Source organism: Punica granatum, chromosome 5, assembly GCF_007655135.1.
Source record: "Punica granatum isolate Tunisia-2019 chromosome 5, ASM765513v2, whole genome shotgun sequence".
NCBI lineage: Eukaryota > Viridiplantae > Streptophyta > Magnoliopsida > Myrtales > Lythraceae > Punica > Punica granatum.
In genome coordinates this window covers 30,642,816-30,712,834 of record NC_045131.1, presented here as the reverse complement: position 1 = coordinate 30,712,834, position 70,019 = coordinate 30,642,816, and the positions used below count along the sequence as shown (strand labels likewise).

The 70,019-nt window shown below is 41.7% G+C and overlaps 5 protein-coding genes across 17 annotated transcripts; 1 reads left to right on the top strand and 4 right to left on the bottom strand.

The window, feature by feature from the left end:
- The first annotated feature begins 16,556 nt into the window (after window positions 1-16,556).
- LOC116206735 (phosphatidylinositol/phosphatidylcholine transfer protein SFH9) lies at window positions 16,557-20,663 on the top strand. 3 transcript variants are annotated; one of them, XM_031539529.1, is made up of 11 exons: window positions 16,557-17,046; window positions 17,152-17,207; window positions 18,067-18,150; window positions 18,238-18,291; window positions 18,413-18,490; window positions 18,573-18,626; window positions 18,766-18,825; window positions 18,896-18,991; window positions 19,151-19,252; window positions 19,418-19,498; window positions 19,995-20,663. In XM_031539529.1, exons 1-11 carry the CDS (start codon window positions 16,992-16,994, stop codon window positions 20,319-20,321), a joined length of 1,047 nt encoding a protein of 348 aa, XP_031395389.1. In that variant the 5' UTR covers window positions 16,557-16,991; the 3' UTR covers window positions 20,322-20,663. The 3 variants fall into 3 exon arrangements, with proteins under 3 accessions (XP_031395389.1, XP_031395390.1, XP_031395391.1); XM_031539530.1 differs by having other exon boundaries at window positions 16,559-17,046; window positions 17,179-17,207; XM_031539531.1 differs by lacking the exon at window positions 17,152-17,207 and having other exon boundaries at window positions 16,560-17,046.
- A 219-nt stretch (window positions 20,664-20,882) lies between these two features.
- On the bottom strand, window positions 20,883-24,632 carry LOC116206734 (probable acetyl-CoA acetyltransferase, cytosolic 2). 3 transcript variants are annotated; one of them, XM_031539527.1, is made up of 14 exons: window positions 24,332-24,632; window positions 23,960-24,058; window positions 23,666-23,839; window positions 23,458-23,563; window positions 23,162-23,300; window positions 22,988-23,065; window positions 22,838-22,903; window positions 22,336-22,418; window positions 22,082-22,181; window positions 21,801-21,911; window positions 21,653-21,693; window positions 21,461-21,547; window positions 21,272-21,369; window positions 20,883-21,182 (listed from the first exon to the last, which is right to left on the bottom strand). In XM_031539527.1, the coding sequence occupies exons 1-12, from the start codon at window positions 24,486-24,488 to the stop codon at window positions 21,499-21,501; spliced, it is 1,203 nt and encodes a 400-aa protein (XP_031395387.1). In that variant the 5' UTR covers window positions 24,489-24,632; the 3' UTR covers window positions 20,883-21,182; window positions 21,272-21,369; window positions 21,461-21,498. The 3 variants fall into 3 exon arrangements, with proteins under 3 accessions (XP_031395387.1, XP_031395386.1, XP_031395388.1); XM_031539526.1 differs by having other exon boundaries at window positions 21,272-21,357; XM_031539528.1 differs by having other exon boundaries at window positions 21,272-21,357; window positions 24,301-24,625.
- Window positions 24,633-26,187: 1,555 nt separating this feature from the next.
- On the bottom strand, window positions 26,188-28,303 carry LOC116206736 (DNA oxidative demethylase ALKBH2). 3 transcript variants are annotated; one of them, XM_031539533.1, is made up of 5 exons: window positions 27,714-27,855; window positions 27,457-27,509; window positions 27,236-27,352; window positions 26,948-27,137; window positions 26,195-26,851 (listed from the first exon to the last, which is right to left on the bottom strand). In XM_031539533.1, exons 1-5 carry the CDS (start codon window positions 27,793-27,795, stop codon window positions 26,652-26,654), a joined length of 642 nt encoding a protein of 213 aa, XP_031395393.1. In that variant the 5' UTR covers window positions 27,796-27,855; the 3' UTR covers window positions 26,195-26,651. The 3 variants fall into 3 exon arrangements, with proteins under 3 accessions (XP_031395394.1, XP_031395393.1, XP_031395392.1); XM_031539534.1 differs by lacking the exon at window positions 27,457-27,509 and having other exon boundaries at window positions 26,188-26,865; window positions 27,714-28,303; XM_031539532.1 differs by lacking the exon at window positions 27,457-27,509 and having other exon boundaries at window positions 26,211-26,851; window positions 27,714-28,303.
- A 176-nt stretch (window positions 28,304-28,479) lies between these two features.
- Window positions 28,480-30,687, bottom strand: LOC116206737 (protein C2-DOMAIN ABA-RELATED 11). 7 transcript variants are annotated; one of them, XM_031539539.1, is made up of 5 exons: window positions 30,531-30,681; window positions 30,337-30,444; window positions 29,932-30,066; window positions 29,457-29,642; window positions 28,480-29,012 (listed from the first exon to the last, which is right to left on the bottom strand). In XM_031539539.1, the coding sequence occupies exons 3-5, from the start codon at window positions 30,040-30,042 to the stop codon at window positions 28,716-28,718; spliced, it is 594 nt and encodes a 197-aa protein (XP_031395399.1). In that variant the 5' UTR covers window positions 30,043-30,066; window positions 30,337-30,444; window positions 30,531-30,681; the 3' UTR covers window positions 28,480-28,715. The 7 variants fall into 7 exon arrangements, with proteins under 7 accessions (XP_031395399.1, XP_031395397.1, XP_031395401.1 ...); XM_031539537.1 differs by having other exon boundaries at window positions 30,387-30,444; XM_031539541.1 differs by having other exon boundaries at window positions 29,547-29,642; window positions 30,387-30,444; window positions 30,531-30,670.
- A 5,186-nt stretch (window positions 30,688-35,873) lies between these two features.
- Window positions 35,874-37,987, bottom strand: LOC116206683 (trihelix transcription factor GT-2). Its single transcript, XM_031539480.1, has 2 exons — window positions 37,524-37,987; window positions 35,874-36,991 (listed from the first exon to the last, which is right to left on the bottom strand). The coding sequence occupies exons 1-2, from the start codon at window positions 37,919-37,921 to the stop codon at window positions 36,163-36,165; spliced, it is 1,227 nt and encodes a 408-aa protein (XP_031395340.1). The 5' UTR covers window positions 37,922-37,987; the 3' UTR covers window positions 35,874-36,162.
- Window positions 37,988-70,019: the final 32,032 nt, after the last annotated feature.

The window sequence follows — 70,019 nt, the reverse complement described above, 5'->3', positions numbered from 1 at the left end:
CTATCGATGATTGGGAGATCCCAAGAATCGCTTCAAAACAGATTTATAAAAACTCAAAATTCCAACAAATTTTCTCAAAAACCGATTACACCATAACAACTGAAGAGCGGGACATTCCCCTAAAAAACTCTTCACAGACCATAAAACTCTTGAACCAAGAGTCCCTGAGAAAACATAACGATAAATACAATTTCATCCATATAGGGCTTGTCCAAGTGGGCATAAAACCCCTGACCAGAGAAGGCTTAGATACCTCAGTACTCCTAGTGCTTAGGGATGCTAGGCTTTTGAATTACCATGAATCCATCCTTGGGACAGTCGAGACTAGTCTGTGTGACGGACCAGTCCATTTCAACTGTTTCCCAAATTTCACCATGTCCCTCAAAGACCAAAACATAACCCATGGCTTGACCCTGCAAATTAAAACGCACAATTACAAGATTGCTTTAGGCTCCATCCCTTTAGCCCTTGTGTACAGAGTCCATAACAAAACGATGGTCTCCGCGTTTGCAACCAAAGCCTTCAACCATAGCCCCAAAGGAGAAACCCTCCTTTTCCAAACTGATATTGCCAGGTCAAACACTGTAGTCCCCAGACCAATTAGGTGGAATGAGGTAACTCTTCCTGAAGAATGGGTCTTAGAAGACGCAGTTGCCCCTGAAAAAATTCAAAATGAGGAACTTAGTCGAGTGAGCCAGTTCCAAGATGGGAGAGTTTCCATAAGCTTTCACCATAGGAGATCAGTCGACATACAGTCAACCTCAACCCCTTCGATAAATTCTTCCTTTAGAAGCCCTGAGCTTAGAAGGAGATCATTCAGTGTTGCCCCATCGGCAAACACTTTCCAAACAGCTACGGAAAACCCTCCTAGGACCGCCAGCCTTAGAGGAATAAGTAGGTCGCCACCGATATTCCTAGACCAGTATACTCTGCCCCTATCACAGATGAAACTGAGTCTTCGCCTCCTTCACCTACATTCTCATCCATAACTGAAGCGACCAGAATCAATCCTAACCCTGAGATCTATGTGATTGAAAAATCATTTTCAATAGCCTCAGCCATCCTTAGGAATGACTTCTGCTCAAAAGAAAATGAAAAAAGGAGAAATTGGTTGCACGAAGTCTTTACCCAAAAATACGTAGAGACCATAATGCAAACCAGTTGGATCCACTGGATGAATGAAAATGAGAAAAACATCCTTTTCTGGGATTGGTTCTACCAATTTTTCATGGAAGAAAAGGTTCTCAAATTCACTGAAAATACCATAACTTGGAAACTACCTTCAATAAAACCGTAGTCTCCTCCAAACCTCCTCCAAAATATGTTGAGCCAAAAGAACCTGAGCAAACCAAAAACCTTAGGTTACTCAACATGATGATCAGAAACACCCGCGCCATGGAGCATGAAAACCGGGAGAAAGAGAGAAAGCAAACAGAGTTAAAACTTCGCCAAAAACTCAGTGAGCTCCATAAAGAAGTGATAACTCTAAAAAACGATGAAAAGTTGGTCCAGACCTTGGACAATTCTGGACCCAAACCTGAGTGTAAAACCCAGGAATTCACCCATCAGAAATACCTCCTAAAACCTACAATCAAGGTGAACGACTTCCAAGTGGAAGTAACTGCCCTGTTGGATACAGGTGCAGACGCCAATTGTGTGAGGGAGGGATTAATCCCTAAAAAATACTGCGAATTGACCCATGAATCTTTACGTTCTGCCAGTAATAATAAACTAAAAATCACTCATAAAATTGCAGAAGCAGAAGTTAAAAATGAAGATTCAACATACAAAACTGGTTTCTAGTTGTCCAAGACTTAAAAAATGAAGTCATACTAGGAACCCCATCATCAGCCCTTCATTCAATCAAACCCTTCCTTCTCACCAATTCTGGCATAAAAACGGTGTACTTAGGAAGCAAAACCCTTTTCCCTTTCATCACAAAACCTGTAACCAGGAATCTGGACATGATACAGGCAACTGAGAGGCAAATAGGTTGGGTAAAAGATGAGATCACTCACCATAATGTTGAAAATCTACTCCAAAAACCAGATTGGAAACAAAAAATCGATAATCTCAACAGACTGATTCAGGAGTCAGTTTGCGGAGAAACCCCAAACGCTTTCTGGGATAGGAAGCAACACGTCATCGACCTACCTTATGAAAAGGATTTCGATGAAAAAAATATCCCAACAAAAGCCAGACCCATTCAAATGAATCAAGAGTTGGAAAGACACTGCAAAGTAGAAATCCAAGACCTCTTGAACAAAAAATTGATTAGGCCTAGTAAGTCTCCCTGGAGTTGTTCAGCCTTCTACGTGAACAAAAACGCTGAGCTTGAAAGAGGAGTCCCCAGGTTAGTAATCAATTACAAGCCCCTGAACCAAGCCTTAAGGTGGATTAGGTACCCAATACCTAACAAAAAGGATTTGCTCCAAAGACTTCATGATTCAAAAATATTTTCAAAATTCGACATGAAGTCAGGTTTTTGGCAAATTCAAATCGCCGAAAAGGACAAATACAAAACTGCATTCACAGTTCCGTTTGGCCAATACGAATGGAATGTGATGCCTTTTGGGCTCAAAAATGCCCCATCTGAATTTCAGAAAATTATGAATGACATCTTTGGTGAATACTCCGATTTTATAATTGTATACATCGATGATGTTCTCATATTTTCCAAAACCCCTGATTCTCATTTCAGACATCTGAAGCATTTTATGAGAGTCACCTCGATAAATGGTTTGACTGTGTCTCCGACCAAAGTCTGCCTCTTCCAAACCAAAATTCGATTTCTAGGGCACAACATCAGCAGGGGCACCATAATCCCCATTAACAGGTCCATCCAGTTTGCTGATAGGTTCCCTGATCAAATCCATGATAAAAAACAGCTACAAAGGTTCTTAGGAAGTTTGAACTACGTTGTAGATTTCTTCCCCGGCCTAAGTAAGCTCTGCAAACCCCTCCATAATAGGTTAAAGAATTCTCCTCCACCATGGACGGATGAACAAACCAACATTGTGAAGCAAATCAAGCTTCAAATCAAAACTTTGCCTTGTTTACACTTGGCAGACCCATCTGCAAAAAAGATTGTTGAAACAGACGCCTCTGATGAAGGATACGGAGGAATATTGAAACAATCCAAAAATGGACATGAACAGGTTGTTCAGTTCACATCAAAACATTGGAACCCTACCCAGAAGAATTACTCAACCATAAAAAAGGAAATTCTTTCTGTGGTTCTTTGCATTTCTAAATTTCAATCTGATCTTTTAAACCAAAGGTTTTTACTTCGGATTGATTGCAAATCTGCAAAAGAGGTTCTTCAAAAGGATGTTCAAAACATTGCATCAAAACAGATTTTTGCCCGATGGCAAGCTATTTTGAGTGTATTTGATTTTGACATTGAATTCATAAGGGGTGAGACTAACAGTCTCCCTGATTTCCTGACAAGAGAATTCCTGCAGGTACCACCATGAGCATGAGGACTCGTTCCTCGAAAAAAGAGGCTGCGGCCTCAAAACAGCTGGTTCCCAGCCAGTCGATAAAAAATGAGGAGCAATCCTCACACCATAAGGCCTCTGGCCAACCCTCCATTGGGCAGATCACTGTTGATAGCCAGATAAAAACCTATCGACAGACTCTCCAACAGGAGATCGATAAGCAGAGCTGCATGCAAACTCTGCCAGGTAAAATTTCTAAACCAAAAAAGGAGAAACAAACTCTTGCAAAACAGAGTTCATCTCCTCTTGATAATGATACCGTAGTCCAGCAATGGATTACAGTGTTAAAAGATAAACCAGAATTAGCACAAGTGCTATCTGGAATATCTCCTCCTCTGCTGGAGACTAGCAAGGGAGAGAGCTCTAGGCAAATCGCCAAAGGAGCAGAAAAAAGTCTCACAACATTTTCCGATAAGGAAACCAGCTCTTCAAAAACAGCACCATGGTTTCCAAAATCATTATTTCAAACTGTTTTGATTATGGAAGAAGGTTTTTAACATGAAAACCCCTTCTTCGCTGCATCAAAATTGTTTCCTGAAAACTGGTATTTCCGGCCATTTGACATTTCAAAAACCCGGGAATATTATGAGAAAATTTTGAGTGATACAGGTTCAGTTGAGTTCAAACACCACCTTGTCCCTGGCTCCTCAAACACAATATCCCACTCTACAGCCAAAATACTAAGAGTGATCCACCCGAGAGAATGGAATGAGGGAAAACCATACCAAATCCATAAATTCCAAGCCCGGTTCTCGTCAGATCTCTCCCATAATGCTATGTATTCCTACTGGGATTACCAGCAAGCCTGGTACAATGCATTTTTGTACCAAAACCATGAGTTCAGGCACACTTGGCTGATCTTTTTCCATTCCAAAGATGTAGCCATATTTCCCTTTTGGTTCGCCCACTGGTGGTCTATTTGGGGTCCCATTCCAGACATACTGCCGCCCATAATTCATGAAGCCTACACCATGTTCGCTTCCCGATTCAAACCTCAAGGGAATCAAACCATTTTCCCTGTGCTTCTCCAGTTCTACCAGATCTTTGGATTGTCATGGGTTCATAATTGGTCTTTCGGATACAAGCCTGATCAACAGACAGGCCTGCAGACACTGGCCAGAATCTTCAAATGCAAATGGTGGGTTAAGCTGAAGGTAGATCATCTTGACTCCCAATTTGTTCTCAGTTGGTTCCGTAAAAATGCTCTTGTCTCAGACAAGGCACAAGTGGACCACCAAAGCTTTTTCCAGGTCAAAGCCCGCGCTTCGTCCTTCCTTTCAGCAGCAAAAACTGATGAGGATTACATAGGGCGACTCAGTCAGGTCCTCCTGGAGCTCAAAGAATTGAACACTGCTTCGTCTGCATCAGAGTCCCACAGGGAACAAGGCGACAGTGATTTCTCATCAGAATGACTGCTAGCCCCAGCAACCGAGAGCGTCCGCCCACTGTTTCAGACACGTGGATCATTACCGGACAAAAAACCTTTCGGCAGAAAAGGCTAAGCCCCGACATAATCAGCGCAATCTCCGGAAGCGTCCCACCACTACTCACAGTGGTACCATAACGGACAAAAAACCTTTCGGCGAGCGTGCCCGACATAAAGCAGCCTCCTGTCACTATTTGCGACAAAAAAGGCACTGTAGCTACAGTTCTTCCACTGAAGTCAACAGTACCCCGCATGTGAGTGCACAGTGTAAAGCTGCACAGCGACAAGGCATCCACCACTGCCTATAAGAGGCCTCTTCCTCCAGCATCGAGGGGGGACTCATATCCGCAACACATAATTCTCTCTTCTTCTCTTTTCTTCTGATATGTAATCATCCGGCTCCTATAACCCGGATCCTCCAACCCCCTTTCTGTGTGTAAGTTTCAGTGTAAGCATGGATTGAGTTCTTTCAGACTCATTCCTTTTTATTTTTCTTTTCATGTTTTATTTTGTTTTCTTAAACATCATGTACTCCTTTTGGCCCATCATGGGCTAAGTGTTTGAATAAATCTTCCATGTTGATCTTATATTTATCTTGACAGTCTATGCATATCAGATCCTTGTTCTTCCTGTATTCCTGTGTTTATCCCTTACGACAGGTCTTGGGTAAAAATGGTATCAAAGCCTAGGAGAACTTTCTCCTAATAGATGGTTAATCAAAGTCACACTTGTCATAAGCGATAATCTGTGGAAAAGATTGCCTCAGCCTTGACCTCGCTTATGACAAGTGTGACTTTGATTAAACACAGGAATACAGGAAGAACAAGGATCTGATATGCTTGGTTCTATATCTCTCTTTCTATTCAAAGCCAAGAACGGGTAGGGATAGGATGGTATCAGAGCCAAGAACGGGTAGGGATAGGATGTATATTCGTTAAGATTCTCGGATCAGGTAAAAGTCGTAGGTCATATCATCTAGGACCGCCTTCATGGCTGGTAGAAACTCATGCAGTGTTCTTTCAAAGTGTATTCTTGCATATCCTATACAATGAACTGAATCTGGTAAACATAGTAATTAGGCAACCATAGCGTAGGACTCTGTAGAAGTCTAGATCCAATATCACAATGAACTGATGCTAGCATAAGAAGTAATGCAATAGGCTCTAATGTCCATCCAGTCGCTCTAATGGACCCTACACATTCACCGTTCATAGGAACCCGGGGGGAAGTCCTAAGGTGTCCCCGTTTTGTAAGTCCCGACGGATAGGGCAGTGTTCAGGGGAAAAATTGGATGCGATGGCCCGGTAGTATTATGAACACCGTCTAAGTAGATGGAGGTTATCGGCTGGAGTAGAGTTATCCTTTGCATTATCGTTCGTCTAGGTACAACAGTTGGGATAGGAGATAGATCGGTAGAGAGTCTTGCTGAGTTTGTCTGTCTACTATTATTGTTAAATCCAGGTACAGCAGTTGGGCAAGGTATGTTTAGTATACGCCGTAGGGAAACACTGTGTGAGGTGGGATTTCTGCCAATAAGGTACGTCTTAGATCTGATTTTGATCTTGAGTGAAGCTAGGTAGGAGTATCTGATATGGTATAGCATCTTTATCTCTCTTTCTAGGCTAATGGTTCTATAGATCTGTAGAGCTTTCGTCTAGGATAGGTATGAAATACCTTAAGGATAGGGAACTGATATGCAAAAGTATAGAAAGTCTTGATAAATGTTTGAAAGACTGGAAGGTTTATTGTTTTTGAAATATGGGTTTATTCAAAATGATTCCTCCATATGCATGCGTAGGTTCCAACCATAAAATCGATAATAATTCTGTCTATAAAAGAGGATCTTTTCAAGATAGAATTAGACAAAAAATATCTGAATTAAATTCCCAGATAGCACTGTCTGTGTCGGTTGTCCCTAGGGTAGACACAGTGGTTGAGGAATTTAAGATAGATTACGATAAGCTAAGGAGTGACTTCCTAGCACCCCATAATGACCATAAAAAGAGATGGCTCCATGAGTCTTTCTCTGAAGAATATACCAAGTCTCATATTAGGGCAGATTGGACAGCATTCGTGCTAAAAAACTCCAATAATATCCTATTTTGGGATTGGTTTGAAAATCATTTCGCACCTAAAAGAATGGTATGTGTAACTCAGAAAACCATAAAATGGGATCTTGCGAATGCAGACCCGGTTGAGTCAACGCACCCACCTTTAGGTACCATCCAAATAATCCATCAAAAAGCAGAGGTCAAGGCCTCTCCCTTCAAAGTAAAAGTGGACAATTCACTGGACCCCAAAGATATTAAAAACATCTTTGAACAAAATAATTTCACAAACCAGTGTCTCCACACCATAGGTTCCCAGTTGGATAGGATAGAACAAGAAGTCACCAAGCCTGTTGCCTACCAGGTAGGGACCTCTAGTCGTCCAAGCCAATCAAGACCTTCACCCATAGAGCCTCTCAGAAAACCTCCTTTTAAACCCCATGAGATTCCTATTTCTAGGAGACAGGAGTTTAATCAGGAGATAGAGAGAAAGATAAAAGCCATAAATCTCCAAGAAAATTCCACATTCACAAGTTTGCCCAAAATGGTCATCCCGAAAACTCCCCTCACAGGAATAGAGCCAGGAACCCCATTAAGAGCAACAAAAATCAAGGCACAAGAGTCTCAGGGCTCGAATGTCAACGCCATCGATAAAAATGGAGATTTAAATGCATTAGTGTGGAAGGAACCCCAAAAACCCTACTACACTACCATAAGTGCACCAGACCTAGTCTTGGAAGAAAAACCCAATATTGTCCAGAATAGGTACAGTGCCAATGCCATATATGAATGGAACATAGATGGGCAGTCTGAGTACAACATACTCAGCGTCTTGCAGCAAATGACAATGGTGTCAAATGCTTACAAAACCCAGACGCGACTGTCGGACCCAGCCATAGCACACATGCTTATAGCAGGGTTCACCGGCCAACTGAAAGGATGGTGGGATAATTACCTATTGCCCTTTCAACATAATGAAATCCTAACCAGCGTCAAGACATATGAATCTGGTGAGATCATTTGGGATGCTAACAACGAAGACATCCCTGACGCCGTAGCAACTCTAGCCTTTGCCATCTCCCAACACTTCGTAGGAGACCCCTCTCACCTCAAAGACAAAAACCTAGAGCTGCTGTCAAACCTAAAATGCAAAAGACTGTCTGATTTCAGACAGTACAAAGATACCTTCCTCACTAGGGTCATGTCTAGGGAGGATTGTAACCAGCCGTTTTGGAAAGAAAAATTCTTAGCAGGTCTCCCAACCTTGTTAGGAGAACAAGTCCGAAACGAAATCAAATCCATAAATCATGGCCAGATACCTTATAAAGAACTGAGTTATGGAGAGCTCATCAGCTTCATCCATAAAGAAGGTATCCAAATGTGTACTCAGCACAAACTCCAAAAACAATTGAAGATGGAAAAGGCCCAGACCAGGAAAGAACTTGGCAGTTTTTGCCAGCAATTCGATCCCTCTTTTCAGGTCAACAAAAAGGTCGAAAAAACCAAAACCTACAGTGGGGACTGCAGCAGAAAACACAAGCCCAAACATTTTCATAGAAAGTCTAGGATTCCCTCAAAACCACAAACCACTGATAAGAGTGAGAAAAAATCCAGCTCCTCTTTTAAGTGCTTCAAGTGCGGGAAAACTGGCCATACCCAGAGGTACTGCTACTTCAACAAAAAGATTCATCAACTCGAAATTGATGATGCCATAAAAGACCAAATCTACAATCTGTTGATAGAGTCTTCCGACTCTGAGACAGACTTCTCAACTGCCAGCGAGGAGAGTTTGCAGATGGATGAACTTGACTGGTCGTCTGATGAACATTCGTCAGATGAAAAATCGATAAATGTCTTAACTAGGGATCAAGAATTCCTGCTCGGAATAGCAGAAGAAATCCAGAACCCTCTGTTGAGAAAACAATATCTTGAGAAGTTGCATCAGGGCAATCTCGAAGGTGAGACCAAAACCCCTAATTACAACCTCTATGAAATCCTTAAAAGGCATGATCAGAAGCGAGCTCATAAAACCTCGTTTGATGCCCAAAAGGAAATCGATAACTTGAAGAGTGAAATTGTCTGTCTCAAGTTTGAGCAACAACAGCACTCTACCATAATTGGACGATTGGAAGAGCTATTTGCTGAGGCAGCAAAACCCTCAGATAGTTCTGGACAAATCCTCATGAAACAGGATAAAAACCCAGAGGAGACTCTGGCCCTGGACCAGCATAAAAACCTAACCATGATAGGAGAACTTTCTCCTAATAGATGGTTAATCAAAGTCACACTTGTCATAAGCGATAATCTGTTCGTTGATGCAACTGCTCTGTTTGACACAGGTGCAGATGAAAACTGCATTAATGAACAACTAATTCCTGCCATATTCTATGAAAAAACAACTGAATCACTTTCTTCGGTTAGTGGTACTAAGCTCGACATCCAGTATAAGTTGAGCGAAGTAGAAGTTGAACAAAATAGAGTCCGGTACAAAACATCATTCCTCCTGGTGAAAAACCTTAATCATAAGGTCATACTAGGAACCCCATTCATCCAGCTTTTAAAACCGTTTCTTGTCACTGCATCTGGCATTGAGACACACAGGCTTTGATACAATTTCCACCCAAGACCTGTCGTAAGGGATAAACACAGGAATACAGGAAGAACAAGGATCTGATATGCATAGACTGTCAAGATAAATATAAGATCAACATGGAAGATTTATTCAAACACTTAGCCCATGATGGGCCAAAGGGAGTACATGATGTTTAAGAAAACAAAATAAAACATGAAAAGAAAAATAAAAAGGAATGAGTCTGAAAGAACTCAATCCATGCTTACACTGAAACTTACACACAGAAAGGGGGTTGGAGGATCCAAGTTATAGGAGCCGGATGATTACATATCAGAAGAAAAGAGAAGAAGAGAGAATTATGTGTTGCGGATGTGAGTCCCCCCTCGATGCTGGAGGAAGAGGTCTCTTATAGGCAGTGGTGGATGCCTTGTCGCTGTGCAGCTTTACACTGTGCACTCACATGCGGGGTACTGTTGACTTCAGTGGAAGAACTGTAGTTACAGTGCCTTTTTTGTCGCAAATAGCGACAAGAGGCTGTTTTATGTCGGGCACGCTCGCCGAAAGGTTTTTTGTCCGTTATGGTACCACTGTGAGTAGTGGTGGGACGCTTCCGGAGATTGCGCTGATTATGTTGGGGCTTAACCTTTTGAGCCGAAAGGTTTTTTGTCCGGTAATGATCCACGTGTCTGAAACAGTGGGCGGACGCTCTCGGTTGCTGGGGCTAATCAATAATATCTTCGGGAATCCGACAGAAACTCCTCGTTGAACTTGTCAAGAATCGAATCATGACGAGTGCTGAACCTTGGTTGGGTCGACATGTCAATGAGGGAGATATGCAGGAAAACCCTTTGGGACGTACCTGAGAACTGGAGAATATGCTCTGGGTATTTACGCCAGTGCCATTCGTTAACCTGAACCCAAGCTCGCCACTTGCTGATCTGAGTAACAATTTGTCCATTGCTGACCAAAACTTCGCCTCTGGGGTGAGAACACTTCTGGAACTTACCGGAGAGATAAAGATGTAATGTATAGCAGGCTGGACTTTTATGGGGGAAATCCACTCTGGTGGAGAAGATTCAATGCTGATGAAGAGGCTAGAAGATCGGTGCAGGGACTTTTTGATGAGGTCCCAAGCTTTGTTCCCAAAAAGGGACTGATACTCTGGCCGATGTTCATCCTCTGGTCTCATAATTATGGATTTGAGAACTCCGTATTTCAGGAGATCACAGAAATCGAAATGGTGTTTAAAAAACTTATCTTTGAAAGGAAAAACATAAAAACTTATCCTGGGGATCGAGAAATCCAGGACATGTCTGCAACCATCCATGAGTAAGATGTCAGCTCTTTCAAAAGCATCGTCTTCACTGTGTTGATTGCAGGGTTGTGGAAAATCATTTTGAAAATGGTTTTTTCTTTCCCAATTCCAAAACCATCCGTCAATTCCTTTTTGTGAGCAAGCACAGAACTGAAGGAGTCTCTGAAAGAAGGAAATCATGGTTGTAGTAAAATCCTGAAGACTCGTCTCAGAAATTTTTAAGACAATATCATCAGGAAGTTTTGAAAGGAACAGGATCTCTCCTGCTCGAGGAAAAATGCCACTGAGAGTTACCTCAATGGGTTTTTTCGAAAACATTTTTCCAGTCATACTTCCGATGAGGGGAAGTATAGACGACTGATTTATCGATGGAGTTGATAGGGACTCCAAATCCTGCTTTAATTTTTTATTTTCATTATCAAGAGTGTCTTTTTCTCTGAGGCAGAACTCAGAATACTCTAAGACTTCTATTCTTTCCGCACAGAGGCTTTTGATTTCTTTTTTAAAGCCTTCATTTTCTTTTTCAAGAATACCTCTCCTTTTTTCACTCTTTTTCAATTTTTTTAATAGAGCATGATTTTCTCTCTGCATTTCTGCAAAGTGCTCTGTGAAATTATCGAACTCAACTAACCTGTCTTGGAGGAAAACTTGAGTCTGAGCTTTTTGGAGGGATAGCTCTTGTTGCAGCGAATCGATTTTCAGGCAAAGTTCCTGCTGCAAGGATGCTTTGCTGTTGCCTTGTTCCTCCATGTGAAGGACCAATGCGTTTATGGATTCCTTACCCTTTTGAGGATTCTTTATGGAAGCCCATAAATCATCCAAGATGAGTTGTTGCCTGTGATCAGGCCGCTAAGCCGTGAGGCTGGACTTTATGCAGAATTGCTTTTTTGGAGGCAGATCCTGATGATTATGTTTTTTGCTCCTGGAGGAGGAGCCATTGTCAATTGGTCGAACCAGGGGAAATCCATGTTCCTGTATGTAGTCATGAAACAATGGTTATGGCAAATTTATGTTTAAATCTTCCACCACTGGTTCTTGGTAGAGATAATGGCCAATAACTAGCCCATAATCTCCCCGGGTTTTTAAAGTGGAGTTTATATGCATAAAACAGGGTTTTTTATCGCAAGGAGGAACTCTCTTACAATGCCTGTCGAAATATGCACACAACACAGAGGATACAGGATGATCGATGAGGGCACAGATATTATGGATATATGATGTATAAATACGATCCATAGAGTCTGTTTCCCCGTCCTGTATATCATTTTGTATTTTCTCAAGACTGTCGTCTTGCAGCAGTTCAAATAGCCAATTGTGTAACCACTCTTGAGCAGATTCCACAGCCATTTCCTGCATGAGATGTATCAGTCTGTCTTGTAAACACATTTATCAGAGACAAAATGGAATTTTATTTTGTTTCCAAGCCTGTGCGTCTCAATGCCAGATGCAGTGACAAGAAACGGTTTTAAAAGCTGGATGAATGGGGTTCCTAGTATGACCTTATGATTAAGGTTTTTCACCAGGAGGAATGATGTTTTGTACCGGACTCTATTTTGTTCAACTTCTACTTCGCTCAACTTATACTGGATGTCGAGCTTAGTACCACTAACCGAAGAAAGTGATTCAGTTGTTTTTTCATAGAATCTGGCAGGAATGAGTTGTTCATTAATGTAGTTTTCATCTGCACCTGTGTCAAACAGAGCAGTTGCATCAACGAACAGATTATCGCTTATGACAAGTGTGACTTTGATTAACCATCTATTAGGAAAAAGTTCTCCTATCATGGTTAGGTTTTTATGCTGGTCCAGGGCCAGAGTCTCCTCTGGGTTTTTATCCTGTTTCATGAGGATTTGTCCAGAACTATCTGAGGGTTTTGCTGCCTCAGCAAATAGCTCTTCCAATCGTCCAATTATGGTAGAGTGCTGTTGTTGCTCAAACTTGAGACAGACAATTTCACTCTTCAAGTTATCGATTTCCTTTTGGGCATCAAACGAGGTTTTATGAGCTCGCTTCTGATCATGCCTTTTAAGGATTTCAGAGAGGTTGTAATTAGGGGTTTGGTCTCACCTTCGAGATTGCCCTGATGCAACTTCTCAAGATATTGTTTTCTCAACAGAGGGTTTTGGATTTCTTCTGCTATTCCGAGCAGGAATTCTTGATTCCTAGTTAGGACATTTATCGATTTTTCATCTGATGAATGTTCATCAGACGACCAGTCAAGTTCATCCATCTGCAAACTCTCCTCGCTGGCAGTTGAGAAGTCTGTCTCAGAGTCGGAAGACTCTATCAACAGATTGCAGATTTGGTCTTTTATGGCATCATCAATTTCGAGTTGATGAATCTTTTTGTTGAGGTAGCAGTACCTCTGGGTATGGCCAGTTTTCCCGCACTTGAAGCACTTAAAAGAGGAGCTGGATTTTTTCTCACTCTTATCAGTGGTTTGTGGTTTTGAGGGAATCCTAGACTTTTTATGAAAATGTTTAGGCTTGTGTTTTCTGCTGCAGTCCCCACTGCAGGTTTTGGTTTTTTCGACCTTTTTGTTGACCTGAAAAGAGGGATCGAATTGCTGGCAAAAACTGCCAAGTTCTTTCCTGGTCTGGGCCTTTTCCATCTTCAATTGTTTTTGGAGTTTGTGCTGAGTACACATTCGGATACCTTCTTTATGGATGAAGCTGATGAGCTCTCCATAACTCAGTTCTTTGTAAGGTATCTGGCCATGATTTATGGATTTGATTTCGTTTCGGACTTGTTCTCCTAACAAGGTTGGCAGACCTGCTAAGAATTTTTCTTTCCAAAACGGCTGGTTACAATCCTCCCTAGACATGACCCTAGTGAGGAAGGTATCTTTGTACTGTCTGAAATCAACAGTCTTTTGCATTTTAGGTTTGACAGCAGCTCTAGGTTTTTGTCTTTGAGGTGAGAGGGGTCTCCTACGAAGTGTTGGGAGATGGCAAAGACTAGAGTTGCTACGGCGTCAGGGATGTCTTCGTTGTTAGCATCCCAGATGATCTCACCAGATTCATCTGTCTTGACGCTGGTCAGGATTTCATTATGTTGAAAGGGCGATAGGTAATTATCCCACCATCCTTTCAGTTGGCCGGTGAACCCTGCTATAAGCATGTGTGCTATGGCTGGGTCCGACAGTCGCGTCTGGGTTTTGTAAGCATTTGACACCATTGTCATTTGCTGCAAGACGCTGAGTATGTTGTACTCAGACTGCCCATCTATGTTCCATTCATATATGGCATTGGCACTGTACCTATTCTGGACAATATTGGGTTTTTCTTCCAAGACTAGGTCTGGTGCACTTATGGTAGTGTAGTAGGGTTTTTGGGGTTCCTTTCACACTAATGCATTTAAATCTCCATTTTTATCGATGGCGTTGACATTCGAGCCCTGAGACTCTTGTGCCTTGATTTTTGTTGCTCTTAATGGGGTTCCTGGCTCTATTCCTGTGAGGGGAGTTTCCGGGATGACCATTTTGGGCAAACTTGTGAATGTGGAATTTTCTTGGAGATTTATGGCTTTTATCTTTCTCTCTATCTCCTGATTAAACTCCTGTCTCCTAGAAATAGGAATCTCATGGGGTTTAAAAGGAGGTTTTCTGAGAGGCTCTATGGGTGAAGGTCTTGATTGGCTTGGACGACTAGACGTCCCTACTTGGTAGGCAACAGGCTTGGTGATTTCTTGTTCTATCCTATCCAACTGGGAACCTATGGTGTGGAGACACTGGTTTGTGAAATTATTTTGTTCAATGATGTTTTTAATATCTTTGGGGTCCAGTGAATTGTCCACTTTTACTTTGAAGGGAAAGGCCTTGACCTCTGCTTTTTGATGGATTATTTGGATGGTACCTAAAAGTGGGTGCGTTGACTCAACCGGGTCTGCATTCGCAAGATCCCATTTTATGGTTTTCTGAGTTACACATACCATTCTTTTAGGTGCGAAATGGTATCAAAGTCTAGGAGAACTTTCTCCTAATAGATGGTTAATCAAAGTCACACTTGTCATAAGCGATAATCTGTTCGTTGATGCAACTGCTCTGTTTGACACAGGTGCAGATGAAAACTGCATTAATGAACAACTCATTCCTGCCAGATTCTATGAAAAAACAACTGAATCACTTTCTTCGGTTAGTGGTACTAAGCTCGACATCCAGTATAAGTTGAGCGAAGTAGAAGTTGAACAAAATAGAGTCCGGTACAAAACATCATTCCTCCTGGTGAAAAACCTTAATCATAAGGTCATACTAGGAACCCCATTCATCCAGCTTTTAAAACCGTTTCTTGTCACTGCATCTGGCATTGAGACGCACAGGCTTGGAAACAAAATAAAATTCCATTTTGTCTCTGATAAATGTGTTTACAAGACAGACTAATACATCTCATGCAGGAAATGGCTGTGGAATCTGCTCAAGAGTGGTTACACAATTGGCTATTTGAACTGCTGCAAGACGACAGTCTTGAGAAAATACAAAATGATATACAGGACGGGGAAACAGACTCAATGTCTGTTCTTGCCAGCAATTCGATCCCTCTTTTCAGGTCAACAAAAAGGTCGAAAAAACCAAAACCTGCAGTGGGGACTGCAGCAGAAAACACAAGCCCAAACATTTTCATAAAAAGTCTAGGATTCCCTCAAAACCACAAACCACTGATAAGAGTGAGAAAAAATCCAGCTCCTCTTTTAAGTGCTTCAAGTGCGGGAAAACTGGCCATACCCAGAGGTACTGCTACTTCAACAAAAAGATTCATCAACTCGAAATTGATGATGCCATAAAAGACCAAATCTACAATCTGTTGATAGAGTCTTCCGACTCTGAGACAGACTTCTCAACTGCCAGCGAGGAGAGTTTGCAGATGGATGAACTTGACTGGTCGTCTGATGAACATTCGTCAGATGAAAAATCGATAAATGTCTTAACTAGGGATCAAGAATTCCTGCTCGGAATAGCAGAAGAAATCCAGAACCCTCTGTTGAGAAAACAATATCTTGAGAAGTTGCATCAGGCCAATCTCGAAGGTGAGACCAAAACCCCTAATTACAACCTCTATATATATATATATATATATATATTGATCCGAGTAACCTAAAACAATTTGAAAAAATTCGTGATCATAAGACTTGATGAATGGTATTGAGTGATTCATGTATGTCTTGATCGAGACTTGAACTTGCGATCTTCTACTCGACTCGATAGGTTAGACGTACGAGTCGATTGAATGAAGAGATAGACTAGATATTTACAGACAATGTAATGATAAGATCATCTCTAGACTTCACCAAGCTGATTTCGCACACGAACTTTTGATGTTTGCTTCTTTCCCTTCTTTTTTTCTTTCTTTTCGTTCTTCGCCCTTTTGCTTTTTTCTCTTTACTTTCGTGCCAGAAAGAAGGCAATTTGACTAAAAAATCTGGCCTTTTTACCGATCCAACACGACACCGACAGCAACAGCAGTGGCTCGGACACGGGTGGGGATGGGGACATCGGATCCAACGGTGGAGGTTCGTCGGGGGTGTTGGTTGGAAACCCCAACGCAGTGAAAATGGACGGAAAGGAACAACTGAAACGGTGGTAAGGTAACAAACGAGAGGCATCACCCATGGCCACGCCCACCAGAGATTCTGAAGCTTCCGTTTTTTGCATTTTTCTGCTTCTTTTTTTTTTTTAAGTATTTTCTACTCTGCAAACACAACCCCAAGTCAAAAGAGTACAAAATTTCTGTACCTTGTTCTCTTTTCCATAGATCTGACTCTTCACCCAACAGAGCAGCAAGCAAAGGCCTTGCCTTGCCTTGCTTTTGCCTTTGCCTTTGCCTTACCTTGCTCAGTTCCATCTCTTCTCACCTCTGTGAAGGCTAAGGGAATAAATTGCTGAGCCATTTCCCCTTCTTCCCATGGCCCGCCCCTATTGGCTGACCACCCATTTGCCTCTTCTTGCCTCTTGAGTCTGCTCCATTGTAGATTCCCCAAGGTCCCGTCCCTTTTGTATTTGCGGGGGTTACTTTTCCAGTGGACTTGTATCAGTGGAAAAGGAGTCAACGAGAGAGAGAACCCCATAAAAGTTGGGGAGGAGAACTCTTCGGGTGCTCCGCATTTCATTGGGGAGGGGGCAACGCAATTTTAAACCATGGGGGCGGTGTCACAGGAGGCGATCTGGGAGCTGAAAGCATTAATGGATCGAGGTGAGTAGTTCACAGACAAGAAAAGAAATCATGGGTTTGCCATTTTATGTGTTTCTTGTTCATTCCTGCTCTCAAAGTTTGCTGCTTTGTCGGCTAACCATCTAGGTTTCTTGTATTTTGCTCTGTGGGCAGTTGATGAGCTGTTGAAGAGAACATTTGAGGTCTGCATTCATCTCATTTCACCCACTTCACCTTCTCTCTGATCTCTCTTCCTTCAGGATGTTTTTCTGGGGGTTCTGTCTTGTGGTCAATTTTAGTTTGTCTACTCCTGCAGCTATCCGGATCCTACCATAGACATGCTCTTGATTTGCTGTTGAGGAGTTGAGCTTTTGCAAGTGTTTGTTGTGTGACTGAATTCTACCGACAGATTCATTAGATTGTCCGATCTGCGAGGATAGTAGGCAATCGGGTCACTGACACTGCGATTTCTTGGTGTCTTTGGAGCTGGTAGTTTTTTTCACCTGAGTTGGCAGATGAATGCCCGATCCAGATGCTTCCTGATTTCATTTCTCCACTGGGTTTTGGTGTCTGAGGTTTCCATGGAAGATTAATTAAATCAATTCACCTTGTTCTTGCTCATATTGTGACGATGATCATGAGGTAGACAAAAACATGGCGACTGTGGCTAAAGAAGCTCTTATACTTGTGGCATTTCATTGTCTCACCAATCTCATACGTTAAGTTGCAAGTATTATTGCAATTTATCACGAATCTCTTGTATCTCAGAATGTCTTTGGAGCTGGTAGTTTTATTCACCTGAGTTGGCAGATGAATGCCCGATCTAGATGCTTCCTGATTTCATTTCTCCACTGGGTTTTGGTGTCTGAGGTTTCCATGGAAGATTAATTAAATCAATTCACCTTGTTCTTGCTCATATTTTGACGATGATCACGAGGTAGACAAAAACATTGTGACTGTGGCCAAAGAAGCTCTTATACTTGTGGCATTTCATTGTCTCACAATCTCATACGTTAAGTTGCAAGTATTATTTCAATTTAACACGAATCTCTTGTATCTCAGAATGTCCATCAAGGGTATCTGACTGAAACTCTGGTGCGATTTCTAAAAGCAAGAGAGGGAAATGTTGCCAAAGCCCATAAAATGGTAGGGAATTATCACATGACCCAAATACTTGCCATGCCCTTTCCATGAGAGAGATATAATGACTGGATTTTATCCGAACCTTTTCAGTTGTTGGATTGTCTGAATTGGAGAATCCAGAATGAGATTGATAACATCCTAGCGGTGAGATAAAGTTCCCCTCGTTGAGTTCCTCAGTCTCTCGTTTTATTTCTTGTTCGTTATAATATCTTAGAAATCGAGCATCTTGTAAAAATTGAAACTTCGATATGAATTCCTCTTGCAGAAACCCATAATTCCTACCGACTTGTATAGATCAGTGCGTGATTCCCAGCTGATTGGACTATCAGGCTACTCCAGAGAGGTGTGCTTCTTCAGAGTCGTGTCTTCTCATTTTGAACTCCACCCTACAGTTTTCATCTTTACTTGGACGGATTACTATGCAGGGCCTTCCTGTTTTCGCTGTTGGACTCGGACTTAGCACCTTTGATAAAGCATCTGTAAGTATCTTACAAAAATGGCTTCTTGCTGCATTTTTAAATTTTCAACTATAGAACAGATATATCAGTGTTAACACTGTGTGCTCCAATTAAGAAATATTCCCTCGTTTAGTGATCAATAAATTTCTGTTTTTTCTAGGTTCACTACTACGTGCAGTCGCACATCCAAATCAATGAATATCGGGATCGTGTGATCTTGGTGAGTGTTGGAATCTATACATTCTTTGCTTAGTTGATCCAGTAGTTATCTTAGCCCATAGATGTTACAGCCTGCAGCATCAAAAAAGCACGGAAGGCCCATCACCACCTGCTTGAAGATTCTAGATATGACGGGGCTGAAGTTCTCAGCACTCAACCAAATTAAGGTATTCCCTGCAAAGAAGTTCTTTTACCATCCTGCTGTATTTTTTTTAAGGCATTGTTCCTTCCCTTAATTTTACTTGGTATAGTTCCTTTTTAGTTTGGGATAAAGTAAGAAGAAGATAGTACATATTCTCACTGGTGTCATCTTTTATCTTGTTCAGTTGTTGACCCTTATATCGACAGTTGATGACTTGAACTACCCTGAGAAGACGAATACATATTATATTGCAAATGCCCCATACATCTTTTCTGCCTGTTGGAAGGTAAGCGAAGCCTGTTTTTTGTACTTGTTCTAATTCCAAGTATATTTTCTTACTTGATTCCATATTTTGATTCTTGTCTTTCTAATGAATTGCCCATAGTTCATAAAATGTCAGGCATTTGTTAGCAAATAGCCATCACTGCTTAATGCTTTTGATGATTAACAGGTCGTCAAGCCCCTATTGCAAGAGAGGACGAGAAGAAAGGTCAAGGTGTTGAGTGGCTCAGGAAGACAGGAGTTATTAGAGGTACATTCTTCTCATTACTCCTCTTTGTAGTTTACTGTGACTCCATGTTTCATGTGTCTTTTCCACTGCTGGGCCTATGAGCAACTCAAGGCCTATCGATTCAAGTTATTCTGGCATTCTTCATGAATCCCATAGAATCTTAAACAAGGGGTCTGTGAGGTGAATATTTTGCTTGTTCTTCTTGTACAATTCAAGCTTTGGTATATTTTACTAGGCTCCATATTTCTCTGACTGCTGCTGGTATAGACGACTGCAGACAAATATTCTGGGATCCTTCATAGAAATGACGAGGAAGAACCGGCTTAGTTATAGCACATGAGCATATGGCCACACACTGAGCACCCGGCTAGTGAGCCAACATCTTTGCCTGATTATAGAAGGATCTGATTAGTTCCCATTTCATGTATAATTAGTTCCTCCACTTCACCATGCTACTTTTGTGGAAAAACCATGTATAATTTATTTTTTCTCCATTTGTTTTTAATTTCCTTTGTAGATAATGGATGAAGCTTCTCTCCCTCATTTCATTAAGCGGGAAGGCTCAGGGTCGGGATCGTCTCGCTTCTCAGGCCAAGGAAACGAAAATTGCTTCTCACTGGACCATCCCTTCCACTGGGACCTCTACAACTACATGAAGGAGCAGTCTCTGATCCGTGAGCCCGTTGCGCCTGTCAAGCAGGGTTCATTCCACGTAAGCGTTCCTGACCCTCGCCCAGAAGGGACCGAAATTGCCAAGACAATTGAGTCAGAGTTCCAGAAGATTGAGAACTCGAACGGGCTCTCTCAATCAATTAACGGGATGAAGATCAATGGAGGAGACTGAGACTTACAGCTTCACCCAGGCACTCCTTAAAAACGGAGTCATCACTTCCATTATTGTCATTCGAGGGGCTTTCTTGAGGGTCCCCATTTTGACTAGTACAATATTAAAATGGATGTGCTGAAAGAGGCCTGCCTGGCTGCCTTATGTATCTATACGATTTCCGGGTACCGTAAGTCGGAGAAGTTCCTCGATTGTATGTATTTTTGTAAACTGAATGAGATAAGCTAAGAGCTATCTTATCTTTGTCAGCTGACTTAGGGACTCATCTGTTACAGATGGTTGTAATATTCATTTCTTCCCTGCAACTAATTAATTAATATTAATTATTCCTTCCTCTCTTAAGCTTACTAATGTTGAATTTGGTTTTTTCAACCCCCCCCCCCCCCCCCCACAAATTACTTTTATTTATTTGAAAGTCGTGATGCTGTGTACCACCTTTTTTACTGTCTTATAATCATGTGGTATAGTTTGTTAAGTCAAAAGAAAACTAGTCTTAAGTCTCAGCCAATAAGGTGAGATACTGTAATTTCATTGGTTGAGATGGTTGGTTTCACCGAAATAAGAAGGCAGAAAGGGCAACAGATGGTTCTCTTATTTAAACAAAGTCTCTGTGCGCTTACCCTTCTATTGTACATCTATGTTTTCAGTGAGACTAGAGGCTTGTCTCGGTTTGCTGGCTGAGATTAATACACACTCGAGGATCGGATTTACTACATTTATTTTCTACGGCATATCTTTACTACTACAAAGAACAAAGACAAAATGTAATAGAATTATATTGTTCTTTGGCCCGAACTAAGCATACCATTTGGCCTAATTCTATGTTTTTATAATAAGGACCGTCCCACCTTTGGACCTGACCTGCAACAAGCAAAGCTTTCCTTGAATCGTACATATAGATAGAATAAATAAGCTTTCATGGCTTACCAAGAATATAGAAGAGTGCTTACATGAGCTCGAGAACTAGGGCCGATGCCCCTCCTCCTCCGTTGCATATTCCTGCAACCCCATACTTCCCATTTCTCTGTCTCAGTACCTGCAAAGGACGCTGGTCAAATTACGATCTGAGTTTTATCACGAAAGAAAGTCAATAGAATCACAGCAGACATCAAATGAGGTGAAGTGACGAGAGAAGATACCCCTAACAACGTCACCAATATACGAGCCCCACTGCATCCTATTGGATGCCCAAGAGACACACCTCCTCCATGCACATTGACTCTCTCCTGCATTCACGAGATGTAAAAGCAGACACTACTAAGAACAAGGACTTCATTTAAAGGACAAGTTTTGAAGCGAAATCACATGAAGTTCTACAGAAGAACACTCACAGGATCAAGCCGAGAAGCTTTTGATTAGCAAGAACTACAACCTACATCAAGAGGAGATGATGAGAATATAAATCATGCATTAATAAATAGATGTGATCAAGAAGATTGGCAAAGGTCATGGGATTGAACCATTAATATATAAACTTACAGAAAATGCTTCATTTATCTCATAGTAGTCAATTTGAGAAGCTGCAAGACCGGCATTTGAAATGGCTCTTGGGATTGCAAGGGCGGGAGCAGTCGTGAACAATTCAGGTGCCTGAGAGACAGCATCAACTTTAGAAAAGAACAATGCCAATCGACTAAGGAGTACAGAGATTCAACACTTATTTCCTTTTCAAGAATTTGCTAATATTACTTCTTTCATCAACATCTTTCCTGGTTCAGATACTATATTTGCTCACAATTAGTACGATACGTTTCTAGTACCTGAGCTGCATCGGCGTATCCTGTGATTCGAGCAATGACTTGCAACCCCAGTTCAAGTGCCTTCTTCCCGCTAACCAACACTAATGCAGCTGCACCATCACTGGAAGGGGGTTTGGGCGTGTGGTAGCTTATTTGTAAGTGTTATTTCTCGAAAATAAAAATAAAAACAGAAAAAGAAAAGCCAGAAAATAATGACGTGTGATTTTTACCTGTAAAAGTTAATGAGGGAGAGAATTAGATCAAATGGGAAGTACCTTATGCTGGAAGCATTGCCTGCAGTGACAGTACCTCCATTCTTGAAACTCGGTTTGAGCTTCCTCAGTTTGGCCCCGTCAAACTGTGGAAACATAAACAATTTACAGGAAAGAGAAGGAAGCATCCTGAATTTAAAGCTCAAAGTTTGATAAAAGCAACCACCGGAACCAAGAGAACAATATGAAGAGATATTAAATATCCAATGCAAAATGAATGGTTTGCTGTTCTTCTACACGATCCAATGATGCATTGAATTTTATGAAAGTTCAAGATCTACTCTGCCAATGAAGAGTTAAAATTGAAAAAGAACATAGATCCTCATACGAAATCTGCACAAACTGAAATTCTTTTACGAAATTTTTTGAACTCTCAGTTTCCCCCTTGCTTCTCCCCTTTTCCATGACTCGGCAACTTAAAACCTATTGAATACAAGAAATTGGAAAAACAGATATCTCAAAAGCTTCACTTGAACATGAGTAGCTCATGTTTCAAAGCCTTCACCTTTTCTAAGCCTTCATCCTTGTCGATAATTGCAGGCGGCTTTCCTCTTCCCAAGGAGACTTTAACCTGTTGAGCAAACACTTCAAAAATTGAGATCAGAGAATATCAATGATTATGTAAAGTCGTGTTATATAAGAGTCTCAGACTCACTGGAACCAACTCCCATGCAAAGCAACCATTCTTCTGTGCGACAATTCCACGCTGAAAGCTCCTGATTGCATAAGAATCCTAACCACCAAATGTACCAAAAGAAATGTTCATGCAAATCCGACTCCTTCACACCGATTGTCTTTTAAATGATCTAAAGAGATATCTATAAGTCACCTGTTCTTCCCTTGTGATGCCATGTTGCTTGGCACAAATTTCTCCACAAACGCCCATTCCAAAATCATTGTAAACATCCCATAGTCCATCTTTCAGCATGCCATCAATAACTATATCGTGCCCTAGGCGGGAACCATTTCTGGTCACAAACAGAAGGAAAAATGATGCTAAGAGAGTGAACGTGTTGCTAAGAGAGTCTAGTAGTGGCAATCCATTGCATTCACTGAATTACATCAAACTGAACATGAAAGTTCTAGACATTGTCACAGAAAGATGTTTGATCTAAAGAAGCTCACCTTGCTTGAGCTAGATACTTTGGTGCGTTTGACATGCTCTCCATGCCACCAGCCACAACAACATCATTCATGCCCAATTGTATACTTTGTGCGGCAATCATCGTCGCTAAAATAAAGATCGACTAGCTATTGTTATACACAACGGATAACACGACTTCATCAAGAATGCTTAACTTTCAAAGAAGCAAAAGGTCACACAAACACACACCTTTCATTCCCGATGCGCAGACTTTGTTAATAGTGGTGCAGACAACCGAATTGGGTATACCGGCCCCTAATGCGGCCTGTCGAGCTGGGGCCTGCCCTAGATTCGCACTAAGAACATTCCCGAAGAAGACCTCTTGCACGAGTGACGGATCAACATTTGCTCTTTTGAGCGCACCTACATAGGAAACCGATCATAGACTATTTAATAAAAACTGGCTTGTTCAGCTACACTACACCACTTACAAAGAGGACGCAGATAGAGAAGAGTGGCAAGACTCGTAAGTCGACTCCTTACATTGAATGGCTATGGACCCGAGTTGGGTAGCTGAGAGTGAAGACAGAGAGCCGAGGAGGCCGCCAATAGGTGTCCGGGCAACACCCACAATACAAACATCTGCGATGAATGACAAGCATCATGTCTCCTAAATTATAGTTTCTATCGGCAAAGTTCCCGCGAGAGCCCCATCAACTACTTCGAACATTTTCATGAAAAAGATAACACTTTCCTCTCCCTCATCACAATGAATTGCTAGGTGATCAACTCAACCACCAGTATGAATCACAGAACAGAGCATCCCCAGCCATCTTTCCCGCGATAAGTAAACAACAGAGAGAAAAAGCAAACGAGCGAATAACCTCGCGGTTGAATCGTGTCCGAAGAAGATACCATTTCCGGAGTTCCAACGGGAACGAGGGGGGCAGCAACTCCCGAAGGGGCAATGAGAAAAACCACAACTGTATAGCTGAATTGAACAAAAGAACAGAGCCCGTTTCGAACAGGGGAAGGAGCGGAGAGAAGGGATGGGGAATAGTGTTTCGGGCATTAAAGGAAGCAAAAGCGAAGAACGAGTTTGCTTTGCTTACTGACGATGAAGATGGAGATGGAGACAGGGAGACATGTTCGAACTTCACGAAGAGTGTGCCAGAGAGGCATATCTTCTAATCCAATTTCGATCCTTCTTAAGCGTGATTAGGATCTTCATCATGTGATTATCATATTCACATAATCAGGATTTTAATTATTAAATATAAATACATTAATAAATAAATTCATGTTCTGGAAATCCTCTCATAATCTCTGTTGTGGACGGACGCATCTGACCCCAACAACCTGTGTTATTATTATTTTTTTAAGTGGTGATATATCATTGATTAAAAATTAGGGGAATTTACTTAAAATAACTTATGATTTATCTATTTTGTCAAATTTATCGTATCTTTTTTTTTATCAAATTTATCACATGATTTATTTTTTGCATCAAATATATCACGGCATTATCTTTTCTGTCGACATCTAACGGCCGTGTTGACGTGGCGCTTACGTGACAAGTGTGGTGCACTATCCCTCCAAGTGCCACGTCAGCATGGCCGTTAGATGTTGACAGAAAAGATAACGTCAGAATAGATTTGATGCAAAAAGTAAACCATGTGATATATCTGACAAAAAAAATGATAAATTTGACAAAACGGATAAATCATATACCATTTGAAGTAAAAATCCCCTAAAAACTATTTACAAAGTACACTGCATATCCAAGTACTACCATTAAAGGAAATTTTTGAATCCCGAATATTCACTCACGAACTTTCATACGAAATGATTTTGTACTCAGTTTGGTACGAGAAGAATAACATTCATATGAAATAATCAGTCGACTGCATGCATGAATTAGTCTATTGTTATTTTGTACGAAAAGTTATTTTTCTTATACAAAACATTATCCTAACATTTCGTATAGGGACTCACGACTGAATATTTTGTCATGAAATCCAAGAATTATCCATGACATCAAATTTTTTTTTTTAAAAAAAACAGATAATAGCTCTGGACTAGCTGCACAAGAGTGAACCTTCTTACTCTCGAAATTGTTCAAGGACATGACTCTCATTTGTACGGGGGCTGAATCATTTGTTGTACCAAGCTAGCCCACCGAGCGAGGAGGTCCTCTTCTGTATATGCGTGCCCTTCGCTCCCTCCATATATGATAAGACATACGAAGGCCATAGCAGCCTCATAAATGGTTGCATAGTCGTGATCCAATTGAACTCGGAGTCCCATCCTACTACGATGGTCTTCTTCTTTTGTCCCCGCTGCCTGGCCCATACGCCCTTCATTATTTGACAGGTGAAGAAGAATTGAGTGGTCCCTAGCTTCATCCTCTCTTCCACAATACTCACATTCAGGTGCTGCTATGTTCGTTATTGCTTTTCTTTACATTGGTTTAGAGCACCGTGATGTTATGGTGAGATTCTTAAATAATTCGACCCCACTAATCCCTTTGTTTCTTTATTATTTATTACAATTTGATTATTGCTTCCTCACCTGAAATAAAATTACCCAAAATTTATATCATGCTTAGAAGTGCCATAGGATAGGAGATATAAGCTTTTGGCCAATTTTTCAAGCGAAACTAATGTTTGGACAAAAGTTCTAAAATCATAGTTCCAGTTAAATTAATTGCCTGCAAGCATTGTTTTTTCTGAGCAGGCTGCAGGTCCATGGCGCGATTAGATGAAATTGCTTCTACTTATTTTATATCTCAACTATTAATTAACAATCTATTTGCCGTGAAATCGAAATTTTCTTCGCAATAGTTTCATTTTCCATCAGCAACATAACTCATGAAACAATCGATAGCGCTATGGGAAAACTTAAGCACGAACTGTACGAAGAGAGTGCGCGAAGCAGTCCATGCTCGAACATAACATTTGTCGAAATTAGATCAAAGCTGCTGCAAATTCATCCTCTCGTCGATTCAAACCGAGCAGTCCATTTGCATAACATGGTTGGAGGTCCCCATGTATACACATTCAAGGGAAGCAGGATACATCGACCATATCATATTCTGCAGAATCACTGCTTCTTCAGATCATAAACCAAAGCTGCTTATGCATATCTGTCTGTGACTCAAGTTTTCCATATCTATATCCGTAAGTCCACTCAAGGACATGCCGAGAAGTCTCATATGATTGAAGCAAGAGGACAGCTACGAAAGGACATGCCTAAAGGTCAGGTTAATTCGGACGGCTTCCACTTTGGCACGTTTAGGAACAGAGTGGATCCAGTCCCTCTGCGTGTAGCCTCTCATCACCAGCATCGAGCCGTGTTTTAGCATGAATGATCGCTGATCTGAATCAGTGTTCTTCCTTGCTCTCTTGCTTGCAGGCTCGCCATCGGTTCGAACAGCTGCTCAAAGGAATCTGTTACATTTCTACGGCTTGCAACACAATCAGGAGCCAAACACACGGTGTTTCTCGAGAAACCAGAAGGAAATTGCATTACCATGAGAAATTTTACTCGGTTTCTTCTTCAGAAAGAACTCGCGTTCACAACCGAAGGAGACTGAGGCGATTTCAGGAGCTGAGCCATAAAGCTTCTCATCGTCAGAATGCCAACCCACATAGTCATTCCCACCTTTATACCGATTCAGCAGCAAGCTATTGAATCTATTCCCAGGAAGCGCCTTGTGAACCTTCCAGACAAGTTGTCAAACAAGAGATTAATATCAATCAGCAGTCTAAAACAATTCGATAAAGCCCGAGCATGTCCGGGAAATCCATCCCAACTCACCATCTCCAAGATCTCCTTAAGTGGAGGGAATTCGTCCCACAAATAGGCACGGGGCGAATATCCACTGTAAACCAAGTCGGGGAGGCCTGCGCTCGCTACGTAACAGGTGTCCCTCGGCTGCAATGCAAAACCCGTGATTTTGAAAATCTGTTCGACCAGTCTATTACTTCCACTAGGTGAGAACAAACAGATATGTTGAGAATTGTGTCTTAAATTTTGACCTGATTTTGTTGAGAACAAGATATATGCCTGCAACCTACTGAGCCCATTCTGTCTATCAAGCCCCATCAAACAATAAGCTCTTCAGTTAACAAAGGTTCGACATTTGTGCTGTTATTGCAGACATGGAAGCTCATCATCCAATCAAAGACTCAAATCTGAAATCTATCAATCAAGAAACCTGACATTCTCTCATGATGATGAGATTCGAACAGGAAGAACGACAAGACCAAACAGAAACATGGGGAAAATCAACCACCTGAACGCAGGAGCGGCCGAAGACCCGTATGGTGGGTCGGGTCCAGGGAATGTGGCTGTCGAGGTAATCGAAGAGTTCCCATGATTTATCGCTCGGCAAGAACCGGGGCACGTAGAGGACCTCGCTTCCGTTTCCAAGATCAAACCTTGTCTGCTTCCCCGCCGTGTCATTCTCAGGATTTGCGGGGCTTGTCGGATTTACAGACAGCGTTCTCAATCTCAGGCTCATTGGGAATTCACTCAAACTCAACAATCGAATGGTTAGAATCGACGAATGGAGAGGAGAAGCGAAGGGATGACGACCCAGTTGATATTTCAGCGCGCCAAGTCGAGGCTTTCCGTGAGATTTCGCGCTCAACTAATCAATGGGCTCTCTTTTAAGTAAGAGCCATTTTTATCTCAATGCAGAAGTCAGGAGAAAATCAGAACTACAGTGTTCTGTAGTAGAAGGATTCCCCATAATCACTTTCCGGTTAAAGTTTTACAGACGTTGATCGAAACAACTTTATATCCCACTCGATATTCTTGGATTACAACCACAATCTCCAAAACTCGAACCGAACTCCTAATTTTTTTCAAATAATGCATGCCATCCATTCTTAGCCCAGTTGGGAGAAAGGTCGTTCTTACGGATCCCATAGGACTCCAAACCCATGGGACCGGGCATCTTTGTATCCGCAATCAACGGATTTTTCTCATAGAGAGATCTCACATCATCCAAAATGTTTATGGTTGCAAAACTGGGATGAAATTGTTCCACCGGTAACTTAGTCACAGTCATAGAACCTCTGAGGTGTTGGAAGTTCATCAAACCAAAAAAAATCATACAATTCTCATTCTCACACAGACACAAACTACTTAGATTAGACATTCTAAGACAATTTACAGACAAACCAATACATGAACAAGTAGAAAATATCTCTCTCAGTTCATCAGATTACTTCAAAGGACAAATCCTATGCCATTGCTAGGGTCTCGGCTTCAACTCGAATATCTTTCTGCACTACCTCATGCCTCCAGCAGACGCTCCTATGAACTTGAGCTTCAGTTCGACCTCTCCCGACTCAACTTCGCAAAGCCTCAAATAAACATCTTGGACCACCTCACCGTTTACGAAGGTGATGGAGCTTTCTCGGACCAAACAGTTCTCACTGTCAGGGGCAACCTTTCTCAGTGTCGTTTCGCCTGAAGACAACTTTAGGATCTGCCTCAAGCGAGCAGCAGAGACTATTGGTTGAAGGTTGACTTGGGCGTGCCCCATCTTATCATCTGCCTTGAAACGGTCCTTATCAAACACTTCCTGCTCAGGGGGGAAAAATTGAGTAATTTCAAGACTGTCAACAAATTCTAACCATTTGAATGCCTCTGTATAAACTTAAATACCAAATGCTCAAGAGCTGGGGAGAAATCAGGAATGAACAAAAGCGAATGCAGGGAAGAGCATGGAAGAGGATGAGGAGAGATCCAGATAGCACATTAAGAGAGCCACTTACTGAAATTGACTTAACAAGAGATTTGTGATTTTTGCCACTAAGCAACACTTCTGTTCATAAAACAACTTTTTCCTTTTCTCCCATTCATTCTCCCGAGCAAACTTTTAACCAAGTTAGCAATTAATTCAGTAAGGTTCATCAAAGAAGCAGGCTCTAACTGCCCCTAAGAATTACACAGAGCCAGATATCTATAGCTGACTTCCATTGCACAAAAATGCCTTTCTCAGCATATACAGTCACTTGTAATTTACCTGGATGTCCGAAAAGGTTGGTCTGGAGGATCTCTTAATTGGCAAAGCAAGGGCAGTAATACAATGGAGTCGTAAAGGATCAGAACTCACTATGTGTAACACTCCAACAGGTTCTGAGAGTGAGAGAGTAAGCTCCTCGTTCCAAACAGGATTAAGACAGCTACTTATAACCTTGGTCTTTGCAGTCTGTCATCAAGAACTCCCAATTAGCCACACAAGTAGATGAGTACAGCAGCATACATCACAGTAATAAGCACATATTTCAGAATCAGAAACTCCGAAGTTTCAAGTGCTGAGAACAGTTATTTCAAAATCCAAATCATAATCTATGATAATTATGGGGTCCAACAAAGAGTTCTTCAACAAGGATTTGCCGTGATTAACGAGACAGCGGACATGAACCTCAAGCAAAATGTTAAGCACAAGACGGCAAAGAGGAAAGATGCATATATGGATTAAGGGGCTAGAGGGTCACCTGATTGCCCAACTTGAGTACAACATAAGGGTCACTGCTCTTGAAGTCCCTAATCACCAGCCTTTTTCCCCTGACAACAGTCACTTTCAGCTGCCCAAGAGGCTCTCCCATCTCTCTCAAACTAATGTGCAAAGCCTGACAACATAATTTTCACAAGCAAAACTCAGTAAAGACTCAAACTTTGTCTATTAACACGCGAAACTCATCCAAGCAAAACCAAGATGTATTGATTGAGGGAAAAACCCTCCAACCAATCGAGCCCACGAGATCGAATCTCGGTCGGGGAGTCCCACCGCCGTTGTCATAGACTAAAGCTAAGAATGAGCTCTACATACTCAAATCAAACTCCCGACTCGATCAATCTAAAAGTAATTACTCAAAACTCAAAAGGGTTTAGAATCTCACAACAGAGCAAGCAGGACCCAGAAAAAGAGAGAGAGAGAGAGAGGGATGACCTGTAGCTATCTGCAGTTGGGATCAAAAGAACAGAAAAGCAACCATTTTCATGGCGCTCTGAGCAAATGGGTGCTTCTCAGTAAGGCCAAAGAGATAAACAAGTGAGCACTAAGAAGCGCAGAGAGAGAGAGAGAGAGAACCACCTGAGTAAGCATCAACAGGTGATGAGACAGAAAGGAAGAAGAAGAGTCGCCCTGCTGTCGCCCTTTGCCTCTCTCTCTCTCTCGCGGAGATAAAAGAGAGGATGAAAAGCGAGGAAGATGGAATGTTTACCGGCGGATCACGAGCACTTGACACAGATCCTCGTACAGATATCACCGGAGGGTCGGCAGGAAAACGGTGAGTGTGACCGCCACGTGCCAGGTGGTCAAAGCAGTATTCGGTTCTGCTCTCCTCTAGTGATACTCCTTCCTTCACTTTTCTTTTCTCCCACGTAAGAAGAATATCTTTGTAAAATCTCAGGTTCAGGTTAGAATTTTATGTTTTAATTGGATTAGCTGAGTTAAATTGAACTTTTTAAATATGATACGCATCAAAAAATCTCAGGTTCGGCTTCGTTAGGTCAAAGGCCTTTTCTGTAATTAAAAGTCCAATTGAACCCGACTAATCCAATCGAACCGAATCAGTTCACGAAAGAGTAAAGATTTCCCAGCGTGGATATTATGAATTCACAAGAACTCGAATTCAAAATCTTATTTAAGCGGAACAAGTGTTGAACCGTTTGAACTAATTGATATCGGTCACTGCAAACGTCTTTTACCGAGTGTATCATAGCTCGGTCTTTTGTTATCGAGATAAATATCATTGGAGGGGACCGAGTCGTTGTCTTCTTGTTCATCTTCCACTTCGAGCATGCAGTGTCTCAGCGTACGACCGGACCGGGTCCACGCATGAATGGGTATCCCCTCGTAGCAACAATGGTCAAAGCAGAAAATAGTAATTTCTTTAGAAAGTTTTTTAAAAAAAATGAAAAACTTGAACGTTACGGTGAGTTCATTTCTAGGTTTTTTCCATTTATTATGCTTTTGGAAAAGATCATTGCAGCTATGATATGTGTTTATTATGCATATGGTTGTGTTTTCTTCAATCGACTCTGTGTGTTTTAAATTAAATATGTTAAAGACCTCGCAACATTTTCCTCATGTTTTTCTATTTCTCGATTTAAATTCTATAAATAATTTCTCTTTTTCAGTGTTACCTTTTGATGTTAAGGATTTGGCTAATGTTGTGTACAATTAATTCGTGTCTGACCTGATGGCATCTGATGACTTATGACATTGTCATGTGATATATCCATTATATATAAAACTTTCTATTGCTATAGGAGGATCATAATATATAATAACTTTCAAATAAGACTCTCACAATGGTTAGTTTATAAGACTAGTGTGAGATTAGTTAAACAACAATCGACATATGTTATTGATCAACATTGTCTAAAATAATAATCTTTTGACTGGATTAACAATCAAAGACGTCTTGAAAAACATTGTTTAAAACCTTGATTTAAAACAATCGAATTTTTCTTTCCCAATTGCTTAAAGAAATAAGTAAGTAGAAATTTGTCGTAATTAAGTCAAAAGGAAAAATAATAGGATAAGCAAAGGGAGCAGGATGAAGTTAAAGATACAAAGATCGAATCAACTAAGTCAGAAAACTAATTGCACCAAATTCATTTTAAACAAGTCTGCGGTTTCCGAATCACTTTGTAAGTATCACTACGGGTCCCCATGGAGATATTCCCGTGGCATGTATACGATCAATTGTTGTGAAAAATCGCATCTTCCTCTTGTCATTCCTCGATCGGTAGGGTATACGAACCACGAGCTTCTCGTCTAATTTCCTCTCTTCTCCCTTATCATCCTTAAAATCATTCCTCTGATTAGAAGCCCAAAAAACGAATGTGATTAGGAAGTTGGGCACACGTATCTCTTCATGTCAATTGAGCAATCAGAACAAATTGGAGTACGATGAATGAGCGAAAAAAATGGGATGCACACGTACATTGATTGATGTTGAGGTTTGGAGAATGTTCCCGCTTGATATCGGAAATTTTTCACAATGAGATCTTGTCTCCTGACATGTATGGTCACGTCTTTTGGTACGAAAGGAGTACGTACATACTTTTCAATTAATTACCTTTTTATATTTCTATTTTCTATTTTTAAATCTTCTAATGATATATGTATATATAATAATAAAATCACAAGTTGAATTCTCACATCGCCACATAATCAAAAATATAAAAACGGAGTTTTCTTACGTTATCACGTCATCATCGTCTATCCTAACGAAAATTTTATATTCTTTTATTAAGAAAATATTATCATATAGATTGTCATTTATATTCATAATAATTAAGAAAAGTGAATGTATAGCGAAATATACAATATATTCTTTTTTTATTGCATATGTATATATAGATATGTATGGTATTTCAATTTAAAGGTAAGGAATATTTTTCTTATATATTATTAAGGAAATAATTTGCATATATATATCATCTCGAAAATATTAGATTATAAGAAAATTCAAAAATATGCACAATATAGTATTATTTACTAATTTGAGGTTAAGAATGAAATAATTCATATATGGTGTTTCTTATTACGTTTTCTTAATTCATAGTATAAAATCCTATTAAAAGTGATATATAATTACAAATTTCACGTTATGTTTCCTCTGCCTCCAAGCCCTCTCTTTTAGTTCTTCTCTTCCTTCATACTGATCTATTATTGTCAAGCTTATGTTTTCACACAATTTGTCGTTTTATTTTGATGAGTAATCACATGTTTACCTAAAAAAATAAATGAATGTTTTTAATTTTTTAATCTAAATTCGTGTAGTTAGGTTTCAATTGTTTGAGAAAGAATTCGGTGTTCGAACAGTTCATATTGAAGATAAGCTATATGTATTAGTATAAATTCTTTTTTCCCATTATAACTCGTTTGTTGATCGTACTTTTTGTTAGATCATACTCTATTATTGTCAAGCTTATGTTTTCACACAATTTGTCGTTTTATTTTGATGAGTAATAGCAAGTTCACCTAAAAACAAATAATTGAATAGTTTTAATTTTTTCAATCTAAATTCGTGTAGCTAGGTTTCAATTGTTTGAGAAAGAATTCAGTATTCGAAGAGTTAATATTGAAGATAAGCTATATGTATTAGTATAAATTCTTTTTTTCCATTTTAATTTGTTTGTTGATCGTATTTTTGTTAGGTGATTAATGATTAATATATATCAATTTTTTATTTTAAATATAAAGAGATAATTTACTCATTATTATTGTTATTATTATTATTATTATTATTATTATTATTATTTAGTATTAATATCATCATCTTTGTTTAAGAATTATTTTCTCTACCTAATTCAAAAATACTATTTTTTTAGATATATACTAAATTATTATTACATTTTATTTTTATTTTTTCTTTTCCAATGGCCATCATGTAGTTAAGAAGAAAATGGAAATGGTGCGTGAAAGGATTATTTCTCAAAAGTCGTCATGCTCATGCAGAAACCGCTCTCTCGCCAACCATCGCGTCTCCCTCCTCAGCCACCGGCCACCCCCCTCCCGCCCTTATATAACCCCCAATGCAGACCCGACCAGACAACGGTCGATCGACAAATCATCCTCAGACTCTCTGATAGTAAGCAGAAAGCGAGTGCGAGACAGAGTGTTTCCGGTTCAAGTTATCTAGAGAGGGAGATGGCGGACGAATATGGATGCGGCATCGGATCAGTGGTGATGATATTGGTGGTGGCGGCGGTGCTGTTCCTGCTGCCGCTGGGGATGGGCCCGCTCCAGCCGCCGGGTTACTCCCTCCTCATTTTCCCGGTGGTACTGATTGTCATCTTCATCTTCCTCTCCCAAGCCTCTAAGTAATTAAATCAACAGAAACCTTAACTCCTATGTCCATGTCGTTCACATCAGTGTTCTTCTGTCCTTTTTTAGGATTAATCTTTTCTCATTCCATAGCGTAGGACACAAATATGTAATAATGCCGAAATTGTTGCGGTATTAAATACAGTGGTTCTTCGTTTTGTTCGTTCTTTCTTTTGGTGCCAATTATATGTTTGACATGTCGGTTTGGTAACTTCGGTTGCCTGAATGATTACGATTTGTTCGTCCATGTACGAGGAGATATCTTCTGCACATTAAAACGGAATGTGCATATTGAGCTTTTGTATTGCACTATGTCAGAAATCGATAGTCACATGAAGCCGAGTCTCGTTCAGTTTTCCTTGTGCTATAGATCAAATTGCACAAATAGACAACAATTTCACCTGTCGATAATTATCAATCAAAAGGCCAAAGCAGATAGATATGTATTCAGGATGGGCAAATGCTAAACACAATCCTCATTGTACATGAAACCCGAATCATATATACTAGCCCTAGTGCCTGCGTGGTATCAGACCACACAGCAACACATGAAGTAGTGATTTAACACTTTTAATTGGATAAACATGATTAACTTTCGCTTTCATTTTTTTTTTGATAAATATATGTCGAATTGCTGTGTGCATGGAATTTTCTTACGTACAATGTAATAGGCTGAGATGCTTTTTTACTTTTCCAAAACGGAATTTTGTTTTTCTAAAACGGAGTTTTGTTCTAAATGTGTCTGTTTGGGGTTGCTTTTGCTTCTGCTTTTTCCACCACAAATCTAAAACTCACCGCGATAAATAAAGGCAGGGGTGGAGCTGCCTTTTAGAGTTGTTTATTCCACCACAGTTGATAATTTTGATAATTTTCCAACTTTATCCCCCTTCGTATTCTAAATTCCACCATTTTATCCTGAACTCTTACCGACCCTTATAGGTTAATTCTATTCTCTTATCAATATTGCATAGGCTGGCCCCGACTCACCGTCAATACATACTCACTCAAGTGGATGAAATGGTTAGTTTCGTATTGCTATTAATACTAGTTTGATGAATAACTAGACATTTTCAATAATTATTAGATGAATATTCTTATTTTATGTCTAATATAAAATAATATTTGTTCTATATTATACCATTTATCCTTTTTGTTTTAGTTTGAATACTTTTCCTTTGGATTATTGTTATTTAAATTACACACAATACATTATATATGTAACGTTAAAATTCTCAATTTTTTTTCGGTTAATGTTCCTTAACAGTCATTTTATCTTTTGTCAACAACATCAGAAGTAATTTCCCAAACACTTATTATATCCTACTATCACTATTAACAAATATACAAAATAACATACCAAACGCTTAAACAATTTTTGAGCATCAGCAAATATCTTTCTGCAAGACTGACACATTTGTGTCTCTTTTTTCATTGATTACAATTTTCGTGAATTTTAGGGATTAAATTGGTCCTCATATTAGTATTCATAATATGGTTAGAGTAAAATCTAACAGTCCTGAATCTTCGGGACAGAGTTCTATGAACAGCAATCAAGACTGAAACCAAATTCAGAATTGAAAAACCGTTAAACGGAATACCATCTTTCCATTTAGTTCCTCTTTTGTCAACACAAAATGCCCATTTCATATCATCTTTCCCCCTTTTTTTTTTTAAAGGGGAATTAGCTATGTACCGAGTGAACTTGTTCCCAGCAGATGTTATATTACCCAGTAAAAAGATCAGAACCTGTCGGCTAACAAAAACAAATAAAGGGATCTGAACCTGTCTACTTATTAACATGAACCAGACCTCAAGAAGTAGATACCCTGAAACAAAGGAACAAGGCAGCTCCGGCAAGATGAGAAAATCCCGATTCTAAATGCTAGAGTGAGTCAGCATGGCCATCTTTGAGATTGTTCATGCTGTCATTGATGCTGCTTTGAACTTCTTGAGCGCCAGTGATCTTGTGTTCTCCTTCATGGTTTGTAATATCAGGAATGTGTCCCGAGTTCACAATTCCTCGCCCGTACAAGATGTCGAGTTCCTGGAAGTACGGGCAAGCCTTGCTATTCTCTGGCCGCTTCTTCCCTTTCCCCATCGATTTCTTGAAGTACTTTTTCATGTTCTCCCATTTCTCCTTGCACTTCTTTGCACTCCTCTTGTATCCCACATTCGACATGCCGATGGATATCTCCTCCCAGACCGAGCCTTTGGATCCCGAAGCGTTGAACCTATGGGCCACGGCAGTCCGGAAGGATATGAGCGCTTGAACTTCATCCTCGGGCCACCTCTTATTGACTGAATCCCCGCAGTTAACATCCTTGTTAGGGTGAGTTTCACCTTGCCTCTCTTCCGGGCGGAAAATGTTGAGTGGGCTCGGTTGGGGAATGTCTTGGCCCAACATCTTCTGAATGAGAGAAATCAGGGCTAGGCTTCGAGATGTCTCACGAGCTCTCAGCTCTTCTTCTCTCTTCATCCTCTCCATTTCCTGATGCTGCCACGCTTCTTCTCGGCTTATCCTCTCCCTTTCCCCCTTCTCAATCATCTCTATCAGTTGCTGGTGCATCTGCTCTTGCCTCTCCATCACCTTCATCACCATGGTTTCGATCAAAGGCTGCAGCTTCCTCTCTGTTCTTCTCTTCTTCCTCTTTCTGTTCTCGGGTTCTCTGATGTCTGGCGATGAATCACCACCACCATCCGACGCAGAAGAACTGAGACAGACAAGAATCCCTTTGTTCAGAAGACAATTTACCATAGCCTAACTACATAATATAATATCCATCCTGCAATCCGCAATGCTATAACTCCTACACTACCATCACGCAAACTTCAATACCAACCAACATACCAATATCGATAAAACAAGCAAAAAAGGGAGTTGCAAGATCCGACATTTGTATACTGGCAAAAAACCAACCTTTGGATTAGCCAAGCTGTCGATACCACATACATATCAACTGGCAGCATTCTTCGATAAGCAACTTGAACCGATCATCTTTAATCCTTCCGAAAGTCGGTAAACCAAATATGTAGATTGATCGGATTTTTCTTAAAACTGCTTTGTTCTAACCAAAATCAGCCAATTAGTCCTACCTTCAGCATAATTTCACGCAGACAAATGAAAGCTACTTGATCCGTAAAAAACAGGTAGAACAGTGCAGCCAATCCAAACAAGATACGAGCTTTAAGCTTTTGACGATTAAATTAAGCATTTTTCTATTGAGAATATGAACAAAGCCTCACGTTGACTGAGTTGACTCATCATCCACAACCCGACCCTCGTAGCTCGGCTGCGGCTTCCCGCTCCCGCTCCCCTCGCCCAGTCCCGACCCAAACTCAATCGGACCGTCGAAGAATCTGACATCCGTGCTCTGATAGCCCGAGAGAGCTCCTATTCCTGCAATCGGCCCTTCAGCGTCGGGCGGAGACCGAACGGTGCACCTGATAGGCCGGAGCTTCTGCGGAGGGAGGTTGTGGCAGCAGAGGGGGTTTATGTTTATGTCCGTCTCGTCAGGGCAGTGAATGACCGCCGCGGCCGGAGCTAGCACCTGGTGGTGGCAGAGCAGCTCCGGGAAGGGAGCCAATCGGTCGGGGATGATGCCCTCGTCGTGGAGCAGCCGGTCGCCGTCGAACAGCTCCATGGCATTTTTGGGGTAAAAGTAAAATGGCGGCGATAAATGATTCCGGTGAGGATGGTGAAATGTGATTAGTCAATGGAGGGTTAAAAAAATATTAAAAAAAAGCCGCTAACGAGGGTAAAATGGATATAATATGTATTTACAACTTGCCCAGGTGAAGGTGACGTGTCAACTATGTAATTAACCTGACTTGGGATGGACACAGTCGTAGTCTGGGATGGACACAGTCGTCTCCTTTGAAATTTTAAAAAAATTAAAATATTCCTCTATTTTTAATGAAATTACATATATTTGCTCTTACTAATTCAGTAAAGGTACTTTCCCTTTCCCCTAAGTTATGTTTGGCACATCAAAATCTATGTGAATTTTTAAGAAAGTCGATTTAAATTTCCTGAACCTACATGATTCCCATGTAAGTGGTAATATAGATTATCACAGAGAGGGTAAAAATGTGAATTCACACGTTAGTGAGAATATGCATTACTGGTAATCCACCAAAAAGGAATCACCCTAAGCCAAAATCCTAGATCCGTCCCTAACCATGACTACGAGATACGACGCTGTGCCAACTATTAGGCTATCTTCCTTCTTTTTTTTTTTTTTGGTGAACAATTATGTGTCTATCTTATTAGCAGTTAAGATGCATACATGTGCTATGCACGGTGTCCTGTAATTTTTTTCCTTGCCTTTTCATATTTTTTAAAAGATATATTTTCTTATTTTAAACAAGTACAAAGATTTTGTGTAACAAGTAAAAGGTATATATTCATTAAATAAAATATTCTTAATTAATGAAATTATTTTTTAAAAAATGAAAATTATGAGATGAAAGAGTAGAGCAGGTGAGACTCAAACATGAGGTTATCTCTAACCGATGCTTGCAAGGCGTCTACTTGGCCATCTGGCAAGAGACAGGGACACCTGTGGAAACACGCGCGGCTGGAGAAGCCAGCCCGCGCATCTTCGCGCAAGCACCTCTGCACGGAGATGGGCAACAGCCCAACTGGTGGCCAATTTGAAATTTTTTTTTATAAATTTTTTTCAAAAAATTTTCTTATAAATACCCAACAAAATTCACCTTAAATTCTCTTTAATTCTTCTTCTTCTACGATTAAAGAGAAAATGGCAGATCCAAATCATTTTCAGAACGCTCTTGGATTTACATACCAAATCCAAATTTCCCCCAAAATCCAAATTCTAAAAATTCAAACTCTCATCCAAATTCGAATTTTCGCCATCCAAATCCAAATTTTCCCTATCCAAATTCAAAATTTCTGAATTCAAATCCGAATTTTCCCTCTCCAAATTATCATCATCCATATCCTCCACCGGTTCGGCATTTGGAAGAGTTGTTGGCTCCAGTCAATCCCCATATTTGACATCGGGGGATTCATCGTTTACTCACTTTCCAACTGGCGGCGTAGAGGGTATCGATCTCAATGATGATGATGATGAGGTTGTTGAAGGTCGCAATTCGAATGAATGGCAGTAGGAACAATATGAGCTGCTAATCAGTGGGTGGCTATTATATGGGAAAGATTTTGTGGTCGGCGATGATCAAACTGCCGGGCAACTCTGGGACAAAATCCACGAATATGGTCGCCAACACAACGAGGCCTTCTTCTGGAAGAAAACAGAAAAGTCCTGCAAGCAACTATGGTATAAGATCAACCTAAATTGCGGGAGCTTTGAAGGGTGCTGCTAGACTGCTAAACGACGTCATCAAAACGGAGCAAATGGAGACGATATCATGGAGGTTCCGCACCAACTATATAAAGATAAGCACAAAATAAAATCAAATTTCAATTTCCTATTGCATTGGAACATACTTACGAAGGAGTTGAAATGGAGAGCACTTTGGGATCCAACTGATAGTTCGAAGAGAACTAAGACAAATGTTTCTGAGGGTTACACGACATCGTTCAACCCTGATGAAGATGTGAGCCCTCTACTTTGTTCGAAAGGCAAAGAGTAGCAAAGAGAAAGAAAAAAGGGTAAAGGTAAAAATGTTCTTTCTACAGATAAGGCGGTGAAAATTATCTTTGTCCGATGTGATTCAAGAGCATCTCAGTATGAGCACGTGAGGAAGCTTAAGGCAAAGGAGTTCGAGATGAGAAACAGGGAGTTGGAGGCGAGGAACAAGGAGTTGGAGGCCAAGAAGGTTGAAGCTGACCTAAAGAGGAAAGAACTTGCGATAAAGAAAAGGCGTGCTTAATCCGAAGATATGAAATTGTTGTCGCATCTCATTTCTGTAGACAAGTCTATCATACCTCCGAATACACATTCATGAACAGTTGACAGCATATCTTATGAAAAAATTGTACCCCTCTAATTACCTATGTAGTTGTAATTTCTGTTTCAATCGTATTTATAATTTCAAGATTAATTGAATTGTGTACCGTTATAATATCATCAATTTAATGAAATTCAAATTTCACTAATAACATTGTTAGTGAAAATTACTAATTAATCTAAATCTAAAAAAACTACCCGTTGGAAACTAGTCATTGGAAACTAGCCGTTGGAAACTAGTCGTTTCTATGACTTCCTCTCTATAAAATGCTTCCAATCTCACATTATATTTACCCACTTACATCCCCTCATTTCTACTCATTCACGTCCTCTGAAACCATTTCTCGAACATCCATCCTCTAAACATTGCCGGAAGCTCTGATGAATTTAGTTATGATGAATTTAACTTCTCTATGGATCGCTTGGATTGGATAGAAGAGGAGTTCTTCGATGAAATACTGAAGATGATCTAGCAAGGAGAGTATGGATGAAGCTCTTCCTTAAGATCCAAAAGGAAGAAAGTAAACAGAAACCACATTAGAGGGTACAATCAACTTGTGAAGGACTACTTTGTTGAAGAGCCGGTGTACTCTCCTGAGCTATTTGGGCGAAGATTCCGAACGTGACGACCTTTATTCCTTCGCATTGTCGAGGGCCTCTCAAATCATGATCCATATTTCCAACAGAGATCCCATGAGATAGGCAACCAAGGTTGTTTCCCGCTGCAAAAGTGCATAGTCGCCATGCGTATTTTGGCTTTCGGAGTTGGATCTAACACCGTTAACGAGTATCTCCGGAAGGCCGAGAGCACTGCAATAGAATGCTTGGAAAGGTTCATCTTTGGCATCATCGCAGTGTTCGGGGGTGAATACTTGTGAAGGCCTAACGCAGCCGATGTGCAATGCATGCTAGGACTTAGGGAGGCCCGCGATTTCCCGGGTATGATGGGCAGCATTGATTGCATACACTGGAAGTGGAGAAATTGCATGAAAACTTGGCACAGTTTGTATCGGAGTAGTTATCATGGTGACCCAAGCTTAATACTTGAAGCAATGGCAGGGCTTGACCCGTGGGTATGACATGCTTTTTTTGGAGTAGCCCAATCCAACAACGACATCAACGTTTTAGATCGCTCACCGATCTTTGATAATGTGCTACAAGGTCATGCTCCAGAGGTACATTTCATAATCAATGCTAACATTTATAACATGGGATATTATTTAGCGTATGGTATATACTCTCAGTGGACAACATTCGTTAAACACAATCCCTCAATGACAGTCAATAAGAATAAGTTGTTTGCCAAAGCTCAAGAATCAGCACGGAAAGAAGTGGAACGTGCATTCAAAGTGTTGGAGGCTCGCTTTGCAATTATACGTAGCCTTGCTAGATCGTGGTTCTAGGAGAAGCTCGGAGTGATTATGAGAGCTGACATCATATTGCATAATATGATCATTGAGGATGAGGGAGAAACGTATGATGTGAATGTCAATCAGGCTACCTTGTACAATGAGCCCCCCAATGGCGGCTTATCACAACCGGAGCGAGGAGAACATAATTTTTCTCTATTACAGGAATTTTTCCAAAATAATATCAGACTTCGGGATAGAGAAAAACATCAATAATTATAGACCAACTTGGTGGAACATATATGGCAACGATAGTAAAACCACAATATGGTGTAATTTTTATTAAAAAATTGTAGTTGGGCATGTAATTTTTTGTTAACGGGTGTATTTTTGTTTTTTCGTAGTGCATTTTTTTAATGTTATGTAATATTATTTTATTTTAATTAATTTTAGTCAATTAACATTTTTTAAAATTTTAAAATTTTATATTATTTACCTTTTTAATTATGTTTTAATTAATTTAATTAATTAAAACTATTAAAATATATATTAATTATATATAATAGTAATTATATGCATTTAATTAATATAATATATATATAAAGCCGGATCAGAGACACCAAAATCAAGAGATTCATTGGAGTAGGTGTCTCTCTTTCTCATGGAGTTTATCTCTGTCTGACGTGGCGCCTACGTGGTAGTGTGCGGCCCAATTCAAATACAAGGGTGGAGACACACCCATTGGAGAGAGCCTAAGGGGTGAGAGAGAAGAAAGAGAGAGGGAGATAGAATAATGGGAAAGAGAAGATAATGGGGAGTTGTTGAAATAAGGTAGTTACAAAAATAAAAATTACTTAATTGTCCTTTTAACTCCTTTTATACCAAATAATAATTTTTTTTATTTATATTTTTTATTGTTAGAATGAGCATTTTCGGGATAATAAATGTTACCCTAACCACCCATTTTTCCTTTTGTAATATAGATAGGATGAACTTTTCGCGGATGGGTTTATTTGAATTTTGAACCAGTACGTTGCACGAATATTATAAAGAAAATTTTATCATAAGAATTTAAATATGAAGACACAACTTGCTATCATTTTATAATTTATATTAGTGTATAGAAAATTTATTTTTTATACTATATAAACTTCAATAGGGTAAATTTCAAAACCACGTGCTAAATAATATTGACTGAAGAATGAATTAAAGTTCGATAATTCATGTAAAACACTTCATATATATAATCATGACATCAATCTAATTTATAGAAAAATATTTTTTAAATCCAAAAAATTTAAATTCCTTAGCTTTAGTTAATGGAAAAATAATAATCATAAAATCTATAAATCTTTAAAGTTAGTATTAAGTTGATTTTTATTCTCAATCACATTTCATGTATTAAGTTTAGTGAGTTGGATAATTCTCGATGAAATGGGTTCGATGTGAGATTTCTTGATTGAACTTTTATTAAGCTAACAATGATTTTTTAAATTTATTTTTAGATTTTAAATAATTGCCAATTCCCTTAATATTATGAATAATTATTTACTAATAATCTCCTTAAAATTATGAAATAATGATAAGTGATTAATATATTTCTTTGAATATTTTTATTTCTTTATGGGCAATAATTTTATTTATTTATTGTTTAATTTATTAAGACATTTATATTGGATATAATTATTTATTTATTTGCATGATAGTTATTATTTAATTTATATATTGCATATGAAATTTATTAAAAAAATTATTATTGAATATATTTATTTCTTTATATTTATTGCTATTATTATTATAATTTAAAATCTATATTGCATATTAATTTATTAAGTCAAACTACCATATTACCCCTATTTATTAAGATGAATAAAACTTTATATATATAGATCCGCTTTCATAATTCTAATGAGATTATTTCAATTTGTGCTTGACTTGTACAGTCTTGAAAACCAATTGCGGTTGCTATTAGCATCTTAGCGCTAGCTAGGTAGGTCATTTATACCCGGGGGTGGGTCTTGGGATGTTGAATAAGGAAGTGTATTGTATAAATCATTCGTATGGTTTTTAAATACTTTTGGGTATTTCCATCTAATCGCTAGGGCTTATTCGTGTAGATATTATAAAGCCACGTGTCCTTCTCTTTTTCATTTTCAACATTTTATTTTCTCTTTTTCTAGTTTGCCTACAAACTTTGATTCTTTTTTCATTTTTGTCCATTCATTTTATTTTTCATCATATTCAACCAAAGAATTTTAAAATTAGTGTGTCTATCTATCTATCTATCTATCTATACAATTAACTAAAACAACTCATATCCTATAAAAATGAGCAAATACCATATTGATACTCACAAACATTTTTTTTTCCCTAAAAATGGTATTAAGTGTAACCTTCTTTCTATAAAATTTGTGAAAAAATAACGATAAAGTCGGTAATATTATAGTGTCAGAATAATTATCCACTGTAATATTTTGAATTATAATCCCTCAATTCTTTCATGTCGTTTTTTAATTATTATTATTATCAAATTATATGTATAAATGTGTATATTTTAACAGCCTCATAACTAATAAATATATAAAAATATAGATAAACTCAAGTATCTATTTCCGTCTCTTCTCCGTAAATTGTTATTCCTTGATGAATTTATCGATAATGAGTTCTAACAAGTTTCTCTCTTGCAGTGATACTTTAGTCCTATAGTCATATTTTGTCTTTCTGTTTTCTCATCATAAATTTCAGTCACCAATCATATTGCAATTTTAGTATAATTTACAATTTTACTATAATAATTTCCTTACTATTAACAAGTCCTGATATATTATAATGATTTTCTTCCAATTTAAGATATCAGAAAATTTAATTATTATATTTTAGTATGCCAACGAAAATTAGCTAAGCACAGTAACCTAGTGAATTTTTTTAAAAAAATGACGTTCTAGCTATTAAAAATAAAATTTGGATAGAGGATAAATAGATATTAGTTTTTTATTGTGTAACATATAACCAATCAACATATCTTATAGTACGTCTAAAATTTTACTAGCAATTAAGAGTTCTTGATTTTAATTCTATTTTTTTTTATCAAGTCCAGTGATAGCTCTTTATTAATAATCAACGATGCAATACAAAGTCCATACTCAATGGGCATTAACCAACTGTAAACCACATAAGCCCAAACAAATAGTATGCATGCTATAAAAAAAAAAAAGGGCTCGCATTGCATGCATGCTCTTCTTTGATGTTCCTTAGTGATCTTTCTCTGCAAGTTTGGAAAACCCCGCAACCTGTTCGTGACAGGGCTCATCAAGCTCCAAATCCTATCCACAAAGGGAGTCTCTTGGCTGTAGAGCACCAAACTCCTCTCCCTCCATACAAAATACAGATATGCATGCCACAGTAGCTTCAGTAATACAATGTGACTAACCTTTCCTTTAAGGTTAATAGCAACCCAAAGAAGTCTAGTTGACCAGGTGATAACTCGGTGAAAATCGAGTTGAATGATGACATTTTGGGCTATATTTATATGTTAGCGTTTTGAGACTTATTTTTAGTAGTTTTAGTGTTAGTTTGGATTTAGTAGGATTATGTACTTTTTGATCGTCTCTCGTTAGTTCTCGAGAATTTTATGCCAATATTTGCTATTGATGTCAAGTGTTGTGTTTTAGGGATGATTATGGAGCTCTGATAAATTCAAGGACTAAGTTCGAGATTCAGGATGCAAACAGAGTGCATGGAGTCATCTCAGTATTTATTGTTGTGACAAAGTTATGAAATTGCCGTAACAATTTTGTTCAACATAATTAGATGAAATTGTCATGGCAATATTGTTGTTTTGCCTCAACAATGTGAGCTAAGTGCATAATCTCATTTCTCTCGAGCACTTTAGGCAACTCTGGGCCATATGACATATTGGGAAGTATTGTGCAATAGGGTATCTTGTGGGTCAATTGTGGAGAACGATATATCTTTAAGGAACTTTATTTTAAATTAGGAAATTAATTTTAGATTATTCAGAATTTGTGGGGACAATATTTTGAGAATTTTTCAGGAGATATTTAAGGGTTTTTATCTAGGGCTGAAGGGTGTCAACGAAGAAGGGAAGAGAGAAGCAGCGTGACTTTTGGAGGTGTGGAGAAGATTGGAGGCGACTACGACCCGAGACTGGTGGAGTTTTCTTTAGTTCTTCTTTATTCTTTTGTATTTTCAATCATGTTTCTCCTTAACTCTTAGATGTTGAAAACAACCATCATGAGCTAAATCTATTTTGCCTAAGACTTCAATGGAACAGTGTTTAATTCCAATTTGAGATCCAGCTTCTTTGTCATTGATTGATAAAATTTGTTTATTCTGTTTCTTAAAGCTTTCTGATTGCCTGATCAACAATTAGATCGTTGTAGCAATCTTGATGAACTCGAGAGACGGATTCTAGGTTTAGGTTAGGAATATGATAACCTAATATTAATTCAAGTTGGAAAACATGATTAATTTGCGAGAGAACTAGGAATAATCAATTGCTTAGGTAGCCAATTAGGATTCGATTTTGATGGGTCCTCACTAGTGGATTTGCCTAGGAATAGATTAGTCGATTCGATACATGAGGAGTGCGTTCTTGTAGCTATCGGAAGACGTGTAAAAAGAATAAAAATCCTAGGTTAACACTAAAATCAATTAGTCAAAAATAGAAGAAGTAAGTGATCGAATTAAGATTAACCATAAGGGAAGTTGAATGCTCTAGGTATTTCACCGCTATTGGATTATCATTACTTGATTTATTGCTTTAATTTGCGTTTAAATCAATTTTCTTGAAAATTGATTCATTTGGATAAAAGTAGACCGTTAATTCTAGTAATTAGCGATGCTTAGATTTGCCCTCGTAGGAACGATACTCTACTCATTCTTTATTACTTGTTCGACGTGCACTTACGTGAATCGATTATATTTATGTCAACACCAGGTCCCCACAACTCTGTTAATTCCACACTGAGGTAACACCTGCTTCCAAATAGGCTTCCTAATGGAACAAGAGAAAAACAAGCGATTCCCCGTGCATCCGCGCGGATGAAGTGCCCAATATGTTATATGGTTACTTCGATAAATGAAAACCAACTTAACAATGCATAACATATCCCGATGCAACATAGATTACCCCAACCCGAGCTCTCAATAACTTGAGTCGTCTTCAAATTCATCGACCCAACTTAAAAGTGTAGACTCGGCCTTAACGAAATCAAATCCTTAATTCAATTGACCTACCCCTAAAACCAATTAATAAATTAATAAATTAATAAATTAAACACTGAGCTGGCTTTCAAACCGATTATCCAAACATTATAAAGTTTGAAATATAGCCAAATGCATACGACCCCTCTCTTTTAGCAAATGAGTTCCGGGGTAGGTTACGCAAGTACTTCGCTACATCAGTTTTAAAAAAATCAATAATTTTAAGGGTAAATTGCATCCCCTAATACAATTTTTTTTTTTTTGCCTTTTCACCTCTAAACACGATTTTTAAAATTTGCACCATATAACACAAATCATCATTTTGATTTTAAATCTATTACGCCGTTACAATTCGATCAAATATGTTAACGGCGAGCTAAGGTGGCTTTCATCGTCAGACACCCATGTACACATGGATCGGATGTGGGTCCCCCCCTCCCTCCCTCCCTCTTCTTCTTCGTTTGGTTTTCATTTTTTCGTGAAGAGGAATGGAAATATTGGTGCTTCTTCTTTATGTGCTCAGTTGGAGGCTCATTGGAGGGTCAAAGGTACGTTGTCGGGCAATTACTCCCTAATTCTTCCATATTTCTTCTCTCTTTCTTCCCCGATTACTTCCCTATATGTTCCCGATGTGATATCTGATAAGAAGAATAAAAAATGATTTTTTGTGCAATTATCCAGTTAGGAAGGTTAATTTGTGATAATAGAGGGCTAAGAGTAGTTAAAGATCCGTTAAAAATGACGTTGAACGGGTCGGTTGAAATTCGGGAAGAATCTGTGACATCATCCACCAGTTTTGGAGGTCATAAGAAATGTGATCACCGAGTTAGAGTTGCATTGCTGACCTCTTGAAGTGAAAAGAATCCGGGGAGAAGGTTTTTGCGTTGCAAGTATTGAATGGATGTAACGGTTATCTATGTTTAATGGTGTGATATGTTAATGGATCTGTCATTGTCCAGGATGACGATGGTAAGTTTTTTGAATGGTATGATCCCGAGGACAGAAAGAAAACAAAGGATCTAATGAAGTCGTTGATTAATGAGAAAGAAGCTCTTCGGGCAGAGCTGAACTTGATAAAAGAGAAAGACGAGCTTCTGCTTGTGAAGCTATCGACATGGGAAGATAAGGAAACGTCACTAGAACGGGTGAAGCGTAACATAGACAATGAGATAAAAGAGATGAGAAAACAGTTACAAATTGCAAAGGCTCAGAAGAGCACAATTTGTTCAATGAAAGTAACAATGTTGATAATGTGTTTTGTTATATTGAGTTGGGTCTTTGTTGCTAGAAAAACAACAAAACAAATGTACTTGTTATGATTAATGTATATGTTTTAGTTTAGTTTAGCAAGTATTGTGCGCACCCGAATTTCGTCTCGTCGGGGCCCGCATGCACGCGCCTAAATGCAACGCGGCTTGGGAGTATCCACCTTCCCGGGGACGCGCGACGGACGCACGTGAGAAGGAGTCGCCACTTGCCATTTTATGACCCGAGGGTTGAGGGCCGACAAGTTACCCAGGTCTAGGGGTACGGAGTACACCTAATTGCTAAGGCATATGGTCTGCGAAACCCAAGGTTCCGAATTCGGGGATTCTGTTACATGCGAGCCTATATCTCGCATGCCCTATCGGTACTCTAGTTTGTCTAGGCTTGCCATTTTATTTAATTACCGCTTAATTAAGTTCCGCTCATCTTACGTGTTTTGACACCGTAAATTCGAAGAAACACTCCGACCGTCTGCTCTCCTACCGGGATTCTTACATGAATAAACATACAACATAAATCCTCACATTGTTCTCTCAAATAAATAAAATACAAATTATAACAATTGGATCCCGGTCGGTTCGCATTCGGTTATTATTCCACTCGTGCTCACCGTGTATTTTGAAAAGACTGAAATTGAAATTAAAGTGCGCACTCGGTGTATAAGGGCATTGGACCCCGTGATCAACGGTTATGGGCGTTGGACCCAGTGTGAATCGAGTCCTAAAGGATCGGGCTCGATCCGCATAACAATCAAGTGCAAAAGATGTAACAAGCAAGCTCAAATAAACAATCAATGGGGTTTTGTTATCACCAAATTTACGTGGATTAATTGATTATTAACCGATGAATCTTGGCATACAAATCCTACCCTAAAACAAGCAAAAGGCAAGACGGGAATGGCATGTAGCATTCAGCATCATTTACCGGACCTGACAGACTGTATGTGTCCGTGATCAAGTCTCGAATGTGTGGGTTGATTTTAAATTGTTATGTATCGTGACACTTTGATTATGATAAGTTATTATAGAATGTGGATTTTGACACGAGAATCCTACAACCTAGTGCCTAGCCCGCTATCCCCATTATGTTTTCTATTAGGCCGAGTATGCGATTAAGTCGAATGTTGGTATCTTAAACCGTTGTTCCCGATCTAACTACCCAAGATCATGCAGAGATAACAATAAATTATAAATACGCCTTTTTGCCTTTGTATAGAAAATTTATTTTTGAAAAGAAAGAGATTACACAATGCGGGCCACCTCGGCCTGTGACCGGCGTTGACTGATTCCCTGATTCTTCTAGGGTTATACGAGAACCCCAAAAAAGTCAAAGAAACGGTCAATCTATCCGGAAGTGATCTAAAAAGAACTTCCACACCCCGACTTGAGTTACCTAAAATTAGGAGGCCTCGAGTCAAAACATGCAAGTTCTTCCCAGACGTCCATGCCACATCGGATCACGAATCTCAGATTTTAGTATGAAATTTGCGAATTTTGAAAAGAAGGCGTCAACACGTATTTGCAATTTAGCGACGCGTATTTTCGATTAATTACCAATTCGTGCAAAATTATTAAGGTCGAGTGAATTAATTAGTCAAATAAATGTCCCGTTTACCCGATTGGTGAAATCATTAAGTTTAATTAAAATCTGCTGAATGCTTTATTTTATTTTTTGGGTTTCGAGCCGTCGAAACGATCAATAATAGATCGCCCGATAAACTCTAATTTCCAGTCATCTCGAAAAATTTGCATAAAGATCGAACAACATAATGTAGAATAATAAGGACTAATAAAGTAACGGAAAAAGGTTTCAAGGACTAAACTGAAACAAATCAAAAAATTTGGAGAATGATTTTTTCTAAATTCTATAAAATTTGGAGAATGTCCGGGAAAGTATAAAATGGGCTAGGGTTTATTTGAAATTAATTTTTGAAATTCAGGGCTGGTTTTAAAATGAATAAATGTTGCAGGGACTAAATTGAAACAAATTGAAACGTTTACTGGAGCGATTTTAAATTCTAAAAAAATCAGGGAACGTTCTGGAAAGAATGAAATAGCCCGGGACGCGTTTGAAAAGAATTTTGAAACTCTGGACTGATTTTTAAAAGGGATATATGTCACAGGGACTGAATTGAAACAAATAGAAAAGTTTTTCTGAGGTGGTTTAAAATCCTGAGAAAATTTGGAGGATGTGCTAGAAATAATGAAATAGCCCAGGGTATGTTTGAAATGAATTTTGAAATTTAGGGCTGATTTTAAAAATTAATACATTCTCCAGGGACTAAATTGAACTAATTAAAAAAAAGTTTACTGGAGCAGTATAAAATTCTAGAAAAATTAGGGATGTGATAACAATGTTAAAAATGTCATGGGACTGATTTAAAATGGATTTCGGAATTTGTGATAATTTGAAAAATAAGAAGAGTTGCGGCAGGACTAAAATGAAACAAATCAAAAAGATAAAATAATCGAATTAGACATAATTTCGATAATCTATGCAAGCAACAAGCAATTATTTCATGTCATCATCATCCAAGCAATCAAGATATTTAATATGAAGCCCTAAACATGCCGCTAAGTTGAGATTTTACCTAGTCCAAAAGTTTGGGGACGTTTCTGTAATATAAGAAAATTGCTGGACGGACGGGTCGAGTCGGATCGGATCGGTCAGCCTATCCGAAGGAGGGAACCGCCCGGAGGGGCGTTGGGCTGGACTGGATTTTGGGCCGGACTGGGACTTGGGCTGCGAAAGGCGTTGGGCTGCGGCTGACGGGCTGGGCTGGCTGGGCTGGACCTGCAATGGAAACGCAATGGGCCGAAGCCCGTTAGTGACGGATTCGTCGGACGGTAACGCGGGTGGCTGAGAGCGGCGGTTCTGGCCGTTGGGTGCCGCAACGACGGCGCGAAGAGGAGCGGGTGAGTGTTCTGAGCGCCGCCCTGGGGACGCCGGTTCCGATCTGGGCTTCACCGGTGGCCGGAACGGTCGGGATTGCGGAGATTTCACGGTTTTCCGACGCGATTCCAATCGGGCTCCGATTTGCAAAATTCTCCCAATCCGAGAGGAATTTCGCGATTTCTTTCACTAGGTTCCGTTCTCCCCTTGCCGAATTAGGTTTTCCCCACTTTAATTGCAATTTTTGGTCGAGATTTCAGCCGATTTGGGGAGGAAATCGCGGAAATCCGCGATTTCCTATTCTGGGTGGCCGGCCAGATCGCGGGTAGCCGGTTGCCGCTGCCCAGCCTGCCCGGACTGCCCGGAACAGTAAATTTTTTTTTTTTTTAAATTAGGGCCGGCGGGTCACGGGCAGCCGGTCAACGCTGCCCGGCCTTGCCCGGCCCTGCCCGAGATTTTTTCTTTTCTTTCCTTCTTCTTTTTTTTCTTTCCTCTTTCTTATTTATTTATTTATTTTTTTATTATTTATTTATTAATTAATTAATTAAATTTTTTTTGTGTAAAAAGTAATGAATTGAGAAAATGACAATTTTACCCCCCTGGAGCCGATGGACCGAAATTAGGTGCTGACAGCTTGCCCCTCTTTGGTTGCGTGCTCGGATAGAGGATGCAGCCAAAGACTATAAGAAGCACCTCGTTTGGTCCTGGCGACCGGTTGGCAATTCTCCTCGTTTTTGCTAATATGTGGGCCTGTTGCAAAAATAGTAAAAACCATAAATTAGTAACTGTGGACGCATACTTGAGAGACATTAAGTGAGACACGAAGTCCAAAAAGTAGTAAACGCGGACACGAAGTCCGGAATGCAATGAATGTGGACACGAAGTCCAAAATGCAATTGATGCGGACGCGAAGTCCAAAATGCTGTGAATGCGGGCACGAAGTTTGGAAAGCAGTAAATGAGGACACGAAGTCCGGAATGCAGTAGACTCGGACACGAAGTCCGGAATGCAATGAATGTGGACGCGAAGTCCAAAATGCAATAAAGATGCGGACGCGAAGTCCGAAAAACGGTAAAGATGGGCACGAAGTCCTGGACGCGAAGTCCGAAAAGCGGTAAAGATGGACACGAAGTCCTGGACGCGAAGTCCGAAAAGCGGTAAATGTGGACACGAAGTCCTGGACGCGAAGTCCGAAAAGCAATAAATGTGGACACGAAGTCCTGGACGCGAAGTCCGAAAAGCAGTAAAGATGGACACGAAGTCCTGGACGCGAAGTCCGAAAGGCGATAAAGATGGACACGAAGTCCTGGACGCGAAGTCCGAAAAGCAGTAAATGTGGACACGAAGTCCTGGACGCGAAGTCCGAAAAGCGGTAAATGTGGACACGAAGTCCTGGACGCGAAGTCCGAAAAGCGGTAAATGTGGACACGAAATCCTGGACGCGAAGTCCGAAAAGCAGTAAAGATGGACACGAAGTCCTGGACGCGAAGTCCGAAAAGCAGTAAATGTGGACACGAAGTCCGAAAAGCGGTAAAGATGGACACAAGGACGCGAAGTCCGAAAAGCGGTAAAGATGGACACGAAGTCCTGGACGCGAAGTCCGAAAAGCGGTAAAGATGGACACGAAGTCCTGGACGCGAAGTCCGAAAAGCAGTAAATGTGGACACGAAGTCCTGGACGCGAAGTCCGAAAAGCGGTAAAGATGGACACGAAATCCTGGACGCGAAGTCCGAAAAGCGGTAAAGATGGACACGAAGTCCTAGACGCGAAGTCCGAAAAGCAGTAAATGTGGACACGAAGTCCTGGACGCGAAGTCCGAAAAGCAGTAAATGTGGACACGAAGTCCGAAAAGCGGTAAAGATGGACACAAAGTCCTGGACGTGAAGTCTGAAAAGCGGTAAAGATGGACACGAAGTCCTGGACGCGAAGTCCGAAAAGCAGTAAAGATGGACACGAAGTCCAGAATGCAGTAGATGCGGACACGAAGTCCGGAAAACAGTAAATAAGGACACAAAGTCCAAAGAACGGTGAATGCCAGAGTAAGAATCACTGTTATGAGGTAGCGTAGGGTTATCTGTTCGGTGTTAAGCCGGTATCGTGCTGAAATAATGCAGTGATAACTGCGCCCTGTCGCTGGTCGTGCGCCCATGGGTTTGTCTGGCGGAGTTGACGTGTGCTCCTTTTTGGGTCCTTCCCGAATAGGGACTGCGACCTGTCGAACGAGACAGACATACGCCCGCTCGGGGGGACGCCTCCCGGGATCTGTACACTCAGACCTGTATGCAGAAAAACGATAACCAACGATCGTTGTCAGTCGGGCAGAACTTGCTGAAATTGCGATATGTAAAGAAATCTATGTAATGATATTCCGGGAATTTAGATTCAGTGGCCGTTTGAGGGGTGACCGCGTCCCCGAGTATGACATGTATTTGACTTGAAGGAATGGCCTTTGCAAGACGGGCATGGCCACAGAGTTTTTGCATGAAGGTAAAAGGAAGGATCTTTAGGAATCCTCTAAATCAAGGATACGACGATTCGAACTCATTTCGAGGCATGTCTTGAACCCGTAGAGTCGAAGAGAGTTTGCTTGCGTTGAAAACCGTTAAACCACTACTTGTCATAGCTCCACACGAGGTATCGCAACTCTTTCGTGGTTGAACCAACAATTTCCCCTAATTTTTGCCCAGGCCGCAAAACGTGCGACGACCTGACGGGGTATTTTATTTTGATTTTTCTCTCATGAATGCTCTCCTTTTGCTACGACTGCCCAAGACAGGGTCTGATCGCACCTCTCGGTTCCTTTAACTTTTGCCTAGACCGCCCTTTGTGGGTTTTCAGCCTAGCAAGGATATAATTCATGCTCTCCTTTTGCCACGGCTCCCCTTTGCGGGATTTTAAGTCGTGCCCCTCATTCCCTAATTTTTGCCTAGGTCGCCTCGGGGAGGTTTTCAACCTAGCGGGAAAATTATTCTTTTTCTCTCAGAGATGTTCTTATATGGAAGGATTGGAAGGAGATGGCATAAATGCTGATAACAGAAGATGCGCTGAAGTAAAACGGGCGCGAAGCCTGAAGAATACGGATGAAGGCAAGTGTTGGAAGTGTGAGTTGTAGCTGCGGGGACATGCAATGGCTGTGGAACGACGAAGCACCCAATTAGGGATAGTACTTCTTGAGGGCATCGGCGTTGACTGGGAGCGTATTTTCGGTCCCGTCCATGTCGCTTAAAATGATTGCCCCTCCGGAGAAGAATTCCTTGACGACAAAAGGCCCGTCGTACTTGTATGCGAACTTGCCCCGAGAATCAGGTGTAATATGTAAGACTTTCCGCAGGACGAGGTCACCGGGTTTGAACTCGCGGTGGCGGACTCTCGCATTGAACGCTCGGGCCATTCTCTGTTGGTAGCATTGGCCGTGACAGAGTGCTGTTAGTCGCCTCTCATCAATGAGATTGAGCTGTTCACAACGTTGCTTCGCCCATTCTGCTTCTTCAAGTTCGGTTTCGGCGAGGACCCTCATGGAAGGAATCTCCACTTCGATCGAGAGGACGGCCTCCATGCCGTAGACCAAAGAATACGGGGTTGCCCCGGTTGAAGAGCGGATAGATGTTCGGTACGCCAAGAGCGCGAAAGGAAGCATCTCGTGCAAATCTTTGTAAGTCACCGTCATTTTCTCGATGATCTTCTTGATATTTTTGTTTGCAGCCTCCACTACACCATTCATTTGGGGACGGTATGGAGTGGAGTCGCGGTGATGCACTTTGAATCGCTCACAAAGCTCGTCAATGACCCTGTTGTTCAGGTTCTTGGCATTGTCGGTGATGATCGTCTCGGGAACTCCGTATCCGGCGATGATGTCACGCTTGAGAAAACGTGCCACGGCATTTGCTGTGACTGAAGCAAGCGTTACGGCCTCGATCCACTTGGAAAAATAGTCTATCGCCACCAAAATGAATTGGTGTCCGTTGGATGCTTTGGGGTTGTTAGGACCGATCACGTCGATACCCCACATTGAAAAGGGCCATGGGGCTGCCATCGGGCGCAACTCGTTAGGCGGTGCTTTGATCTGGTCGGCGTATACCTGGCACAAGTGGCAATGCTTGACGTGTTTGACGCAATCGGCTTCCATGGTGGACCAAAAGTAACCCAAACGCATGAGTTTCTTGGCAAGCATAAGCCCGCTCATGTGGGGTCCGCAGCTCCCTTCGTGCATCTCTCCCATGAGACGTTGTGCCTCGACTTCGTCGACACACCGGAGTAGTGTGGCGTCGAAAGAACGGCGATAGAGAGTTTCTCCACTCAGGAAATAATGTGCTGCGAGTCGCCGAAGCGTTTTTCGATCACGACGGTTAGCGAATGTAGGGTATCGACCGGTTTGCAAGAAATGCTTAATGTCTTCGTACCAAGGTTGCTCATCGGTCGCTTCGATTGCGTCGCAGTGAGCAGGGCCTTTGGCGATCTCGATCTCGAGTGGTTCAATGAGGTTTTCTTTCGTGATGCTCACTATTGATGCGAGCGTCGCGAGTGCATCTGCAAATTGGTTCTTGATGCGAGGTGTGTATGTGAATGAGATTTTCTCGAAGTTCTTCGCTAACTCCTCAATATACTCGTGATATGGCACTAGCTTTTCGTCATTCGTCTTCCATTGCCCCAGAGTCTGGAAGATTGTAAGCATAGAATCTCCGAACACTTCCAATTCCTTCACCTTGAAGTCGATCGCCGCCTGCAGGCCAAGGATGCATGCCTCGTATTCGGCCACGTTGTTGGTGCAAGGAAAATCAAGGAAAATCGACTTTGCTGCAATCGGATAATAACGTCCGTCGGGGGATATCAACTGCGATGAACCGGTGGACACTGGCCGTCACATATTCAATGTCGTATTCTGTCAGCTGACATCGCCACTTTGAAATGTTCTTCATGGAAGATGGACTATCGAGCAAGTACTTCAGGGGATCCGCCTTTGACAATAAGCGGATAGTGTGGTAGAGCGTGTATTGTCGAAGTCTCTGCATAACCCACACTAGCGCGCAACATATCTTCTCAATCTCCGGGTAGTTAGACCCCCCTTCGGTAAACTTCTTGCTCAAATAATAAATGGCGTGTTCTGTACGCGTGGACTCATCTTCCTGCCCTAACATGCATCCTAGGGATTGTCGACGCACTGTCAAGTAAAGGATCAGCGGACGATCTGGTGTCGGCGGAACTAGCACTGGTGGCTGAGCCAAATATGCCTTGATAGTATCGAAGGCCTTCTGACATTCCTCGTCCCACTCAATTGCTGCATTTTTACGAAGCAGACGAAAGAGTGGTTGACATTTGTCTGTCAGGTTTGCGATAAATCTTGCAATGTAATTCAGCCGTCCCAAGAGACCTCGTACTTCGCGGGCCGTCGATGGCGGACGTAGCTCCATGATTGCCTTCACCTTGTTCGGGACAACCTCAATGCCTCGCTCACTGACCACAAATCCTAACAGTTTCCCTGACTTAGCGCCGAATGTGCACTTCGTCGGGTTGAGTCTGAGTTTGTACCTCTTGAGGCGGTCAAAAAGGCGTTTTAAATTAACCAGGTGGTCCTCTCCTTCTTTGGATTTGGTAATCATGTCGTCAACGTAGACCTCGATCTCTTTGTGCATCATGTCGTGGAATAGCGTGACCATCGCCCTCCGATATGTTGCCCCGGCATTTTTGAGGCCGAAGGGCATGACTCGGTAACAGAAAGTGCCCCACATTGTGATGAACGTCGTCTTGATCTTGTCCTCTTCGGCCATCCGAATCTGGTTATATCCAGAGAAGCCATCCATGAAGGAGAACAACGTGTGGCGTGCTGGGTTGTCGACTAAGACGTCAATGTGAGGTAGGGGGAAGTTATCTTTGGGACTGGCTTTGTTGAGGTCTCTGTAGTCGACGCAGACTCTAACTCTTCCGTCCTTCTTCTCTACGGGCACGATATTCGCTACCCATTCAGAATAATTGCAAACCTCCAGGAACCCTGCGTTGATCTGTTTAATAATCTCCTCTTTGATGCGGAGGAGAAGGCCGGCACGTTGCCGCCGTAAGTGTTGTCTCTTGGGTGGAAACCTCTCTGTATCAAGCGGCAGGAAGTGCTTGACAATCGATGGATCTAAGCCCGGCATGTCAGCGTAGGACCAAGCGAAGACCTCTTGGTAGTCTTTTAGAAATTCGATCATCCTGGCTCGTTGTATAGGGTCGAGACCTGTCCCGATCTTTAGGATGCGAGGTTCTTCTTCGGTACCCACATTGATCTCCTCCATCGGCTCCACGGAAGTGAGTTGGCAGCTCTCAAGGCGGCGCAAACTCTCTTCTATTTCGGGCACTCGACCATCCTCGTCGAGTCCTTCCCCGAAGTATATGGGTCGGGACTCTTCAAGGAGTTCCTCGGATGGGTTCGAATCGACACATCGAAGATTCAGATTCGAGTGGAGCCTGGCGATTTAAATAAATTGTCTTAGAAACTTTAAAGTGCTGCGAATAAGTGAGAGAGAAAGAGAAAGTAGACACGAGAATTCTGAAAAATGCATGTAGGGATTTTATTAATGATGAGGGCGCAATGCCATAACAAGAATCCCTCTTCCGTCGTGTGGCTTATGGCTATGCCGACACGCGGGGAATATCAAAACATAGATGGCCTTACACATCGGCGATTACAGCCGAGTAACGCGGGACTGAGGTCCAGTTGTTGAGTTCCTCATTTTCCTGCGCGAGGCGGATGTAAGCCCCTGGAGTTGTCTCCTCGGTGACGGCGCATATGTTTGGCAGGTCAACAGGCTCGCTGTCTGAATCCGAGGAGGGACCGTCAAGAGTACCCCCGACGATGTGTGGAGGCCCAGGAAAGAAGTAGGAGAGCGGCTGAACCGGGATGCCCCTGTTGATCTTCCCATAGCGTGCAGCGAGACGGTGAAGGTGCTTGCCCCTGCGGGCCTCAATAATCTCGTGACAGGAAGGGCGAAAACCGAGTCCCCTCCTGTTCTTGTACTCTTCGACCTCGATGGGGCGGTTGATCCCCTGCCCATGTGCTCCAAGTCCGGTGCCGGGAATGTAATTGTGGCGCAGCAAAACCTTCCCCACCATGCGATAAGCGCGGGTTGGACCGATCTCTCCGTAGTCTCGAATGACGGAGATTGTTTCAAATGAATGGAAGGGGAGGTTTTGATCGTCCCCGATACTGATGTTGGGGACAGCTGTCTCCTTGTAAATGGCGTAGTCCTCCTCACCCTTGACCGTGATAAGTCGATCTTCTACGATGAATTTGATCATTTCGTGTAGGGACGAAGGAACGGCGCCAGCTGCATGGATCCACGGTCTCCCGAGCAACAAGCTGAAAGCATTCGGAATGTCTAGGACTTGGAACGTAACAGCGAATGAGCAGGGACCCACCTCGATCACCAGGTCGATCTCTCCATTTACTTCCCTCCGCGAGCCGTCGAAGGCTCGAACCGCAGTCTTGCTCGGACGGATGCGGTTAAAGTCCATGTTCATCTGCTTTAGCGTGGAAACCGGGCAAACATTGAGTGCCGAGCCATTGTCGATCATGACCTGACTGATAATAAAGTTATTGCACTTGCAGACAATGTGTAGTGCCCGCGAGTATGCCCACCCTTCTGAGGGAAGTTCATCATCTGAGAATGAAATGTTGTTGGAGAAGATCGAACTGATAGTCTCCTCAATCCGCTCCGGAGCCGTCTCTCTGGGGATCTGCGCTGCTGTCAGGACCTTCAGAAGCGCTTCACGATGTGGCTCTGAACCCAAGAGGAGGGCGAGTAGTGAAATATGGGCCGGAGACTTGGCCATTTGCTCTACCACCTTATACTCGCTCGCCTTAATTATCTTCATGAAGGCCTCAGCTTCTTCTTCAGTCACCTTCTTCTGGGCAATGGACGAGGCTTCCGGGGCGACTTCGGGCATTGCCAGGGCTTTCTCATTGTTTGCGACCTTCGGATTTTCATAGACTCGACCCGAGCGCGTCACGCCCATGACGCTAAATTGACTCTCGAGGTTCCCAACACTTCCTTCGTAGGTCCACGGGACCTTGCTGTCTTGATATGGCTCACGTGCGGGGACTTCTATCACGAATGGGGCGGGCGTGGCATCAAACCCTGCGTACCCTACACCAGCTTCTGCAGGAACATATTCGATCACAAACGGAGCCGGTGCCTCCTGTCCGGTCTCGTACTCCCCTATAGCGCAAACACCGATCATGTTAATGCTGGGTCCCGAGCTCGACCCGTGATCGGGAAGAGGATTTGATTGCACGTTCGGGGGTTTGACGGCGTTGAACGTGAGTTGCTTGTCATCAACCAACTGTTGGATCCTCTCCCGTAGTTTCCAACAATTGTCAGTGGTGTGACCGGGTGCGCCCTGATGATACTCGCAGCGCCGACTCTGATCTTGGATGGTTGGGTCGAAATCAGGGTTAGGTGCTATCGATCAGATCTTGTTACCCGCGAGGAGTTGCCGGTATATGTAGGAGAGCGGAGCCGGCAGAGGTGTGAACTGTTTACGCTGCTAATTTTGCGTTGCGCCACCTTGCTGACCTTGTGGGGCTGGGGCCTGTTGTGTCGGCTGAGGAGTTCTCAAAGCCGGAAGCCTGTATTGCGGGGTCTGAGGAGGAGCAGAAGCATAATTATGGGCGTATTGCTGCGGGGCCGGCAATGGAAAGGAAGCCGGTGGGGCGGAATAGTAAGCTTGCTGCGTTGGGGGTTGTTGTTGATAATGTATCGAAGGTGGAGCATATGCTTGAGTGGCTGGTGGTGCGGGCGTGTAGCTTATGGAATATTGCTGGGGGGCCTGGCGCCCTGAGTTGACAGCATTGACGGACGTGTCTTTCCCTCTCCTGCTTCCCGCTGTCCCAGTGGCGGCCCTCTTCGAGGACTCTCCTTCCTTTTTCTCGGCCGGACCTTCTATCTTGCCAAGCTTAATGCCGATGTCGAGCTTCTTTCCAACATCGATAAGGTTGGAGAATGACGACGTATGGGCCAACAAGTGCAAGTAGTAGGCACCTTTAAGAGTGGAATGGAATAATTGGATCTGCTGTGCCTCACTGATCGGAGGGATATGCTTCGTCACTCTAGCCCGCCACTTCACTGCATAGGCCTCGAAGCCCTGGTCATCGGTCATCTCCATCGTGATGAGCTCCAGCAGAGTCGGGGGCGTCTCCGCACAGTACCTGTACTGGTCGATGAATTTGCTTGAGAGGTCTGCCCACGTGGGGATATCTGCAGCTTTCAGTGACATGTACCAATCCAGAGCCGCTCCTGCCAAACTATCCTGGAACGTATGGATGACAAACTCTTCGTAGTCCCAGTACTGCAACATTTTTCCCCTGTAGTGACGGAGATGGTGACGAGGGTCGGTCGTGTCGTAGTACCTCTGGAATTCAGGCACCTTAATCTTTGGGGGTAGCTCCATGCTTGGGAAAAGACTCCAATCGCCATCGCCGGCATCGAGGCGGGAGCCGCCTGATTGTAGGGCTCGGATATTCTCTTCCAACTTCTTCAATCTCAATCTTTGTTCCTGCTCAATCCCCGTTTCCGGGAGAAAATTTGTGGGTGGAGCTCTAGGGGCCGCGTGGTTCGGCGTGCCCGGTTCAGAGTAGGCTATATTTATAGGAGGTGGAGCTTGGTAAGAAAGGCCGATATGGGGTTGTGGAGCTTGGTACGGGGGAGGTTCAGCAGTATGAGCAGGAGCCTGGGAAGTTGTAGGCAGGAATATGATCGGCGGTGGGACAGCGGAAGTCGGAGCTGGGACCGACGCAGGGACCGAAACCGGGACTGATGTGGAGATCGGTGGAGGTACGAGCGTAGGTGGTTCCAACATTGTCGCTGAAGCCGGTGGTGCTGGAAGATTGTTAACCGGATGGGCTGCCGGCACATTCACTATCGGGGATCAAGGTCGGCTGGGCCCATGGGCTTGGATCGACCGCTGGCCCGTACCCAAGAGGTGGGGTGAAACTCGAAGAAGCACGATTTGGGCCTTTGAGTAGGGCCATGAGCTCGGCCATATTGGTGGCCATGGTGGCAGCCAGTTGATTGACCGTGCTCTCAAGTACTGCAATACGTGCACGATCATCAGCTGCGGAAGATGGCTGTCCTCCTGAATATGCCGGGTGTGGGCCCGAAGATACAGGTGGCGGAAGATGAGTCGGGGAAGCTCCCCGATGTGCTGGTGGCACGCCTATAGGAGACACGTATGGTGGTGGTGCATGCATAGTCGGCGCTTGAGAATGAATTGGGGTGATAGGCGTATCTTCCTCAAAGACAGCTAATTGATTTTCTTCTGCCATTCTTTGCTGGAAACGAGTAGGATATCGATGAGGTGCCGCCAGTTGTTAACACCTAAATTCCATAAGTGTGTGAGTTTAATGTAAGAAATTATCTCTAAAATAACATGCAAAGCAGTGAATAAAAGCAGAAATACATGAGATGCATGAATTTTCAAAAACTAATGCTGTCATTCATATTAACTCTGAATGGTTCAAAGTGCAATACAGATTTTGAAAAGATAGTCCTAAGTCGGTCTTCCAACGTGCCCGAGGTGCAAGCGACCGTCACCATGGAAAGCACCGGTGAGGGCCTGGTTGAGGTGTCTATCCTAGGATGTGCATGGACCTACACGGGCCCTCTTCCTAACCCTTTCCAAGGCAGCGTTCGCTTGCGCCAACTCCTGGTCACGCTTCTGGAGTTGGGCGCGGGTCTGTGCAAGTTCCTTCTGTAGTTGGTGCCGATCGCTCAGCTGCTCATTCTTCTCGGCGATCTCTCGGCGGAGGCGATCCCTTTCAGCCCTGAGATTGGCGAGCTCGGCTTGGATGGTCATGTCCGGTACCGGTGCCCCGGATGATGCGCTACTATCTACTGGAGGGGAATCTGTGAAATCATCATTCTCTGATGGACCCCATCGATAAAAGCGGAGGATATATTCCTCCGTGGCTTGAAAGTCCCGTTCATCTTGGGTCGGGTGCTCGGGGAAGTAAAGATGTTCGATGACCGTAGTCCGCCACGCGGTCATAACCCGTTCGATTTCACTTAGGCGATCTATGGACGCCTGGTCCTCCCGCCAAGTATGTTCGAACTTGGTTCGCGCCGTACCTTTGGGAACTGTCTGTAAGCCACCTAACTGCCTCACTACTCGCGCCGGAAAATAGGTGGTGGACCCCGCATGGCTCACGAGTGGTACTCCGTTAAAATCAGGACATTTAATGGTCATGGGTCCGGGTGGCGTCCACGCGGCGCGCCATTTAAAGCCCAATGGTGCTATTTCGCGAAAAATTTTGATCCACTCGGAGACCTTGCGTTCTTCCACACGCAATAGAGGTAGTAACCGCGAAATGATAGACTCCGGACGTGTGAAAAACATAACCGGACGAACAAGGCCGAAGGGGTTTGCATGGCTTTGGAGCCAAATTTGCAAAAGGATTGGGGACCCTCTCAACCTTCGATCGGTCTTTCTTGTAACGCGATCAAGGGACCGTATGGTCTCGGCCAACAAGGCCACCTCGTATTCGCGGCCTCCCACCACTTGGAGGACAACGCTAGCTAAGGCTGCGTCAATGTGACCGGCCGAGCGAGGGAATAATAGAGTCCCGAAAATTAAAAATAAGATTGCATGACACAAATTCTTTTGTAAAAGATCCCCTTGAACCTCGCGCGTTCGTATTTCAATAAAACGGAGTAGTTTCGCGGTGACTATCTCTGTGCCACCGGAATATGCAAGTTCGGCTTGTAGCTGAGACCTATGCACCCCGAGTAGACGCGATACCAAAACAAGTCGGGTGGTGTGGAAGTTAGGTTCCACAATGCCGCGGGTGGCTGCAACTCTTCCGACGAGAGTACGATATTCCTCGATGGTAGGTGTGAGCTCGGTACCTTGGATGTTGAAAACGGCGTGGACTGGGTCCCAAAATGTCACCGCTGCTCCCAAGAAGTTCCAATCCACTCGGCACATAGCTAGCATTGGTATATCCCCAACAAAGGTACTGATGTAGTCGCGGTTGACCTGATGTAGATGAGCCCAGATGTGACTGATTTCCTCAAGTGGTGGCGTGACCCTGTCGAGGTGTGGAAAGGAGACCGAGCGCGTCATCTCTTACCAAGATGAAAGGAAAACCGATTTAGGACTAGTTAATATAAATGACGCCTAATTTTGAAATTAGATGATGCATGGGTACAGAAAATAAATGCCCACGGCTTAATGTATACAACGTACATCTCTCTCAAAAACAGAAAAGGACTCAAATGGCGCGCAGGCCGACTCGATGGACTGTTACTGAAGTCGGGTTGGAATATGGCGTGGAGCTCTTGCAGTATGCATGGTTTTGGCACTACAAGGACCGTGCTACCTAGGGATGGGGGCCCCCGACTCAAGGGTGTCAATTCCTTAAAATCGAGCGGGATTCTTTTCAAGGCCTAAGCGACAGTCGAACTGCGCGCCGTACCCCTACTTCGAACCCCTATCTAACCTATGCTCCTATTACCGGTCGTGGGACGCGACCCATAGGTACCTAGAAGCTAGTATGTTATGCAATGCGTGTGCGGGAAATAAAAATGCATAAAGTAGATAAGCGAAAAATTGCGGAAAGCGATAAATAAACAAGCAAACAAAGCAAGCGGAAACGAGCCCGAACCCTCTAAGTGTCCCCAGTGGAGTCGCCAAGCTATGCGTACCCGAATTTCGTCTCGTCGGGGCCCGCATGCGCACGCCTAAATGCAACGCGGCTTGGGAGTATCCACCTTCCCGGGGACGCGCGACAGACGCACGTGAGAAGGAGTCGCCACTTGCCATTTTATGACCCGAGGGTCGAGGGCCGACAAGTTACCCAGGTCTAGGGGTACGGAGTACACCTAATTGCCAAGGCATATGGTCTGCGAAACCCAAGGTTCCGAATTCGGGGATTCTGTTACATGCGAGCCTATATCTCGCATGCCCTATCGGTACTCTAGTTTGTCTAGGCTTGCCATTTTATTTAATTACCGCTTAATTAAGTTCCGCTCATCTTACGCGTTTTGACACCGTAAATTCGAAGAAACACTCCGACCGTCTGCTCTCCTACCGGGATTCTTACATGAATAAACATACAACATAAATCCTCACATTGTTCTCTCAAATAAATAAAATACAAATTATAACAATTGGATCCCGGTCGGTTCGCATTCGGTTATTATTCCACTCGTGCTCACTGTGTATTTTGAAAAGACTGAAATTGAAATTAAAGTGCGCACTCGGTGTATAAGGGCATTGGACCCCGTGATCGACGGTTATGGGCGTTGGACCCAGTGTGAATCGAGTCCTAAAGGATCGGGCTCGATCCGCATAACAATCAAGTGCAAAAGATGTAACAAGCAAGCTCAAATAAACAATCAATGGGGTTTTGTTATCACCAAATTTACGTGGATTAATTGATTATTAACCGAGAAATCTCGGCATACAAATCCTACCCTAAAACAAGCAAAAGGCAAGACGGGAATGGCATGTAGCATTCAGCATCATTTACCGGACCTGACAGACTGTATGTGTCCGTAAACAAGTCTCGAATGTATGGGTTGATTTTAAATTGTTATGTATCGTGACACTTTGATTATGATAAGTTATTATAGAATGTGGATTTTGACACGAGAATCCTACAACCTAGTGCCTAGCCCGCTATCCCCATTATGTTTTCTATTAGGCCGAGTATGCGATTAAGTCGAATGTTGGTATCTTAAACCGTTGTTCCCGATCTAACTACCCAAGATCATACAGAGATAACAATAAATTATAAATACGCCTTTTTGCCTTTGTATAGAAAATTTATTTTTGAAAAGAGAGAGATTACGCAATGCGGGCCACCTCGGCCTGTGACCGGCGTTGACTGATTCCCTGATTCTTCTAGGGTTATACGAGAACCCCAAAAAAGTCAAAGAAACAGTCAATCTATCCGGAAGTGATCTAAAAAGAACTTCCACACCCCGACTTGAGTTACCTAAAATTAGGAGGCCTCGAGTCAAAACATGCAAGTTCTTCCCAGACGTCCATGCCACATCGGATCACGAATCTCAGATTTTAGTATGAAATTTGCGAATTTTGAAAAGAAGGCGTCAACACGTATTTGCAATTTATCGACGCGTATTTCCGATTAATTACCAATTCGTGCAAAATTATTAAGGTCGAGTGAATTAATTAGTCAAATAAATGTCTCGTTTACCCGATTGGTGAAATCATTAAGTTTAATTAAAATTTGCTGAATGCTTTATTTTATTTTTTGGGTTTCGAGCCGTCGAAACGATCAATAATAGATCGCCCGATAAACTCTAATTTCCAGTCATCTCGAAAAATTTGCATAAAGATCGAACAACATAATGTAGAATAATAAGGACTAATAAAGTAACGGAAAAAGGTTTCAAGGACTAAACTGAAACAAATCAAAACATTTGGAGAATGATTTTTTCTAAATTCTATAAAATTTGGAGAATGTCCGGGAAAGTATAAAATGGGCTAGGGTTTATTTGAAATTAATTTTTGAAATTCAGGGCTGGTTTTAAAATGAATAAATGTTGCAGGGACTAAATTGAAACAAATTGAAAAGTTTACTGGAGCGATTTTAAATTCTAAAAAAATCAGGGAACGTTCTGGAAAGAATGAAATAGCCCGGGACGCGTTTGAAAAGAATTTTGAAACTCTGGACTGATTTTTAAAAGGGATATATGTCACAGGGACTGAATTGAGACAAATGGAAAAGTTTTTCTGAGGTGGTTTAAAATCCTGAGAAAATTTGGAGGATGTGCTAGAAATAATGAAATAGCCCAGGGTATGTTTGAAATGAATTTTGAAATTTAGGGCTGATTTTAAAAATTAATACATTCTCCAGGGACTAAATTGAACTAATTAAAAAAAAAGTTTACTGGAGCAGTATAAAATTCTAGAAAAAATTAGGGATGTGATAACAATGTTAAAAATGTCCTGGGACTGATTTAAAATGGATTTCGGAATTTGTGATAATTTGAAAAATAAGAAGAGTTGCGGCAGGACTAAAATGAAACAAATCAAAAAGATGAAATAATCGAATTAGACATAATTTCGATAATCTATGCAAGCAACAAGCAATTATTTCATGTCATCATCATCCAAGCAATCACGATATTTAATATGAAGCCCTAAACATGCCGCTAAGTTGAGATTTTACCTAGTCCGAAAGTTTGGGGACGTTTCTGTAATATAAGAAAATTGCTGGATGGACGGGTCGGGTCGGATCGGATCGGTCAGCCTATCCGAAGGAGGGAACCGCCCGGAGGGGCGTTAGGCTGGACTGGATTTTGGGCCGGACTGGGACTTGGGCCGCGAAAGGCGTTGGGCTGCGGCTGACGGGCTGGGCTGGCTGGGCTGGACCTGCAATGGAAACGCAATGGGCCGAAGCCCGTTAGTGACGGATTCGTCGGACGGTAACGCGGGCGGCTGAGAGCGGCGGTTCTGGCCGTTGGGTGCCGCAACGACGGCGCGAAGAGGAGCGGGTGAGTGTTCTGAGCGCCGCCCTGGGGACGCCGGTTCCGATCTGGGCTTCACCGGTGGCCGGAACGGTCGGGATTGCGGAGATTTCACGGTTTTCCGGCGCCGTTCCAATCGGGCTCCGATTTGCAAAATTCTCCCAAACCGAGAGGAATTTCGCGATTTCTTTCACTGGGTTCTGTTCTCCCCTTGCCGAATTAGGTTTTCCCCCCTTTAATTGCAATTTTTGGTCGAGATTTCAGCCGATTTGGGGAGGAAATCGCGAAAATCCGCGATTTCCTATTCTGGGTGGCCGGCCAGATCGCGGGCAGCCGGTTGCCGCTGCCCGGACTGCCCGGAACAGTAAATTTTTTTTTTTTTAAATTAGGGCCGGCGGGTCACGGGCAGCCGGTCAACGCTGCCCGGCCTTGCCCGGCCCTGCCCGAGATTTTTTCTTTTCTTTCCTTCTTCTTTTTTTTTTCTTTCCTCTTTCTTATTTATTTATTTATTTTTATTATTATTAATTAATTAATTAATTAATTAAATTTTTTTTTTGTGTAAAAAGTGATGAATTGGGAAAATGACAATTTTACCCCCCTGGAGCCGATGGACCGAAATTAGGTGCTAACAAGTATGGTTAGCATTTAGGGTGGATACTTTGATGTATAATTATCTCTTATTGCTCTGTGCTCATTGCATACGACATCGAGTTTGAAGTATAAATATTGTTTTGTTGTGTGGTTCAAGTATAAATACTGTTATGCATTCATCGCATACGACGTCGACTTTGAAGTATAACTACTGTTATTTTTTTTTTGGTTGCGAGCCAAAAAGAAAAAGTATCATTTTCGTTTATTGCCACTATTTTTGGTTCCAGCCCAATGCAAGAGGAATATTATGAATGGCAAATAATGGGCTCAACACCAATGGGAGCCAGTTTTTCATAACTTATGCATAACAACTGCATCTTGACGGACTGTACACCATGTTCCTATAATGGCAACTTTTATAAGGAAGCTACAACGACAAAGTTTAAGGGAAATGCAAAATACTTTGATCCATAAAGGTAAGGCAAAATATATTTATTCATCAATTATATTCATAAATAAACAAGTTGGACAATAAAAACAAGCAGTACAAAAATCAACCACAAAAAGATCATAGCTAATCCTTCCATTACAAAAAGAACTCCAAATATGTACTATCCAAACAAAAAGATCCTAACCAATCCATTCCATCAACAACCAAAACAAAGTCCATATCCAATCTCAAACTACCATGCCCAAAGTCAAGTTGTTTTCCTCTTCTTCTGGGTTCTTCAAGTACTAGGCTGTGCAGTAGAATTGCCGTAAACTTGTCATCCTGTTAGTTTGTGGTCCTTGCCCTTGTTCCTTATGTTGGTGCCCCTGCAGTTGAGAACATGTTTGGGTTTAGGCTGCAATATTGAACTGCCCTCCATACCTACCCCTGTAAGATATCCCCATCGGCTGACCAGGCATCTAATGATAACGGATTCACATCATTAAATAATATAAACATGTCTAATATATATTCACATATTTTTTTTCACTTATATAAGTCATGCTACTATCTACAGTAAGCACTCCAACTCCTTTCTTAGCTTGTGCAATTTCTTTAAATATCTTTGCCTTGAGAGTTGGTTCAGTTGGTTTCCTTTTTACCTGCAAATGGAATAGAATGATTGAGTGGTATATAATGAAAGCAAAAAACTAATCCAAAATATATATGTGTTCACATATGATATATTCAACTTACCTATAACTTTGGTGGTCTAAAACCATCAACAGATCCTTGTTGATGTATAAAATTCTTTGTGCTGCCCGAGGGCTGCCTTTCATATGTGTTGCTTGAAGGTTGCTCCTTCTCTCTGCTGCCTTAGGGTTGCCCTTTCTCTTTCCCTTTAACCTATCCAACATGTAAGAATACATATAGGATTAAATCATTCCACAAAAGAACAAATTATACCCCCATTTATAAATACCAATATTTATTAAAACTTACATGAGCTGTTGAAGATTCAGTCAACTTCCTTATGCATCTTTTTTCTGTAGGATTTCTTTCACTACTATCCTTATTTTTGGATTTCTTTGGCCTACGTGAGGGCTGCTCATTCTTACCGTTGCATGAAGGGTGCCCCTTCTCTCTGTTGCCTGGAACTGTCGGGGAATGGCAGGAGACTCGACAGTTCACACCCTGAGACTCCTCCAAAATAAATACTAGCCCAGCATGATATTCCTCTCCGAAACGAAAATCGACTCTGAATGATGCAATAAGTTAGCTCGGCAATGCAAGTTAGATGAGATTTTCTCCGTGGACGCCTCAAACTCAGTAGGGGACCTTTACCTGCTATGGAATACAGAGCTCAAGGTATAAATTCTCAAACACTCTCCTTACTACATACATGTTATCTTAGATCGTGCTATACTGCCTTCTTCTTGGTACATTACTTGTGTCTATGGCCTTCCATATGCCCACTTAAAACCCATGTTTTGCTCTAAATTAGCTGATCTTACTGCTTCAAATAACCGTCCATGGCTGCTTGTAAGTGACTTTAATTAAATATGTTCTAGTAATGATAAAAGGGGCGGTAAACCTTTTGCTTCCTCAAACCATTCTTATCTTGATGATTTCAAAACCACTCGGGTTACGTAGACCTGGGGTTCTCCGAAAATCCTTTCACTAGGAGAAATAAACGTTATGGACTTGCCCATTTTAAACAAAGACTTGATCGTGCTATTGCAAATGATGAGTAGTGTCTTGTATTTCCAAAAGCTGGTGTGAAACATCTTCCTAGCGTCAAAGTCGATCATAATCTCATCTTGGTCAAGCTATGGATGGACTCCACTAAATGGCCTAGACCTTTTTTATTTGAGGAAGCCTGGACTCGTGATCCAAGCAGTAAAGAAGTGGTTGAGAATACCCGGCATATTCAAATAAAAAGGGTCTTAGGCCTATCAATTCTCCTACAAATTAAAAAACATGAAAAGAGACTTGAAAGAATGGAACAAAAATTGTTTTGGACATTGCAATACTAAGATTGCAGGTATTATAACAGACCTAGATGAGCTGCAACATGCTGATCAGACCCCTGAAACAAAACAAAAGGAGGACTTCTTTCTGGCTGAACTTGATGAAACTCTGCTAAGGAAGGAGCTAATATGGCGTCAAAAATCGCGGGAACTATAGTTAAAAGATAGTGAAAGGAATTCTAAATTCTTTAATCTCTCCACCATCATCAGACGAAGAACAAACCACATTGCTGCAGTTACAGGAGAAGGAGGTCAGTGGATCGAAGATCCCGATGGCATGGGCAACTATTTCCTCAGGAATTTCAAAGACCTCTTCACCTTGACAACTCCCACCTTCCCGGAGGACTTAGTGGGTTTAATTGAACCTGTCATCACAGATGAGAAGAACACCCTCATTATCTCCCCCCTAACCCAAGAAGAGATCATTAAAGCCTTGAACTCCATCCTTAACCTCAAGGCGCTTGGATCCGACGAATCCCCTCTTTATTCTACAAACATTACGGCCGCATAATCAAACCACTCCTCATCTCGGCAGTCCAAAGCTTCTTCACCTCAAGC

Bases quoted from the DNA above. Each gene is read 5' to 3' on its own strand.
- LOC116206735 (XM_031539529.1), top strand. From the start codon at position 16,992: ATGGGGGCGGTGTCACAGGAGGCGATCTGGGAGCTGAAAGCATTAATG. The intron at 17,208-18,066 runs GTCTGCATTCAT...CTTGTATCTCAG, and splicing joins TGTTGAAGAGAACATTTGAG to AATGTCCATCAAGGGTATCT. The intron at 19,253-19,417 runs GTAAGCGAAGCC...GATGATTAACAG, and splicing joins TCTTTTCTGCCTGTTGGAAG to GTCGTCAAGCCCCTATTGCA.
- LOC116206734 (XM_031539527.1), bottom strand. From the start codon at position 24,488: ATGCCCGAAACACTATTCCCCATCCCTTCTCTCCGCTCCTTCCCCTGT. The intron at 23,066-23,161 runs GTGACTTATAGA...TTTGGTGGTTAG, and splicing joins GCATCACAAGGGAAGAACAG to GATTCTTATGCAATCAGGAG. The intron at 21,912-22,081 runs GTACTAGAAACG...GCTGTCTCTCAG, and splicing joins GATACGCCGATGCAGCTCAG to GCACCTGAATTGTTCACGAC.
- LOC116206736 (XM_031539532.1), bottom strand. From the start codon at position 27,941: ATGAGCCTGAGATTGAGAACGCTGTCTGTAAATCCGACAAGCCCCGCA. The intron at 27,138-27,235 runs GTGAGTTGGGAT...CTTGTCTGGAAG, and splicing joins TTAAGGAGATCTTGGAGATG to GTTCACAAGGCGCTTCCTGG. The intron at 26,852-26,947 runs GTAATGCAATTT...TCCTTTGAGCAG, and splicing joins ACCGAGTAAAATTTCTCATG to CTGTTCGAACCGATGGCGAG.
- LOC116206737 (XM_031539535.1), bottom strand. The intron at 29,643-29,931 runs GTGACCCTCTAG...TCTTGATGACAG, and splicing joins TACTCAAGTTGGGCAATCAG to ACTGCAAAGACCAAGGTTAT. The intron at 29,013-29,456 runs GTAAATTACAAG...CCCCCTGAGCAG, and splicing joins CAACCTTTTCGGACATCCAG to GAAGTGTTTGATAAGGACCG.
- LOC116206683 (XM_031539480.1), bottom strand. From the start codon at position 37,921: ATGGAGCTGTTCGACGGCGACCGGCTGCTCCACGACGAGGGCATCATC. The intron at 36,992-37,523 runs GTGAGGCTTTGT...TGTCTGTCTCAG, and splicing joins GATGAGTCAACTCAGTCAAC to TTCTTCTGCGTCGGATGGTG.